This window comes from Sardina pilchardus, chromosome 4 (assembly GCF_963854185.1).
Source record: "Sardina pilchardus chromosome 4, fSarPil1.1, whole genome shotgun sequence".
Classification (NCBI taxonomy): domain Eukaryota; kingdom Metazoa; phylum Chordata; class Actinopteri; order Clupeiformes; family Clupeidae; genus Sardina; species Sardina pilchardus.
The window spans coordinates 36,403,940-36,476,028 of NC_084997.1; the positions used below are offsets into that span (position 1 = coordinate 36,403,940).

Genomic DNA, 72,089 nt, shown 5'->3' on the forward strand with positions numbered 1-72,089 from the left:
TCTGAGGGTTGCAGAGTTGACGGAATTTTCGTTTCAGACATTCAGGATCTTCTCTCGATTCTGCTCTGGTCACTTCATGTCTGTTCTCTCCCACCCCCGCATACACAGCGGGTGCGTAAACGAAAGCACGTTCCCTGTCAATGGCTTCCGAGCCGGCTAAATTTAGAAGTATGAAAGCTTGGGTTCGAGCATCCTTATCAGAGTGAGCAGCCGCGATGAATATATCATATTCTTGCTCGAATACACGCCACTTTTCAGCAACATTTCCATCAAATACTAGCGGTTCTGGTCTACGGAATCCTTCAGCCATGGTCGTTGGTAAACTACCTTTCCCTGTGGTAGCTGTGCAGCGCTAGCTGGCTGTTAGCTATGTCCTCAAAGCACTTGAGAAAACTTCGTCTTACCACGTCGTAGACAGTTCTTTCATTCACGACCAATCCTCAACTTCTGACACCATGTTGAAAGATGTGTGACACATGATACAGGACTCCGTATTATATAACTTTTACTTAAGAACGTAATGCATTACAGGCAACTTGGGTCAGGCTTGTCATTCAGTATATAGCATTCTGACTGCGCGCATGCGCAGTGTTCCTTTTATAGTGTTCGAACCAATTACATTACTTCTGAACATTTGGAGACTAACATAACATATACAAATGTTCTACATGTACTATTACCAGGGTTAATATTGACAAAAATCGTTTTTCCCGACAAAAGTAACATTTCGTCTGATTTTGTATTGGAGATATTGCTCTCTCGCGCATACTACCGTTTGAAAACATGCCATGGCATGTTGGTCCAAAATCCTATTGGAATGCTGACGTTGTCCTGCACTTCTAGTCCGACACTACGTCACCGGGTCGTTACAAATTAGGACTGAAACGCCCCAACACCTGCTGCCCTGATTAGCCTACCTGTGATAAGCCATGTCTGCAGCACTCATTTCCAGATTGACACGAAATCACCATGGTTGATTGGTTGCAGCAGTGCTGCACTCTCTCTCCAAATTTCAGAACGTCTCGCCCATTTTGAAAGCCGTTTTCAGAAATGTGAAGTGGGTGGAGTTATGGGGTGAAGTGACTCTTTAATAAGGTGTTGCTAGGGTAGACATGGTGGTTTCATAGTTTATGAAAGTTGATAGTGCGAAGATAGACAGTTTAAAATTGAATATGGATAGCTTAAAAGCTGAATGTTGACAGACCGATAGTTTAATTGATGTTAATAGGAAAATCATTTTAAATGGATGGAAATAGGTGTAGGTTAATGGATGTTTAATGTTTCACTAATGTTTGCTAGCAGCTATGTTAATAATGCCAATATGCTAATCAGATTGCTTAGCTAACTTAGCTCATGTTTGCTAGCAGTTTTGTTAACAATGTTAACTATGCTAACAATGCTAACTACGCAAACAATGCTAACCAAGTTGATTAGCTAACTTAGTTGATGATTTCTAACAGTTATGCTAAAAATGCTAACTATGCTAACCATGCTAACTAGTTAACTTGCTAGTGAGGACTTTTATTTTGAAACATTTGTTGCTAGGGTATCCATGGTGGTTACTGCGGTATTATCATGTTGGTTGGTATGGAAACTGTCATAAACGCTTAATTTGAATGGTTGCTATGTTGGTTACTAGGTACATGGAGGTTTCATATAGTTGACTGGAGACAAAGTTGATGATAACTGATAGTTGGAATGGTTGAACAGTTAAATAGTTGAGTAGTTTCAATTGTTAAATTATTTAATAGTGTATTATTGCAGTGAGGACTTTTATTTTGAAACAGTTGTGGACAGAGAAAACAGTTTAACAGGATATGTAGTCTTCACAGAGTGATTGTATGCTTAAAGCCTGAGAGAGAGAAAGCTGCTGCAGCTGGCCTGGCCACCTGGCATAAGATTCTAATTGCCCTATTATGTAAGGGATAATGTATAGAACGCTGGTCATTATCGAAAAATAATTCCCGACAGGATGAACTGAACCCCGACGCGCAGCGGAGGACAGTCCTCCTCGGTGGGTGCAGGCTGAAAGATAGCTCGGGCTGAGGGAAGAGGGCAGCTCCCTCCCCTCCCCTCCCTCTCATATGTCAGTTAGGCTGAAAAGGAGAAAAACCCCTTTAACTGTGCACTGACAAGCCGTTTCCTCCGCTCCGCGAGTCTTGAAGCGCCGGTCTGTGTGCGAGAGCGCGTTCGGTGGGCCGGCCGCTGCCGCGGTGCTGTTGTGGGCTGGATAGAGCAGGGGAGCGGCAGGAGGGTGGAGCGGTGCGGAGCGGTGCGGAGCGGTGCGGAGAGGAGAGGAGAGGAGAGGAGAAGCCGTGGGAATTATAAATGTGAATGACACTTTCAACTACCAGGATAAATGCTTCAAACTAAAGGTAGTGAAAATGCCCTTAAAACAGCCTAGGCTCAGGGAGGGTTAAGACCAAACTCTGTGTTGTGTGTGTGTGTGTATGTGTGTGTGTGTGTGTGTGTGTGTGTGTGTGTGTGTGTGTGTGTGTGTGTGTGTGTGTGTGTGTGTGTGTGTGTGTGTGTGTGTGTGTGTGTCTGTGTCCTCTGATAAGGCTATTCCTGAGGCTGTATAATGTTTAACACAATGAGTCCTCCTCTCTCTTCAGTAGAGGTGGTTTCACACAACCCATGGTATGAGGACCAGGAGCAGCCAGAGGGCCTGCAGCAGGTGACTGTGGGAGAGTGTGCTCTTCTACCCTGTCTGCTCCCACACCCACCTTCTTCTCTGGATGCCATCCGAGTCTACTGGCAAACAGCACTCACAGACCTGGTGGTTCACGTCTTCAACAAAGGCCAGGAGGAGTTTACACATCAGTCCCCCACCTACCACAGCAGGACCAGGCTCTTCACCAGCCAACTGCCGATTGGTAACTTTAGCCTGGAGTTAGGCATCGTCTCTAAGCAACCTCACCACCTTTCAGTGTTTTACATTTTATGTTGAAATGCACTGTAAAAAGTTACAGCTTTCCTTACTTAAAATGTTCTAGTAAGTAGAATTAAATTCTTTGTTGAGATTGCTTGTGTAAAATTAGAGTTATTTAATTTTGAGGTAGAGAAGTGAACAATCAAGTAAACTATACTTGAATTGCTGAAGTTTATGCTAGCCTACACTGTAGAATTAGTTTGTTACCGTTACTTATCTGTCAGTTATCCATACCATTTAAAGGTATGCAAAGTGATTGCACTAGTTTGATTAGATTGTTCTTTGGCAGATTAGTAGGGTAGCTAACTATACATCAGAATACAATCTGGAAATAATTTCATTCCTAAACTTCAGCAGAAAAAAATATGACTTGAATTCTCACCAATTCCATGCCATTTTATTTCTTACCCGAACTTGGCACGATAGTTTCTAGGCTACCATAAGAGTGACAAGCCTTGGAAGCCTGTGTTTCTGTCTGATTTGAACACTTCTCTGGTTTCTCTCACAGGATACTTTCTCAATGAAACTGAATGTTAGAATGTTAGATATATTTTATTTCGAAGGCTTTTGAGATATGGGGTTATTACCTTACAGTAAACTGATTCTTGATGATTCTTCAAGTGAACCTTGGGATTCTTGCACTGATACAGATAATTAAATATTTAAGTTGAGTCATCTGAATTTCACTAGTTTGCTAGATGGAATTGCAAAAAAAAAAAGAGATACAGTGCCCTCCAAAAGTATTGGAACACATGCTTAAAGTTAAATATAAAATAATCTTTTGGAAATTGATCTTAATGCCTTAAATAAATAAAGATAAAGAAATATTCAACCTTTAATGACATTAATTTTCTTTGTGAATGAATAATGTATTGTAAATAAATAAATGTTTTCCTTAAAATATAGGTGGTCATAAGTATTGGAACGCCCATGTTAAATTCCCATAGAGGATTTTTATTTTTATTTTTAAAGGCCAGTTATTTCATGGATCCAGGACACTATGCACCCTGATAAAATCCCCTTGGCCTTTGGAATTAAATTCCAATACGACCCCCTATATTTTAAGGAAAACATTTATTTATTTACAATACATTATTCATTCACAAAGAAAATTGATGTCATTAAAGGTTGAATATTTCCTCATTGTTTAATTTAAGGCATTAAGATCAATTTCGAAAAGATGATTTTATATTTAACTTAGCATGTGTTCCAATACTTTTGGAGGGCACTGTAACTGTATTTCTTTCTGATTATACTGTGCCAACATGTGTTAATGTGTTGCTCTGGTATTATGTGTTTTTTTATTTACAGAGCCAGAGCATGGTGAGGGACCTCAGCATCACCCTCTGATGGCAGAAGAGGAGAGGGAGGGAGAGATGAGTAACAGAGGAGAGGAGGAAGGGCAGGTAGAGGAGAATGAAGGAGAAGACAAAAGAGAGGAGATCAACAGGGAACCATATAAAAAGCAAGGAAAAAATATCAGGTTAAAATTTAATAAAAGTAACTTCCTGGTATATATATTATTATTTCTATTCTGGTTAGTAGTGTGTTATGGACATGACATAAGAGTGATGCTTTTAGGAAATGTTTAGTAAGTAGAACTCAGTGTTTGTCTTTTGTTGAGATGTATTACAGACCCCGAAGTTCTTTGTTGTTATTATATTTTATTTTTAGTATATTTTAGAAAATGTTCTTCCGCCTTGAGTGCAATATTTCTGGCCGGCTAGTCAGCTTCATTGGGATAACACGGCAAAGGAGGATGCTAACATTTAAAGCAAGAGCTGGGGAATTTGAGTTCTTCTTCTCAGCAAATATATATTTTTCAGAAATGGCATCTTTATATTATTATTATTATTATTATTATTATTATAAATATTATTATTATGGGAATACTATGTTTCAAAGCAATATGTCAGAACAGAAAACACTGTTTGGCAAGTAGATTGGTAAAATAGTTAGATAAGTAAGATTAGTATAAGTAGTAGCACCACCACCCCCACACCCATACCCATCTAAAAACAAACCCTGTGGTAAACATCTGATTGATTTAGGATTATGTAAACAGTATGCAAGAAATATACAATTGCATAAACGTACACATTGTTGCCCAGAAGAAAAATAAAATACACAGAATATGTTTTAAACAGCGAGACAAAAGTTATGGACAAATTGCTACATGGTTAGCATTCAGCATATTTGCGTTCACGTTATGATTTTACACAATGTTATGTTTGTATGTGTGTGAAAGAACGACACTAGATTAGTTATATTAACCTGCTGTACCTTTATTGTTAGCTTTGATGTTAGGCACGTGAGTAACTAAAGTAAAGCAATAATGGGTTCAACTTGTTACCGACTGTTGTGGCAGAGACGGTTTATAAAGCTTTATATACCGTCTCTGCCACAACAGTCGGTAACAAGTTGAACCCATTATTGCTTTACTTTAGAATGGTGCTGGTCGCAAGGTACATGTTTCCCCGTTGTTTTCTGTGAAGTCAGTCTAGTGTTTTGTGTATTGTGTAACGTGCTTGTTATGACCCTGGTATTTGCTGAGAAGCCAGGTCTTGCGCTGCTTGTGGATTTGTGTTGGAAATTCTTATTTTTCTTCGATATAATTTTTGATGCATGGACTCCTCTGCTTGTTTTTCAAGCCTGAAAGATTAAAAAATTTGTCCATTGAAACTGCTGCCTCTGCTTCCTTGGCCACACCCACGAACTTCAAATGGTAACCAGCCCGGTTCCATGACAATCTATCAGGATTTATATGTCATTAAAGTGTAAGTTTGGCGGAAATTGAAAATAAAGCTATTTTCTGAATGAAAATACATCAACTAAGCCGTGGAGGAAGTAATTTTCGCTCATCACGCAGTACAGAGCTAGCACGGGCAGGAACGACAGCCCAAAATCGCAAACAGTGGGTGTGGATGGGGATTGGAGCCACACGCTTTCAAAATCGCATTTTTAAACCACTAACATTGCTCAAAACAGCGCCAAACCTCATCAGTAGCTTGCTCTAGGTGTCTACACATAAAACGAAGCACCAAACAGTCTGTAAACTTTGGAATAGTCAGTATACACGTAGAATCAATTCGAGACCGCAATTCCATCTGAAGCACAGAAATGTCTCGCGAGATCTCACATGGAAGCACGGGACTTATTCCTACAGGTAGTCAAAATCGCATTTTTAAACCACTAACATTGCTCAAAACAGCGCCAAACCTCGTCAGAAGCTTGCTCTAGGTGTCTACACATAAAACGAAGCACCAACAACTTGGCTCATGAACCCGACGTATATAAAAGAAGACTGTTATGAATATAACCCCTTCCAGCTCCTCACGAAGGAAAGTCCACGACCTCTCGTGTGAGATCTCGCGAGACATGTCTGTGCTTCAGATGGGGTGTTGCGGTCTCGAATTGATTCTACGTGTATACTGACTATTCCAAAGTTTACAGACTGATTGGTGCTTCGTTTTATGTGTAGACACCTAGAGCAAGCTACTGATGAGGTTTGGCGCTGTTTTGAGCACTGTTAGTGGTTTAAAAATGCGATTTTGAAAGCGTGTGGCTCCAATCCCCATCCACACCCACTGTTTGCGATTTTGGGCTGTCGGTCCTGCCCGTGCTAGCTCTGTACTGCGTGATGAGCGAAAATTACTTCCTCCACGGCTTAGTTGATGTATTTTCATTCAGAAAATAGCTTTATTTTCAATTTCCGCCAAACTTACACTTTAAGTAGATCATCTTAATCCTGTGCATGGAAGGTAATGCTTTGCAGGCTGCATTCTCTGATATCACGGTATTGTAGGCGTGTAGTCTGCAAAGGGTTAAGTACCGTTAGTGTTGGAGACAGTAACAAGTAACAAATGTACACAAGTCTAGCTGTGAAGGTGTTGGGAATATAAACTTATTTTTTACTTTAATTAGTCCAGTTGCAACAGCTTTGCTATGGGGTAGAGGGGGTAGTACAACCTAAGAGGGCACAGCACTGACGGAAACCCTTCCTCAACAATACTAATATTAATGTGGGGCCCAGATTCTCCAACAGCGCCTCTGCAGACACATAATGCGAGTAAGCATTGAGTGCCCAACTGTGTGACACTGGCAAGTGAGCAGATGAACACTAATTGAGAAAATCAACGAGGGCCGAGGAAGGAAGGGAGGATGTATAAAATACTAAATGAGAGGCACCCATGGGCTCAGATAGAAATGTGGGATTGGGACTTCACAAGATCACATGTACCTTGGTGATAATTAATAACGCAACACTTTGAACTGTGGGTAATTCACTTCTGTTAAGTCTGCAAAATTATGAATTTGGAGAGAACGCGCACCAGAGTCTGTGAGTCCAGACTTAAAGGATTGGGCCTTTATTTACTCTTCCTCTTCTGCTTTGTGCACAAACATGCACATTTCCACCTCCAACTGGTGTAGTAATGTCATTGCTTCCTTTGTCACTATCTGTGCTACTGTACCTGTCACCTTTTGTTTACCTTTTAGCCTGCCCTCTTGTGGTTCCTTTGTGTACTACCTAGCCATGTGGTTTTGTCTGGAGCTTCCCCAGATAGTTTAAAGGGTAATTGCACCCTAAAATATGTTTTTTGAGCTGTTAATTGATTGAAAATACTCATAAGTGTTGACCTATAGTATTCTCTCTGTGAGTACTGTTGGAGCCCTGAGCTGTAAGTTTGACCTCTTTGTTTCCTTGTTGGATTCTGCCTGCTTTTGTGAAGATTTTTATTATGGACCTTCGAGCTGCCCAACTGGCTGAAGATTTTTGTTATTGACTTTGAACTGTAACAGTGACGATTTTTGCTTGTGTGGAACATTGAGTTTTTCTGGACTACTTTACTGTGACCTCTGAGTGTTTTTTGTCTTTTTGAGAACTGCTGTTTTCTGGATCCCCTGAACTTTGCCTTTTCTGTTGATTATCTGGACTACTACTTATTTACACCTGAGCTTTTCTCCTTTTGTTGGATTTTGTGAGATCTGTGAAAAATAAAAACTCTGAAGGAAACTGCAATTGGGTCTTCCTGTCTGTACTGTAACAACTTGCTTCTTGTAAGTGACCTTATCTTGGAATTATGAAGTAAACTGATTTCTTCACCCTCCAATAAACTGTTACTATATATATATATATATATATATATATATATACACTTGATTACTGACAATAATCTAACAATCTGACAAAATGTACAATTAATGATACTGTAGATCACTGTCTATGAACACATGGTTATAGTGAGGGCTAGACATGCCCTCTGACTGGGGACCGTTAAATGAGCTCATCAGCAGCAATGCAGCAGTGTGTAGCCGCCTCGTGGAGAGACAGCGAAATACTGCAAATGTAATCTGCATGTGAGTGTTGTTCACATGTGTTGTACATATATAAATATTTTTTTGTGTTTTATGTTGCCATGTAGTAGGCTACTGAAAGGTCACTGATATATGCAGTCCCACAGATTCTAGCCATTACATACTGTTTGTCCCATCAAAGGTTGGATTCCCCTCCAAAGTAATTACAGAATCCTACGAAGTGTTTTAGGTTTCAGTAATGCTTACTTTTGTTGAAGCCTATGCAATGTACTTGGTTAGTTGGATAGTTTTTTATTTTTTCATGACTATTTTATTTTCATTATATGTGTTATTCTGTTCTGAGCCATATATACAGGCCTTCAGTTTAGTGTATTGATGGAACATACATTATTTAGTGACATACAGTATGTCAATGAACATGTGTGCTCAGTTGTAAAGACCTATTCATTGGTTAACACTGAGTGAATCTAATGTTGCTTACAAACAAGAAAAAACAGCATTTGTGTTTTTGCAAATCTGCCATTCATTTAATTTATGTTATGGGTTGGAGATGGTAGGCCCACATATTGCAAGGCTCTGAATTGAGCAAGGCTTTAACACACATCCTCATATGATTCATCTTCGGGTGTTGTCCCTGTGTCCTCAACTCATTCTTTTAACTCCTCCTTAATGACCACAGAAAGTCCCCAAACCAGTAGCTCCCCATTTTTCCGGCATCATAAAACGCATGCATGCACACACACACACACACACATAATTTTGCACAGACCCTTGTTGGTAAGAACACTGTCCACAGGTCGTGTGTGATGCGTTTCTTCTTTTCTCGATGTCTCTGTTTGTCCCCTTAGCGCACCCGTTCCACTCCTCCCACTGATGGCCCTAAGCGGTGGCTTCCTTCTTTTTGCAGGCGTTCTCCCCACAGCTCTGCAACAGAGCCTCCGCGCCCATAGACTCAAGGCAGGTTTGGGAACAGATTAGGCGTATATTCGGATATCCTTCTTGTGCTATATCTTGAGGTGTTTAGAGGCTTGTGGAATAATGGGGGTTTTTTTGCCCGTGGAGTTACTGGATGAAAGTTCTGAAAGCGACGCATGCTAAAGTCATCAGCAGCTCTGTGTTTGTGTGTGTGTTTGTTTGTGTGTGTGTGTGTGTGTGTGCGTATGTGTTCAGTATGTGTGTGCATATTTGTGTCTGCATGTGATTTTGTTTTATGTTTTGTGTTACTTCAGCATGTTTTCCTGGCGGGTGTCAGTGCTACTGTTCTTCATAAGCACATGGCCAGGTGAGACTTTCGCTTCTCTAATGAGTCATTGTGAAAATACGCAACTATGTGTGTGTGTGTGTGTGTGTGTGCATGAGAGACACGTAGACTATATTGTTATTTTATGTTTGGCTTTTGTGTTTGTGTGTGTGTGTTATTTGTTATAGTTTGTGGGTGTGTTCTGTACAGTAAGTAACAAAAACATGGCGGACAATGAGCACGAGGAGCTGCAGTGTGTGTGTGTGTGTGTGTGTGTGTGTGTTTGTGTGAGTGTGTGTGTGTGTGTGTGTGTGTGTGTATGTACGTGTGTGTGTGTGTACGTGTGTGTGAGTGTGTGTGTGTGTGTGTTTGTCTGCATGCCTTTTTTAAATTATTGTTTCCGGGGGCAGGATTCATAATTTTCCATTGAATGTGTTCTTTGACAAAAGAGAAGCGAACATGAGAACCTGTGGCATATAGACTGTGTTGTTGTCCTGTGATACAGCGAAAAGAGAGGTATAGCATTCTGGTCAATATGCTTGAAGGTGTACATATTAATGATGCGCGGGTCGGGTATTTTTTCAACCCGCGGGTCCCGCTTTTATGAAATTATTTGGCCCGACCCAACCCGCCCCGCACCACTGTATCTAGTTTGACAACCCGCCCCACCCCGCACCCGCGACTATTACATACGGGGCATTGTAATTGCATGGAAACATCGCCTGTAGCCTAAACTGGCAACAACAAAGGCTATGATTATGAATATGAACGATAATCAGGTCATTATAACAAGATGATTGGCTACACATTTTAAAAATCTAGAAATACACAGCAAAAACCTACAAAGCAGCGTTTGTAATCTAGGCTAAACATTATAGCCCACGAAATACGTCCGAAATAAAACAAGGATTTGCATAGGAGATTGAGGCGGCTGAAAACGGAGAAGAATTTGAAGACAGTCAGTGTTGTTAATTTGCTGCTGGACAGATAAAGATTCATCAGTTTGGCTAACTTAGCCTACTTGTAAGCTACTTAGTGTAAATTGACATTTCAAATAGCCTATGACAGTCGAACAAACAAGTTATGCATGTTTGTGCAAAGTAACGTTATGTGGAGCCATGGAGGAGGTGGCTCATTGAATTGAAAAGGTAGGTTAAGGAATTGTTTGGGAAATAATAACGGCTAGTCATTGCTGACGTTAGCAATGCATTATCAGAGTTTGTTTCTCTGTCATTATGCTGAGGAAAACAACATTAGCACTTGCCATTGAAAGCTAGCAGCCTGTTGCTGTTCCTCTTGGATCCTGCAGCAAGCTGGCAACCGCGACTCAGAGGGGAGGGAGAGGCGATACGCCGCGCAACAGTATTTTGAAAGTAATTGCAGTGGGCTAGCCTACTCGTTTTGGCCATAATCCTACATACGGTTCCTTTAATATAGGCAAGAGGGAATTGCATGCAACATACATGGATTTTAAAATGTAATTTTGTTTTTAATGACCCGCCCCAACCCGCCCCGCAAATAAAGTGATAATTTCTTTACCCGCCCCAACCCGACCCGCGGGTTACCCGCGGGGTCCGCGGGTTACGGGCCGACCCGCGCATCACTAATACATATATATCTTCATAGGGCAAAGCAGCAACAGCAACAAGAACAAAAAACAACAGTAAAATCTATTGCTGTCTATTTGTAGCCAAACAAAACAAAACATTCTCAGTTTTTAGTTTGATTTAGTGCTTGCAGTGAGTGTAGGACACACATCTCTGGCCTGTCTCAGGAGAATGTGAGTGTGTGTGTGTGCGTGCGTGCGTGTCTGTGTGTGTATGTCAAGGAAGGCAGAGCTGAAAGGACAATGTCACCTCATCACACACTCAGAACACGACTGCCATAAGATGTACATGTTTGAGCTCAGGATGCAAATCTCTGCCCTGTCTATAGGCGGCGCTGGAGTTGTTACCCAGCAGGCCCTGCACCAGTATCCAGCCCCAGAGGTGCAGCCCCAGACCACACAAGACACAGCGACTCCTGAGGCCCCTACACATGTGCAGTTGCATGTGACTCTGGGCCAGACCGCTCTCCTGCCCTGTGGCCTCCCACACCCTCCTCCTTCTCTGGGTGTCCTCCTGCTCTTCTGGCAAACCATCACAGACCTGGTGGTTCACTCCTTCCACAAAGGCCAGGAGGAGTTTGAACATCAGTTCTCTGCTTACTGCAACAGAACCAGGCTCTTCACCAGTCAACTGCTGTTTGGTAACTTCAGCCTGGAGTTACAGAACGTCTCTGAGCGCGACAACCTCACCACCTTTAAGTGTGTTGTGTGTTATGACACCCTGACATGTACTACAAGATGGATTGAGCTGTGGACAGACGAGATACGAGATGGTAAGGGAGACCTCTCTTGCATCTCACACATCACCTCTTTTTGCAATGACAATGACTTGATATTGTGTCACTAACAGTTTACTTTTTTTTTTTAATGTCCATTAATGTTATTACAAGGGCCATGTGTTTTTTTTTCCTTTGAGATTTTACATTTGTCAGTTTTAATACAAATGAATACCTTATTATTATTATTATTATTATTATTATTGTATCTATTTATTTATCATTATCACATTTTTCATTCATTATTGTTTATTTACTTTTATGCAAAGTAACAAATGTTGGGGAGGATGAGCCAGGAGCGCCCCCTATGGGCAGAAGCGTGTGGTCCATTGTTGGTTTGCTGGGCCTGCTGACCCTGCTGATCTTGACCATTATTATTATTATCCGTAAGTGTTTCTGGGTTGTTTTTCCTTCTGCTGCAGATTTACTGGCTTACCAAATGTACACAAACTTATCTAACATGCACAACATGAGCTGGATTTATTTTGAGTATTAGTGGAACAGTTGGCACATGTGAATTGCACAAGGATAATGATCACATTTATTCTTTATCTTTAGGCTGCTGTCCAGGCATTGGAAACAAGTGCAGCTCATCGGCCCCACACAACAGCACTGGTATGGTGTTTATTCTTCATTCATCAGATACATATTCTCATATTTACACCTTATCCCATAGCATCATATTCAGAACAGTTCAAATTTTCAAAGAGTCACCTGGATATGTAATGTATCATGGCAGTGTATAATAATGCTGCAGTTGGTTTGTATTGTGTGATTTTGTCTGAGTGACTCCTGTACGTTATGGGATGTATTGTGTGATTTGACTGAGTGACCCCTGTACGTAATGGGATGAATATTGTGATTATTAGTATTTAACAGCCACTTGCTTCCCATGAAGTCTTGAACCGACATGAACCAACACTGGTCCTGTTAACACTTCGGTTAAAACACTTGCAAAATATCTCTATTTTTTGTTTTTGCTTCTGTTATGTTTTGTCTTTGTTGTTGATGTTGTTATTGTATGTTCTTGCCTTACAGACCCAGAGCGTGGTGAGGGACCTCAGCACGGCCCTCTGATGGCAGAGGAGGCCACGGGGGAGCTGGAGATGAGAGAGGAGCGAGGAGGAGAGACAGAACCAAAGCAGGATGGAGGAGAAGGAGGACCACGGCAGTGGAGGACCGCTCTCTGTCCCCGCACAATGGACACAGTGGAGGACAGCAACAACAACAGCAACAGAAGACACATCTCTGAATCACCCATGTGAGAAACAACGTTAGCATTAGCTATGATATGCATTAGCATTAACATATAATGACAGAACATATTTAAATACATATTATATACCAGAGCAAGCTAGGCTTCTCTATAGAAATGTTGCTATATGTTCCGTTTCCCAAATCACTGCAGAACGTTTCTTTGAATTGAATAGTATTTCCAATGAAGGTCCTGTTCGTCTTGATATTACCGTAGCTACAAAAAGGGGAAGAAATAATAGTGGGTTTATTGTCTTGTTTTGGTAGGTAGCGATAAGTTAAGCTGAGAAACGTTGAGATATATATTTCTACATACAGTATACTGACCAGCACATTATGCCTTACCCCTCACATAATAATACTAATATTAATACTAATAATACTGATAATAGAACAACACTAATAATAATAATAGTAATAATAATAATAATTAGTATTATTATTATTATAAGAGAGTGCAGAAGGGCATATAACCAGGGCCGTTGCTAGCCATTTGGGTGCCCTAAGCACAAATGCTTTGTTTTATTTCCTCTGCTCCTAATAATAATAATAATATAATGATGATAATAATAATAATAATAATAATAATAATAATAGAATGATGATAATAATAATAATAATAATAATAATAATAATAATAATAATAATGATAATAATAAACATCATCATCATCATAATAATGAAGCTCACTCAGAGAGTGCAGAAATCTTCTAAGGCCATATAACCAGGGCCGTTGCTAGCCATTTGGGTGCCCTAAGCATAAATGCTTTGTTTTCTTTCCTCTGCTCCCGACTCTTGATGCCCTTTTTGAGGCCATGGCATGTTCTACAGGGGTCTGATTACGGCATGATCGCACAGACCACTGGGAGATGGAGGGGGGCACCAGAGAGAGGGCCGCAAATCAGTCTCAACTTTTTCTTGAGCAAATTGTCCTATGTTGCTTTTGTATTGCTTATAACCTACATATTAACATGCTTTGTCCTATGCTGCTTTTGTATTGCTTATAGCCTACATATTAACATGCTTTGCATATATTTATATCGTTACTAGTATCTAGCCTATTGTAATATATATTTTTTCCCAAACCTGATTTTTGGTGCCCCCCAGGCACTTGGTGCCGTATACGCGCTGTGCGTAGTCAGCGTGCGATGCTACGGCACTGAATATATATACCATAAAGTCCACAATCCGCAGCTCCAGCTACAGTCTGGCCTCTACTGAATCACTAGAGCTAAGCAGCTAGAGTCTAGCCTCTGCTGAATCACTAGACCTACGCAGCTACAGTCTGGCCTCTACTGAATCACTAGAGCTAAGCAGCTAGAGTCTAGCCTCTGCTGAATCACTAGACCTACGCAGCTACAGTCTGGCCTCTACTGAATCACTAGAGCTAAGCAGCTAGAGTCTAGCCTCTGCTGAATCACTAGACCTACGCAGCTACAGTCTGGCCTCTACTGAATCACTAGAGCTAAGCAGCTAGAGTCTAGCCTCTGCTGAATCACTAGACCTAAGCAGCTAGACCCACAGTCTGGCCTCTGCTGAATTGGTGGACCTAAGCAGCTGAATTGTAGCCTAGAAATCTAGACGCCCCTAGCGGCAGCTAATTTGGCTGCCGGGGCAGTCTAGCAACGATCCATTAGAGCTAGGGAGCTGAGAAATGGAAGAATGACCGGGCCAATCACAGCGTGTATAGAGTCGGCGGGGGGGCTTAACATAATGGTGACAAGACACTTGTTTTAAAAGCCTTTGGGGATGAATGCCATCAGCCGCTGTTATCAAGAACTTTTTGAGGAACATGGCCAGGGTCTGTTCCACTGTCTGCCAGTACAGACTGCAGGAAAATGGATGGAAACGCTGAAGTGCTTTGAGTGTTGAGAAAAGCTCTATAGAAATGTTTCCTGTTGTTGTTGTTTTTATTAACCTGTGCTGAATAACTGGACCTAAGCAGGCGAGGGCTTCGATACTTGGATGGTGAAACTAGATTGCGGATTCAAGTGGTGTTAGTGATTTACTCATCCACTCCCTCGCTGTCTCAGGCTGATCTGTGGTGGCAGTGTCCTCCCAAGCTGCTTTCAGCCCATCTGTGAAGCACAGACAGTTGCATCATTCAGGTCATTCATTCTGTGTCACTGACACAATATTACTGAAGCTCCAAAGCCTCTCTTTTGGTGAACAGGTGAACTTATTGTGACCTTCTCTAAACTTTTGAAAATGCATGCCCAACAGTTCAACGTTTTAGTATTTTATGTACTGAAACATTACATTTTGCCCGAAAGCCAGATATCCCTAACTTTCAGTGAGTAGTAGTAGCACAAACATGAATACTTGTCTGTAGGCTGTTCATGATTCATGGTCAAACAGGTTTGTCAGGTCTTTTCTTGCAGCTCAAAAGTTTGTTGCACAATTCTGAATGGAGATAAACAAGTGAACTGCACATCAATCATAACCTCATTATTAGCAGAAATAATGATGATGATGATGATGATGATGCACAGATAATATAAAAACACTCTGGAAGATTTTTGTGAAATTGTGAAATTGATTTGATTACTATTGTGAATGCATTCTCCCCTTTAACATGTAACTGACATGCCTAGACATGCCCAGACAAGCCCAGGCATGCTCTCACCCCCCACCTGTTACGAGTTATGAGTGCAGTGCAGCACGGGAGTGCCCCCTCGCGGAGAGGATGGGCACTGTGTCAGATCTGAGTTGAATGGGTGTTGTAAGCATCTACTCAATTAAATGTTATTGTGTTTTTGTTTCAAAACTAATGTCCCATGAATCATTTAATTTTTTCTTTCAATTTTGGAAACGTTTTGAAGATTCAAGTAAGGTTGTAAGCAGCATGCTAAAACACATCCTCCCCCCCTGAATAAAGGCTTTTAAAACAAGTGTCTTATTTTGTTTCTTCTTTGTACAACATATGACATATTTGACAGCACATGCTTAATATTTTCAATCTGGACATTAATAGAATCTATATTGCAATTGAAGTCAAATGAGCACCCTGTTCTATACACTTACTTGATTGTTGAGCAGTTTTCCATCTGACTTGGAAGTGGAGTCCCAGTAGGCTGGATAAACCCTGCCCGATCTGACGACTGGATTTCACCCTGCAGTACTGTCTGGAAACATACACATTTATCTCTCCTGCTTCCTTTCCCACGTCTGCTGGAACCAATCACAAACTGGCTTATCCAGCAGACGCAGCCAGTCTGATTGGCTGAAGGACTATCCTAATGCGTACAGAGTCATTTAAAATATGCCCATTAATCACACCTCTTGTGCTGTAGAAATACAGAGCAGACTCCCCAGACTAATGTTCAATCTCAAAAGAGGCTGAACTTAGTGTGGTGATAGCCAGGCTAGAGTACCAGACCACTACACAAACTATACTGACAAAGATTGTTAGCAAGCATATATCAGCCACAACTGAGCCAATGTTGGTAAGACTTTTGGTGAGCTTGTGTAGTGAGAAATTCCACAATGTTTGTTTCAATCATGTGTTTCACTCATTTGCCACCCAAAGTCTTTGATCAAGCCAACCTCAAAAGACCTTTCATCAATCATGAGCACGCGCAGGCCCTTTGTCACTGTGAGTACTCATGATTGACAAGGTCGTCTCTTAACACAATCACTGATCAGAGCTAGTTTCATCTGACGCAATACTGGTGCCTCACGTAACAGGACATGGCCGGAGATGGGCCTCACGTGAGACAACGATAGGAGGATCTCAAGAAATGTATTTAAGCAGAACAGTTCGTATCTTGCATTGAGTTGGTATGGTGGCGATGCTAGTGTATACATTGTATCAACTCCCGGATCCGTTGCAATAAACTCGAGTTTCGTCTTTGCCATCACTCGGTTTGGATTGCCTCCATTTTGTTGTATAGTTGGTCATTTTTTGGACTACAGTTTTGGCGCTGCGAGCAGGGTCTGATGCTAAAGCATTTTTCAAATCCACAAAAGCATTTTCACATTCGTCAGTCAAAGTCAGTTTGTCAGTCAAATCTGCGCGAATGCATGCGCAAATTTGACTGACAAACTGACTTTGACTGACGAATGTGAAAATGCTTTTGTGGATTTGAAAAATGCTTTAGCATCAGCCCCTGCTCTGGGACTGCCAAATTATGATTTGCCATTCCATTTATTTGTGTGTGAGAAATCAGGCTACATGTCTGGAGTGTTGACGCAAAGTCACGGCGGTCAATACAGACCCGTGGCTTATGTGTCAAAGCAATTGGATCCAGTGGCAAGAGGTTTTATTCCATGCATGAAAGCTGTGGCAGCAACAGCCAGCGCTGTGCTGGCATGCGGTGACATAGTTTTATTTCACCCCATGACAGTACATGTTCCTCATGAAGTGCAAGCCTTGCTGCTACAGGCCAAAACCTCACATCTAACACCCGCCCGTCTACTGTCCTATCAACATGTTCTTCTAACTCTATCGCATGTTACTCTTGTACGGTGCACCACACTCAATCCTGCAACTATGTTGCCAACGGCTGAGGATGGTGACGAGCATGACTGTTGTGACATAGTGTCAATGTGTACTAAACCAAGAACTGACATTTCCGAAACACCTCTAACTAACCCAGATCTAATATTCTATGTTGATGGTTCGTCAATGCGTGCTGGGAATGGAGAGGTGCAGAGTGGTTACGCTGTGGTGAACTCATATGACACGATTGAATCTCACTCTCTACCCGGTCATCTATCAGCGCAAGCAGCCGAACTAATCGCACTATACAGAGCATGTATTTTGGCTAAAGGTAAATCTGTTAACATTTTCACAGATAGCAGGTACACTTGGGGAGTTGTCCATGATCACGGAGCGATATGGAAAGAAAGGGGATTCCTCACCGCTGCGGGAAAGCCCATACAGCACAAACATTTGATCACTAAAATGCTCGAAGCAATCATGCTTCCATCAGCCGTAGCTGTCATGAAATGCGCTGCCCACACCGCCGGCAAAGATGACATCAGCCTGGGCAACGCTAGAGCTGACGCGGCTGCTAAGATGGCCGCGGAGAGGGGAGAAACCATACCAACACAGTTCCTAGAACTGTCCCACACACCCCACACACTGCACAGTTTTCCAAATTTACAAATACCCGAAGTAGTCACGTCCGAAGATGCTTTAAAACAATCCCAATTGGCAACAGATAACAAAGAAAAAAGAAGGTGGAAAAATTGCAAACCAAACGCAAATGACTTATGGGTGCATAATCCGACGGGAAGGCCTGTGCTTCCAAAGTCATGTTTCCACATTATTGCAAAATTATCTCATGGTACAGACCACGCAAACGCGAATTCTATGATCCAAACAGTAAACAAGCTTTATTTTGCACCAGGCTTCACCTCAGTGGCAACCGCTTATTGTTCAAGATGCATCACGTGTTTGAAATATAATGTTGCACCCACAATGAAAGTCGATCAGGGTCACCACCCACCCCCACAAGGTCCTTTTGAGCATGTGATGATGGATTTTATCCAATTGGACAAATGTAGAGGCTATGAATATTGTTTGGTTTTGGTTGACATGTTTTCTAAATGGCCCGAATGTTATCCGGTGAAACACGCTAACGCCCTGTCAGTAGCGAAAGCCCTGATGAGAGACTTGGTCTGTCGTTGGGGAGCGCCAAAGCGCTTAAGCTCTGACAATGGAGCGCATTTTGTGAACAAAGTTATCAAATTGCTTTCTGACAAATTACAAATTGACCTTAGAACACATTGCGCTTACCACCCGGAAAGTGCCGGTGCTGTGGAAAGACTTAATGCAATGATCAAATCTAAATTGGCAAAAATCACTGCTTCAACTGGAATGGACTGGGTGAGTGCGCTCCCTCTGGCTTTGTTGCACCTCCGCGCACGGCCGGCACGATCTATTGGGCTGAGTCCTTTTGAGATCCTCACCGCTCGTCCCATGGCCATTCCCAGCCTTCCCTATCCCCCTAATTTGGAAAATGTGGATGGTGCGATTGCGAGTTACATGCGAGGACTGATATCTGCCTTGTCTTCTGTGTCCCAACAGGTACGGTCGGCATTGCCCCAGAGTTTCCAGACAACACACCCAGTTGAGCCAGGCGCTTGGGTGCTCGTGAAGGACTTGCGACGGAAACATTGGAATCAAGAAAGATGGCGTGGACCATATGAAGTCATTTTGTCTACACCGACGGCCGTGAGGATAGCGGAGAGAGAGACTTGGGTTCACCTGTCACACTGCAGACTCGTCAAGGATCCCGAACATTACATAAACTGAGCACATCAATCACAGAGGCAGACCACTTCAACATACAGTACAAGCGAGAATTGTCACTTTATCCACTCATTGCTCCGGTTTAGCTAGACCAACACTACAAGTCACTTTCGGATTTTTGTTTTATTTTAGCAGTGGCCTGGGGCGGATCAAGTCCGTAACAGAAGTGCTGCCGAAGACTAGGGACTAGGTTTTATTTTTGTTTTTCTACAACTGGGCAATAATGTTGACACTCGCCATAATAATATTGTGCCTCACAAATACTTCATCTGCCTCACCCGAAGAAATCTGTGGGACAAATAGAATGTGCCAGCTAGCATTCCGCGCTGGAACAGCGCTCACGGGAAACAACGAGACATGCTGGGTGTGCCAGGAGAAATCTTTCCAACTGCGTGTATTCCCATACAGGACCGCCAAGGACTCTGTGTGTGCAGTATCAGGACTGTGCACCACTGGCAAGTGTATTGCGGACATACATACAAAAAATCTACAGAACTTCCAGAATGTTTCTTCTTTGAATGTTATCCTGACTATGATGGACTCTGTTTGGTTGAACGAAACAGGCGAACTATCGGACAGGCAACTAGGTAATCTCGCCCCCGACAGAATAACTACAGGGAAAAACAGTCCTTGGCCTACTCTCATCACCAAAGACCAACCCGTCCCCCAGACCATTAAACCCTTTACTATTTGCAATAACAATGATTTCCATTTGAGACAATCACAAGAAGACTTAGAAACCCAACAAGTGCCTAAAACAGTGGGTCACGTATGCTTATCAATCATAGCTCACCCAAATGATCACACTACAAGGAAACAATTGGGACATAGTGAGTGCCAGTATTATCTGAACGCCACATATGGTTGGAATGAATTCAACAATATAAGACACACAGAACAGGAATCCGGACCAGAAACGCGGGTTTCTACGCAGAGTTTCACTACAGGAATATACCTGGGAGGGGAATATTTCCCCAGTGTTAGATTCAGCTCAGTCCCAAATCAAAATTCTAATTTCACTCTACCTATGGGACTATATTGGGTCTGCGGTAAAACAGCATATTCATACTGGCCAAATCGTGCAGTTGGAACGTGCTACATAGCAGCCATCACACCTGCAATGTACAATCTGCACAAAGAACATTTTTCCAACAGCGTGTCACGGAGACAGAAGAGGGACATCACATATACACCTGGAGGAATGACCAAATACAACGGATATGTTTTAGCCAACCCATGGACGGGACAAGGAGCCACAGTCGGACTTACTTTTTCTTTATGGGGAGGAGTTGTGGCAGCCTTGCAAAAAATCAATGGACTGGCTTATGAAGTGCAAGGTGTGGCCAACGAAACTGCCAACGCAATGGCATTGATGAACTCCGAAATAAAACATATCAGAACAGAACTAGTTGCTCAACGATTAGCATTGGATTTGGTTTTTGCACAAGAGGGAGGACTATGCAAAGTGGTAAAAACCTCATGTTGTTTTTTGATACCTGATGAATATGATGATGTGAACAAATACATCGAGAATCTCCGGAACGCCATTCCAAACCCGCCTCCGCCCACAGCTTTTGACAATTTCCTTGATGATTTCGCAGAAAGATTTGGGGAAACCACCTCAAAATTCCTAATGGCGTTGCTGAGAATCGGACTACCCTTTTTAGTGCCAGTGATGGTTCTCATTGTGATAATTTTCACTGTAAAATGTATGTTAACTTGGATTTGTAAACTTGCTCGACGCCAAGCAAAGGCAGCCAATTTCATGACTGTGTCAACTGACCAACACACCAAGGACAATTACATTGACATTTTCCCTTTCGAAGAATATGACTTTGAGATGACAGAACAGACTTAAAAGAGTGTCTTAACTTCACCTCAAAATAATGTTCAGCGTAGATATTTTACATTTAGTCAATGTATATGCCTAAAAAGTTTAAAGCGATCCTTTGATATGTCTATTTATAATATTTTCCAATTCAGTACCATTTTTTTACTTCATTGTTACATTTAATGCACCTTATGTTTTTAAGTATGTGAAAGTATAAACTTTCAAAGGGGGGTAATGTAGTGAGAAATTCCACAATGTTTGTTTCAATCATGTGTTTCACTCATTTGCCACCCAAAGTCTTTGATCAAGCCAACCTCAAAAGACCTTTCATCAATCATGAGCACGCGCAGGCCCTTTGTCACTGTGAGTACTCATGATTGACAAGGTCGTCTCTTAACACAATCACTGATCAGAGCTAGTTTCATCTGACGCAATACTGGTGCCTCACGTAACAGGACATGGCCGGAGATGGGCCTCACGTGAGACAACGATAGGAGGATCTCAAGAAATGTATTTAAGCAGAACAGTTCGTATCTTGCATTGAGTTGGTATGGTGGCGATGCTAGTGTATACATTGTATCAACTCCCGGATCCGTTGCAATAAACTCGAGTTTCGTCTTTGCCATCACTCGGTTTGGATTGCCTCCATTTTGTTGTATAGTTGGTCATTTTTTGGACTACACTTGTATTATAAGTAAATATGATTTACAACAGTTTTGATTAACAACATTTCATTTATAAACAGTTTCATTTAAAATGGCTAGAAGAGCTTAAATCTTGGGGTGGTCTCTCCGGGGTTCCATAGTGAAGGCCAAGAATTGTATTGTGGGGAAAAGGTGTGAAATCCAAAGGCATGTTATTGGGGGAAAAAAGAGGAAATTTGTTGGAATCAGCAGGACGACCCAGATTACACATTGCACATAGATCTACAGTAGGCCACAGTAGAGTTCTCAACGGGCCTGAAAATTACAACCCGACCCGACCCGACCGGGCAGGCCCATGGCTTTCAAAGCCCGCGCCCGATGTAACCCGACACATCAATATGAATTATCTACCCGACGCCGTGGGTCGAGTTTTCCCATGTTATCCATGGAGACTGACGGGCTGTTGTGCAGTGGCCTAACCCACGTAAAAACAGTGAAACGATATTTTCCACAATAGAAACATGATAAAAGATGACAGAAGCTGTATTGCGCTGCTAAACTTGCTATAGAAGATTGTTGAAGACCACCACTCGGTGAGCTGCATATTTTTAAAAAACAAACTTTTAGGGGTGTTTTAAGGACAGAATAGTCCATGCTCAAAGCGAGCAATGTTAAAGCCATACAGAGCTCCATTCTAAAGCTGCCAAATTCCACAAACAGGCTCAATGGTCAAGATTTTGGTGTCAAACACTCGTTTTCATGCTAGGCAATACAGAAAACGGCTTAAAGTGTAAAATAACTATTTCTTTAAGCATTTTATCTCAAAATAGATAGATAAGATAAAACACTGAATAAAGGCTTTTAAAACGAATGCCTTCTTTGATTTCTTCTATGTTGAGAACATGAAATATCAGACAGCAAATACTATTTTTAAAGTGGAAATGAATAATAAAAAATAAATTCAACTCATGTATGCACCCTGTCTTCTTATACACTTGATTGTTGAACAGTTTTTCCTCTCACTTCAGACTAATATCTGTGTCAATCGGACTACTCCATACTATTTTGTCAGACATGTTGCTAGCGAGCCTTTCACTGGATCAACTGAATAAATGTTGGCAAGGCTTTTTGTGAGCTTGTGTTGTAGGTAAATAGGATTTACAACAACAATGATTTGATTTAAAACAGCTAGAGAAGTGCAAAGCTCAGAATGGTCTCTCTAGGGTTCCATACAGAAGGTCCAGTGCATTGTGGGGAAAAGGCGGGAAATGCTGAAGATCGCCTCAGAGCCCCTTTAGGGAGAGCCGGTCCACTTCCTATTAACTCCATTGTACCGGATTGTTCCTGCAATCTGTTGAAATTCCGCTAGGGGCGTTGCCGAGCAAGTGATACATGAATTGTGGTCTATGGGGCTAAGCGGCTAGAACTCGTTTTTGTCACAGTTGACAACTTCATTTCTTAATGTACATTGTCGTAGTAGCTACCTGAGTATAGGTTTTCCACTGGAAATGAAATAAAAAGTCACTCATGTCCTTTCTGCTTTTCATAGGATGGGCCGTTTTCCCTGTAACATGCTAGCATGTAGCTCATGGATGCTCGCGACAATCGCGACCGATTACGACCGTCGTGAAGCTGAACCTTCTTTTAGGTCTATGGCCGTAAAGTGGTTCGCTTGTGTCACGTGACATGAAAACTTTGAAAGGGTTTTTAGGAATAACAACACATATTAAAAATTGCATTGCTCTGCTGATTGTCAAGTCAAGTTATCCTGCATCGCATGCATTAATGCAATTTCAGGAGAAAAAATTATATAAAGACAAATGTGGTACTGGGGGGTTCAGCTCCATTGCCACCCATTCATTCATCACTTGCTTGCGATCGCCCTCTAGTTGCAGTACCATGCGGAAGTATTTCGCTAGTGGTCCTTCTCCCCTTATTAGACATTCTCTGATCGCCTCCAAAAAGAAACCAAAGCTGCCATCTTTTAGCCTGACTCTCGCCAGGCCCTTGTAGTTCCGCCATGCTCCACCAGAGGCGTTTCGCTGAGCTCCACACAAGGGTCTGGACACGAGGGCAATCCAAACTCATTCCAGTGATCAAAAAATGATCAACCAATCAGGAGCGCCGAAGCGAGTGTTTGATTCAAATAACAATGGCGGCACGCAGCGAGGAGTCTTGTGCTGACATTGATTCTGCTATTTCAACCGTTTTGTCGAATCTATCGAGTATTCATTCTTTAAAAGATTAACAGAGAATAGTTTTGAAGACATTTATTGGTGGCAAGGATGTTTTTACTCTTCTTCCGACCGGGTTTGGCAAGAGCTTGAAGAAGCCTAGCACGTCATTCAAGATAACAGGCAAGTGGTTTATCAAATCACATGCGAGGATGTTTTACAAGGACCCACCTTCATAAATACATCTCCTATCGAGAAGTCCCAGATCCTTGTGTGAAGCAGACAGCGAACTACAGGATCTGGCGAAAGTCAGGTTAGCCATCTTTGCCCATATAAGGAGATTGGGAGGGTAGATTGAAGCTAGCTACCTATGGCAAGTTGCATTGTAAGTTAGCTCTGGGCTAGCTCTATACACGGACGCTACGGCTACTAGCAGAAACAGCTTTATCTGATCTGCAGGATGACCAACGTGTAGGTACATACACTGAGGATAGGCATCAACTACTCCTAAGAGATTACACATTACACCGAGAACTGCGCCAGCGGCAAGAATCAACAGATACTCACTGACTGTTGAGATTGATCTCCTGGGGCTGTATGCTATCTCAGAGTGCACGTGCTACAGCTAACTATTCCTCCGAGCGACGATAAGGATGTACGCTAGACACCTGTCTGTCTGCGTTATGATTTGGATTCTGCTTGAGGCGGAAATATCTGGTATGTGATTACTTTCCATACTGTGTTGACGAGTCAGAATGAACCGGAACGAACATGTCTGTGGTTTCCGAGTCCATGCTTGAGTACGCTCCTAAATAGTGTCTATGTGCCTGTGTTTGTGTTGGTGCAGCATTTCTGTGTCTGCACATGCGTGTGTGTGTGCATGCATGCGCATAATATGCGGTAATATATAATACTAGTTTATTATAGATGCACTAGTGTCATACATGTTATTTACATGTTACGCTCAATGAAAACAAAATGGCTGATCACACTCTGAATGCACTCCTTTCATGCAGTGGTACATACTGTAATGTCGAACACATATTTGGCAGTGGGCCAGGTTTGTTGGCATGGGGCCTGTGATCAAAGCAACATTGTGAGTTTTACAATCATTGAGCAACCAACGTTAGACCATGTACAAGGACTTGCAGGAGTAGGTGTATGGAGGAATAGTCAATAGTCAACAAGTGAAGATGAGCAGTGGTCATGTTATGCACCTCTATGTGGTACTCCAAGTTGGTACATTTGTTTTTCAAGCAGTTTTCCACCTGACATCAGGCTATGCACAATGCCATCTGGACCAGCCCACACACTATAGTGGTATATGGAGTGATCCTAGCCGGGGATAACCATACCAGGTTCCAGCAAATGTGTGATCTGCCCTGCAGATCTGTATGGCCAAACTCTGTATGCTTGGATAGTCCTTCAACCAATCAGACCAACGATGCGGGTGTGCCAGATGGATAAGCTAGTTTGAGATTTGTAACGAAAGCAGGAGAGATAGATGTGCAGGTTTCCAGCCTGAGCTGCAGGGCAAAAGCCAATTGCTGGCAGAACATGTTGAATTTACCCAGTATAAACGAATTGAAGTCAGTTTGCCACTGAAGAGGCCTGCTAAGCAACATGTCAGAGAATATCTAATAAGAGGAGAACACTCACTCTCAGGAAACTTCTGGTTTCTGAACTGGTTGCAGTTCCTCCTCTGGTCCACATGAGGGCCCTTGTGCAGAATGAATAGAGGTCTATTTATCTGAACCCCCCAAAATCCACTTTTCTCAGGATATGATTTGAAAGGGGTGACAAAAAAATACACACTGCTGAGTATTCCTTTTTTTAAAAGTCACTTATTTGTTCTAAAAAGTCTTCAAATGTGTCAATGACATCATTCATTAGCAGAATGCTATCGTGTTATGGGCAACAATGACCCAACCTGTAAGAAATCGAAATGACATAATTACTATTCACCTATGGACCTAAAATCCATGTGGAACTTGCAAAAACTACAATCAAATCTGAGATTTCTTAACGACAATCGTGTGAAAATTAGACATCTGGCTCAACAGACCCCCATTGCGTCTGCACTTGCTCACGATCGCCCCTAGTGAACGGGCTCTCTGTAAACGGGCTCTGAACTAGTTTATGTTATCTGTGACTGATACTCTTACAGTGCCTTGTGGGAAATACAGGAAGTCGGCCCAACATCAGAGTAGAACCAGGATGTGTACAACACGGCTAATAAACCTCAACGCTCAATACTAAGAGTGAACCTCAACGCTCAATACTAAGACAAATCAGCATTCTACCGAGCAGTGGCTGGAAACCGATACTTTTGCAGAATCACTCCGAACTTCATACTTTCAGTCTCACTCTTGAATGATACATGGGAACCACTTCCTGATTTATCGCGCATGTTTGTTTGTCGAGGCTGTTTTTCTCTCAAGATAAGGATGGCTGAACGACACATCTTTGTCTGGATTGTGCTTCTGCTTGTGGGGAAAATATCTGGTATGTTTACAATTCACACAACACAGATGATGCCAAGTCAGAATGGGAAAGTGGCTTTACTGTGTGCATGCTTGTGTACACAGCTTACGGGTGACATGGTGCCTGTGGTCGTGCAATATCATGTCTGTTTGAACAAATCTGAGGTAATGCATTCACTTTTACATCTAAAACGGAATACTTAATGTTCATATCGCGTCATTGGTATGTATATCATGTAATAGGACATGTTTCTAGTAACTCTAATTATAATGTTTATACCATGTGAGTCCAAAATGGTGGCGCCCACATTGCACATAGTAGTCTACTATCCTACTCTGAGTGGGTGGGTGTGTGTTTGTGAAAGAGAAAGAGTATAGTTAAATCTATGAACTTAGTGTTCAGTCTTTCAGAGATGTTTTTCTCATGAGGCCTGCAAAGCAACATATCAGAGAATGTCTAATGTATAATTAGGGGAGAACGTTCACTCTCAGGAAACTTCTGATTTCCGAACTGGTTGCAGTTCCTCCTCTGGTTCCAATTCTCGCAATTGGAATGTTGCATTTGAAAGGGATGACAAAGAAAATAAACACTGCTGAGTATTATTTTTTAAAAGTCACTTATTTGTTCAAGCCTTTCAAATGTGTCAATGACATCATTCAATAGCAGAATGCTAGTGTGTTATGGGAAACAATTGCCCAACCTGTAAGAAATCGAAAGTACTCGTTCATTCTACTTTCGACCTATACTTGCAACAACTTCAATCAAATCTGATATTCCTTAATGATAATCAGGGGAAAGAGACATATTTAGACGTCTAGCTCCACAGACCCTTGTTGTTTTTGCACTTGCTCACGATCGCCCCTAGCAGAACTGCAAGCAGGTACAATGGAGTTAATAGGGAGTGAACCGGCTCTCCTGTAAACGGGCTCTGAACATGTTTACTGTATTTGTTCCTTATTTCCTTGTGGCTGATGCTATCGCACTGCTTTGTGGAAAAATACAGGAAGTCGGAAGAGCCCAACATCAGAACAGAACCAGGAGGATTATCCTAAAACAGCAGTATGTCACACAGCCAAAACTGAACTCCAACACTTAACACTAAGAGATATAAACATTCTACTCAGAGCTGGGTTAGACCAAGACTTTTGCAGAATCGTTCTGAGCTTCACTCTCGAATAATAAACAGAAACCACTTCCTGATTTATCGGGCGGTAACATTTGCAGTGGCAGGTTTTCTCTGGAGATTAGGATGGCTGGACGACACCTCTTTGTCTGGATGTGCATTCTGCTTGAGAGAAAAATATCAGGTCAGAATAAGAATGTGGAGATTGTGTACACAGCTTACAGGTGTGATGGTGTCAAGTCTGTGGCAATACATTACCTTTTATATGTGCTGTAAAGCTGTAAACTTTCTGTTCATATTCAGTCATTGGTATGGTGTCATGTAATAAGACATGTTTGGAATTGTAAGCCGCGTTTATACCATGTAGGTCCAAAATGGCAACACCCACATTGCACATGTTGCTTACATCACACACTGTAGTACACCATCTCTTCTGTTAGGTGTTTGTGTGTGTGTGTGTGTGTGAGAGAGAGAGAGAGAGAGAGAGAGAGACACACTAGGATATAGTTGAATTAATGAACTTAGATAACTATGTATCTTCAAAACAACTCTATGCTTTATGTTGTACACTGACACTGTAGGGCTGTGGCTTATCAGAGCAGGCTTCCGGCAGAACTTAATTTGGGGTCCCCCCACCAACTTGGCGCCACCAATAATATTGAATTTTGTCAATGGCTGAACATTCACATCACTGGCGATCCTGGTGTTTTGTCCCTGTTTCAGGGGCTGTGTTCTTCATGACACGGTGTGTGTGTGTGTGTGTGTGTGTGTGCCATGTTGACAGTAACATGATAAGTGCTCCTCTCTCTTCAGGAGCGCTGGTTTCACACACCCCAAGCTATGAGGTCCAGGAGCAGCCTGAAGGGATTCCCAACACAGAGGGCCTGCAGCAGGTGACTGTGGGAGAGTGTGCTCTTCTACCCTGTCTGCTCCCACACCCACTTCCCTTTCCGGGTGACATCCGAGTCTACTGGCAAACAGCCAACACATACCAGGTGGTTCACGTCTTCAACAAAGGCCAGGAGGAGTTTGAACATCAGGCCTCCACCTACCGCAACAGAACCAGGCTCTTCACCAGTCAACTGCAGTTTGGTAACTTCAGTCTGGAGTTACACAACGTCTCTGAGCATGACAACCTCACCACCTTTCAGTGTCTTGCAATGTATGATGGAAGCGGGAGGGTCAAGTACCTGAGCAATGCTACCTTACAGGTGTTGAAGGAAGACGGTAAGAACCAGAGCAATGCTACCTTACTGGTGTTGAAGTTAGCATTAACTCTACAGCGTAAAGACATTTGTATATAAACAGGCTATAGTACTACATATTACAAAACAATAGTCTCTGCTTTGGGTGACTTTGGATGTGTGTTTTGTTTAGTGAATCGATCGCATGATGATGATGTGGCTGGAAACGCTACAGTGACTGCGGTGGCTGTTGCTTTTCTGGTGCTGATCCCCCTTGCTTTGGGTGTGGTCTGGGGCATGAGAAAATGTGAGTTGCTGGTCTTTCTGCTCACAAACACATGTTTTTTTTAAGCCCTTCCAAGCGATACTGTGTCAGTTCAGTTATAAAAAAGTCATTGTTGCATTCGTTTTCTAATAAGGTTGATGTAACTTACAAAGATATTCACTAAACAAATACAAACAAATAAAAGAGATTGTCCATTTCAGGTCTAAAAAAAGGGCGTGGCAATATCCACCCTGTTTATTTTCGCAAAATGCCAAGTGGATCTACTGAGAGAGACCAGCAGCAGCAGGACGAGATTGGATCGACTGAGAGAGACCAGCAGCAGCAGCAGGAGCCTCTGGTCAGCAACGGACAAGAAGGAGAGGAGCGGAGAGGAGAGGACAGTTAGAGCAACACCTGAGAGTCATGCAAGGAGAGGATGGGGATGTGGGAAGAGGATTTGCTGCTCCACTACATTGTTAAATTAAGTTCAGTCCTCTCTCTTGGACCCCTGTTACACAAACCACACAGTCAACCTGATGCATAAGATATTCAATGGTGTCTGATTGTTAAAATGCAAGTCAGCATTGTGTATAAATATATGCTTGGGCAGCCGTGGCCTACTGGTTAGGGCTTCGAGCTTATAACAGGAGTGCTGGTTCAATCCCCGACCAGTCCACGGCTGAAGTGCGCAAGGCACTCCCTGAGCAAAGTTAGTGTGCGCTTCACCTCACTGTGTGCTGTGTGTGTTGGATGGGATGAATGCAGAGACCAAATTCCTTGTATACGCAAGTATACATGGCCAATATCCCTGATTTGATTTGATTTGTCGCTTGAGGGAAACCAATAGCACATATATGTTACGTTTATATAATGTGCGTGGCCAGCTATTGGGAGACAAAAATGGTAATGGTACTGTGTTGTGGATGATTATAATAATCTTAAATTGGAGGTGAGACGGAGTCCACACATTAGAAGATGAAAGGGAGATTCCTCATCTCTTGGTCATCATGTTAGCTCTGCAGATATGATCCTGACATTAGTAAGGAGATGATTGGTCATCATGTTAGCTCTGCAGATATGATCCTGACATTAGTAAGGAGATGATTGGTCATCATGTTAGCTCTGCAGATATGATCCTGACATTAGTAAGGAGATGATTGGTCATCATGTTAGCTCTGCAGATATGATCCTGACATTAGTAAGGAGATGATTGGTCATCATTGTTAGCACTGCTTACAGTATATGATCCTGACATTAGTAAGGACATGATCGCTGAATGTGACTGAATATGTCATGGACTTGAAATCGTGTACGACTGTGGTACAGTAAAGTCTAATGGTGGAAATAAACATATCTTCCATTTGACATCCTGCCTCAGCCTCTTCACTCTGTTCCTCTTTACACAGCTCTACCTCCACTCTGCTCATCAGCTCTGCCTCCACTGCTGTGTTCATCAGCTCTACCTCCACTGCTGTTCATCAGCTCTGCCTCCACTCTGTTCATCAGCTCTGCCTCCACTGCTGTGTTCATCAGCTCTACCTCCACTCTGTTCATCAGCTCTGCTGTTTGCTCATCAGCTCTGCCTCCACTGCTCTCTGTTCATCAGCTCTACCTCCACTACTGTCTGTTCATCAGCTCTGCCTCCACTGCTGTTTTCTCATCAGCTCTGCCTCCACTGCTGTCTGTTCATCAGCTCTGCCTCCACTGCTGTCTGTTCATCAGCTCTGCCTCCACTCTGTTCATCAGCTCTGCCTCCACTCTGCTCATCAGCTCTGCCTCCACTCTGCTCATCAGCTCTGCCTCCACTCTGCTCATCAGCTCTGCCTCCACTCTGTTCATCAGCTCTGCCTCCACTGCTCTCGGCTCATCAGTGCTCCTACAGTGTATGTGTCAGCAACATCTCCCTCCTTTCTCTGGGCTCTAAGTTAACAACATAGGAGAGGCACTGAGATGGTCTATGATTACCTGATCATTTGCATTACCCTGTTCCTTACATGGCAGTGTTCTTGTAACACGACATATGCATGCAATCCTATCGAGCATCCATTTGAATGAATGTGTGAATTAAGTGGACAACTGCAGGAACTGCGGAGACTAATGTATGCTCAAGTGTCTGTTTTCCTGTGGTCATAAAAGAAACACGAGAGAATTTCCCCTGTGTGTATTCACACCAACTTGGCCTACCAGAACTTCCCCTTTCTCCTGTGTGTATTCACACTAACTTGGCCCACCAGGACTTTTCCACTCTTGATGGCCATTTTGATACCACAGATGAATGAAGACACAGTCAGACCAATGGTAGGACAAATCAGGAACAGAGTTTTATTTACAATGATGCACATCAAGGGAGAGACCACGTGACTTCACCCTAAAGATCCACCAGCTGCTCTAACCAGACAAGGAAAGGATATATGATCATTTGGACTTGACATTATGTACAACTGTGGTATGGCTAAAGGTATTGCCAAGGTCGACTGGACACGCCACCTACTCTTAGGATGAACATACTCATCCTGTACTCAGTCGCTCTCACACACTACTCTCAGCATGGACTGTGTGTGGCTCAGATTGTTGACTTCCTGCCTCAGCTTCTCCACCTCTCTGTTCATCTTTACAGTAATCTGTTTCAGCCGCTCGTTCTCTACCAGACTTCCCACTCTTCTCTGCTTCAGTCTCATTCTCTCCATCTCTCTGTCCCTCTCCTCCAGCATGTGTCTCAGTCTCTCCATCTCTCTGTCCTTCTCCTCCAGCATGTGTCTCAGTCTCTCCATCTCTCTCTCCATCTCTTGCACACACAGCTCTTTCTCTCTTGCTGTCTGTTCATCGCTGCTCCTATGAGTCAGTTTCTCCAACATGGTCTTGTTCTCTCTAAGCTCCCACATAAGTGTCTCAATCACATTATTTCTCTCCTCTGTCTGCCTGTTGAACTCTGCCTCCATCTTCGCCTTGCTGATGCTGATGTTTCTCAGTAGTTCAGGGAGGATGATCTTCATGAGGTCTCTCTCTGCTTCAGCCCTGACCTCTCTTTCATAGCTCTCTCTCATCTCCTCTATCTCCTCTCTGTGTCTCTCCTCCATCTCTCTCTTCTCTCTTTCTCTCTTTTCTCTCACTCTGTTCAGCTTTCTCTCCATCTCCTCTCTCAGTGCAATCTCCCTATTTAATTCTCTCTCCATCTCTCTTCTCTTCTCCTCATTGTTCTCTTCGTTCATCTTTCTTTCTAGATATCTTGTTTTCTCATTCAGTGTCCTAATTTCTCCTTCATGCTGCTGAATCTCTCCCTCCATCTTCTGTAAGGACTCCTGCACATTTTTATCATGTTCCTCTCTTCTCTCTCTCTCCTCCCTCAGTTTCCTCTCTTCCACCTCTCGTTCTTTCTGCATCCTTTTCTCTATCTCTCTGAGTTGTCTCTCAGCCTCCTGGTAGGTCTCACTGCTGTAGAATCTCTCTCTGTTTCCTGACACCATCTCTTCTATCTTCTCTAGCAGCTGTGTGATCTGTGTGTCATCAGGTGTGTCCTTTACATTGAGAAGGTGACACCTGTTCCAACATTTCTCTACCAGCTGCTGGAGCTCCTGACTCCCTGTCTGGATGAACTCCTCCACACTCCTCTCTCTCAGCCCCTCAGCATGGGTGAAGAGGATCAGTGTATGTCCCCAACAGCCCTCCCCAAAAATATCCTCCATTTTCTCCAGCATCCTCCTCTCCTCTCCTTCAGATGACTCCACTGGAATCACCAGGAGGAAGGTGTGAGGTCCTGGGGCAGACAGATGGACACAAAGCCCCACGTCCTGCCTCATGTCCTTCTCAGAGAGTCCACTGCAGAACCAGTCTGGAGTGTCCACCACGGTCACCCGTCTCCCAGCCACCTCCCCCTGTCTGCTCTCACTGTGCTGGGTCTCTGTGGATGTGTGTGTGAGTGTGTGTGTGCCCAGGATGGTGTTTCCTGCTTCCCTCTTCCCAGCTGCTCTCCCCCCCAGCAGCACCAACCTCAGCTCAGAAACATCAGGGGACACTAGGAGGGCTGGAACAGGACTCTCTCCTCCAACTGCAAACAAAGACCATTTCATATGCCATTACTTGAAGAGATATCTGTTCACAAATTGCCTTGTCTTCTGTCTCGACTCCATTCATGATCTCAAACACTGTCAACAGTTGATATTACAATTATCCATGACATTGTAAGCTGGGCACAAATGTACATATTACAAATGCTGACTCACAGTTTGGGGGAGTGCCCAGGCTGCATCTGGTGGTGATGTGGGGAACTGCATCATGGAGCCCAGCACAGAGAGACACTGGCTCTGAAGCCCAGCCAGATACTGCAGGACATATAGAGCTCAGGGAAAGAGACTGTGTGGAGAGAATTCATAACTAACATGATAATACTTAGGATTTTGGAGAAATACAACAAACTTAAAGTGAAAAAAAACAACTTGTCAACATCACCGCACAACCACATACAGTACTGTAGAGGAAGTCTACAGTCATGGCAAATGTATGGAGGTGCGTCATAATAGCACTGTTGGAACTAATACAAACACCAATCCACTGCTAAAATCCAACTGAATTTGAAGTTGTCACTGGCCCCTTCTTGTGGAGGCGTGGTTATCAAGATTCTTACTGTCTTCAGAGTAAAGTGGCTTCTTCTGTTGTATTTTACACATATTTTACACTCCAAAGTTGACATTAGTGATTTTACTGTTGGTTTATGCCCTCCACAAATGAAAAAAAAAATACTGTACGTTATTTAGACGTGAGTTCACAGGAAAGAGACATATTTTAAGAAAATATTAAAGTTTGGTTAAACAACAGTGAATTTAACATAATGTCTCTTTGTTTGACAGCAAAGTGCAGCATTTTAAAATAACAGATTAATGATGTTCAAATCGGAGTGTAAATGAACGGGCAGCGCACACACACTGGAGGCCCCCATACATGGCACCCATGTGTTCAGGAGCAGATTGGGGTTGAAGGGCGTTTTTATTTTATGGACACTTTGACAATCCTCTGTCTCCCGACTCACCAGACACCGAAATGTGTAAACTGAATAAAAATAGACATTCAGCGTAAGTGTGCTAAATACTGACTCACAGTTTGGACGACCATCCATACTCTTTCTGTCTGTGATGTGGGTAAATAGTGACGAAGTACATCGTGGAGGTGGATCCATGCTCCGTCTGGCCGTGATACGAGGGAGATCTGGTTTGAGGAGCCCAGCACACAGAGACACTGGAGCCGAGGCCCGGCCAGCCCCTGCTGGGGGTAACACAGTGTGAAGCGTGATGAGGACTCATTGCACTCATAACATACTGCCCCTGCTGGGGGCAACTACACTCATAACATACTGCCCCTGCTGGGGGCAACTACACTCATAACATACTGCCCCTGCTGGAGGCAACTACACTCATAACATACTGCCCCTGCTGGGGGTAACACAGTGTGAAGCGTGATGAGGACTCATTGCACTCATTTACATACTGCCCCTGCTGGGGGCAACTACACTCATAACATACTGCCCCTGCTGGGGGCAGTGTTGGTAGTAACGGCGTTTAAGTATAACGCCGTTACTAACGGCGCTACTTTGTCAGTAACGAAGTAATCTAATTAATTACTTTTCTCATCGTTGCAACGCCGTTATCGTTACTGAGAATTTAAAGCGTCGCGTTACTACAATTTGGCTGAATGAAGCGAGTTCACTGGATAGGATCATATATGGAATACCCTCCCCTGAGCTAGCCTATATATAAATGTATATTTAGCCTAATCACCCTTGACAGACTGGCATACCAAGATACTGTACATCATAGTGGAATATGGAAATAATTTCATTAAAGGCACACTTCCAACTTCAGGAGGGGAAAAAAGACTTGAATAGGCTACTCACCAAATCCAAGCCATTTAATTTGCACGTAGCGAACTTCCCACAATAGCAGGCATAATAGTGACAAGTAAATGTGCACTTTCTCTGTCTGTCGGATTGCTATAGTTTCTTGACAGGGCTACTTCACTGAAACTGAACGTTATCTTCAAAGGAGGACCCTATACATTTTAAAGATAGCCCATTTTATTTTTGAGGGCTTTTGATATCGGGGGTTACCTTACAGTAAAATTCATTATTAGCCCATTACACGTCTCTGCTGCAAAGCCTACATTTCGTCAGGGCCGTTCAACTGGAGAAGGGGTTGTTCATTTACTCCTGTAGATTGCAAATATAGACTTGCTGCGACTTCCGAACAGTTTTGTGAGTGCTACTTTGTTAATATTTGGGAAACTGCGAGTAAGGGGCGGCCGCGACCGCGCAGCCCTGGCTGCTGAAGTGCCACGAGAGCGCAACAAATCGTCAGAAACAATATACAGTATTTAAGCTCACAATAATCAGACCGGCCCAAAACGTTAACGGCCCACCGGGAATCCTCCCGCATCTCCCGATAGCCACCACGGGCCTGGGCTGGGTGGGCGGATGCCATGCGCACGTTCTGACTTCCACCCACTAATTGTACCGAGTAATTGGTTTTATTCTTCAATCAGTTAGGCTATAATAAATATGTTTGACGTTAAAGATGTTATAGAACATAAAAATTAACGTCAGTTACTTTGCTGAGTAACTAATTACTTTTACAGTGTGGTAACTGAGTTACTAACTCAATTACTTTTTGGCAGAAGTAATTTGTAACGGTAACTAATTACTTTTTTAAAGTAAGATGACCAACACTGGCTGGGGGTAACTACACTCATAACATACTGCCCCTGCTGGGGGTAACTACACTCATAACATACTGCCCCTGCTGGGGGCAACTACACTCATAACATACTGCCCCTGCTGGAGGTAGCATAACATACTGCCCCTGCTGGGGGCAACTACACTAATAACATACTGCCCCTGCTGGAGGTAGCATAACATTCTGCCCCTGCTGGGGGCAACTACATGTACACTCATAACATACTGCCCCTGCTGGAGGTAACATAACATACTGCCCCTGCTGGGGGCAACTACACTCATAACATACTGCCCCTGCTGGGGGCAACTACACTCATAACATACTGCCCCTGCTGGAGGCAACTACACTCATAACATACTGCCCCTGCTGGAGGTAACATAACATACTGCCCCTGCTGGGGGCAACTACACTCATAACATACTGCCCCTGCTGGGGGCAACTACACTCATAACATACTGCCCCTGCTGGGGGCAACTACACTCATCATAACATACTGCCCCTGCTGGGCAACTGCACTCATAACATACTGCCCCTGCTGGGGGCAACTACACTCATAACATACTGCCCCTGCTGGAGGTAACATAACATACTGCCCCTGTGGGAGTAACACAGTGTGAAGCATGATGAGGACTCATTACACTCATAACATACTGTACGGCATAAGAATGGATTTTAAACAGGGCATTGACGATATATAATGGCATCAATGTTTATACTAAAGTCATTATTTTTTTGCTATTTCATTATTTAAAGTTTAACACTAAATATTGCAATAGACAGATAAATGTAGCCTTTAATTGCCTCTTATAATGAGACAGGTGATGCTGACAACAGGAATGCCTGGAGATGGTCACTAATACACATGTAAGTACACCAGATGAACTCCTCACCTGCAGGGGGCAGTAGACGGTGTCTTCTGACTGTAGCCATCACCATTCATTAGATATGAGAGAAAAGTAGACAGAGGGTTAATCATAGAAAGACACCTGTCAACAACAGAGACACCTGTCAACAAAAGCTATATATAAAATATTCGGTCACATAAATCCTGTCACATGACCTACTGTACATGAAGTTTGTAAGTTAAAAATGGAAAAAAGAGAAGGCAACATTTGGTTTCATACTCACAAGTTACTCTCTCCTCCAGTCCATTGTCTCTCTTCTCCAGTTCTTTGTTCCTCTCCTCCAGCTGTTTGTCTCTCTCCTCCAGCTGTTTGTTTCTCTCCTCCAGCTCCTTCTCATGTTCATGCAGTTGGGTTCTGAGGTCCTGTAGTTGGCTGTTCCTGTCCTGCAGTTCCTTCTCCAGGTACTGCAACTGTCGTGCAAGGTTCTCCAGCTCACTGGTCGTGTTCTTAGCTGGTTTGTCGCTGACGCAGGTCTTCCAGCACTTCTCCTCAGCGGCCTCTCTTGGCTGGGCCTTCCCCTCTGGCTTCTCATTCTTCTCCATCATATTCTTCATCTTCAATTGTTGTTCAGCTCTCTGTGTAACTAAAGAAGACAAACGTATCAGTACATTCCCTCTCAGCACCTTGATTTGGATGTTTGATCTGTCGTCAAATGTTTCTGTCAAGGCTGATGGTCATGCTTACTCTTAATGTCGTACCTGCCTGCCTATGAGAATTTTAACACATACAGTAGGGTTAAAGGGATATTCCGCCATTTTTGGAAATACGCTCATTTTCCACCTCCCCTCGAGCAAAACAATCGATATTTACCTTGTTCCCGTTCATCCAGCCATTCTGTGAGTCTGGCGATGCAACTTTTAGCTTCAGCCTAGCATAGATCATTGAATCGGATTAGACCATTAGCTTCTCGCCTGCTAGCTTCATGTTTAAAAGTGACTAAGATTTCTGGTAATTTTCCCATTTAAAACGTGTCTCCTCTCAAGTTAGAAAGTGCAATAAGACCAACTGAAAATGAAACCTGGCGTTTTTCTAGGCTGATTTGACATGGAACTACACTCTCATCTGGCGTAATAATCAAGGCAACTTGCAAACGTACCATAGGCGCAGTGATATTGTACGCAGCATCTGAAAATAGTCCCCATAGACAACAAGCAGTAGTAGTGCCAGTAGTTTGCAAGTTGCCTTGATTATTACGCCAGATGAGAGTGTAGTTCCATGTCAAATCAGCCTAGAAAAACGCCAGGTTTCATTTTCAGTTGGTCTTATTGCACTTTCTAACTTGAGAGGAGACACGTTTTAAATGGGAAAATTACCAGAAATCTTAGTCACTTTTAAACATGAAGCTAGCAGGTTAGAAGCTAATGGTCTAATCCGATTCAATGATCTATGCTAGGCTGAAGCTAAAAGTTGTATCGCCAGACTCACAGAATGGCTGGAAGAACGGGAACAAGGTAAATATCGATTGTTTTGCTCGAGGGGAGGTGGAAAATGAGCGTATTTCCAAAAATGGCGGAATATCCCTTTAACATAGGGTTCAAATACTTTTGACCCCTGTATTTTAAAGAAAACATTAATTTAGACAGTAGCTTAGTTCTGCACTTACCAAGAGCTCTCACAGAGTCCTCCATCTTCAACCGGACCAAGTCAGGTATAGTGCTATGAACTGTAACAGAGAAACAAATTCACACACACACACACACACACACACACTTGACCCACAAATATATTTTGGGCACTTAAAGGAACCGTGTGTAAGAAATGTATTTCAATAAATCATGAGAATGGCTCTGATACACTGCTCAACAATAGTTTGAAAGTAATTGCAGTACTAGTTTGGGCCAAAATCCTACATGGTTCCTTTAAAGAGGACATAGAATGGATGAATTGAGAATTGCACTGTGTTCTCTGATGTTAAAATAGTATATATTCAACTTTGATTTAAAAACAATAAACTCAATTGCAATTTTACAAGACTAATTAAAACCATATATTTAGGCTGGGTATTGAAATGGTCCGTTTGACGAAATGGCGCCCTCTTTGGCAACCCCAATTGAACTTCAATGGCTTTTGTGATGTCTGACATCACAAGCAAGCAGTTTTGCTGAATCGCCCATTTTTTAGTGTCTATTTCTAAGTTCAAGATTTTCATATGAAGGAGGGCACAACCATGCCTCATGTTCATGATAGCTCTTTGTTTATGCACAACCTCTCATAATTCATGAAAACCAAGAAAAAAATCATTTCCATTCTATGTCACCTATATATTTCAATATACTGTGATTTTCTGTATGTGGCATTTTTTTTTTCATTCCAGAAATGCAGTTAGTTCTCTGTCGTTCTTGTCAGTCATCAAATGAATGAGTGATCAGTGATCATGAAATGAGTCATCAGGTTTTAGCATGAGCCTTCACTTCCCTCTTCTGCAACAATGAGACTTTGAGTCCACAAGCCCTAGTTTCCTAGCTGTGGTTTATCACAGTAGTTTCTATGTTAGACTTTGCATGTTTTCATACATGCCAATAGACTATTCTATATTATTACACACTATTATCCTTTATGGTGGCAACTCTCTCCTGATCACAAGATATGTCCACATATTATTTAATCATTTCCAGAAAATGGCATTAAAGGGATATTCCGCCATTTTTGGAAATACGCTCATTTTCCACCTCCCCTCGAGCAAAACAATCGATATTTACCTTGCTCCCGTTCATCCAGCCATTCTGTGAGTCTGGCGATACAACTTTTAGCTTCAGCCTAGCATAGATCATTGAATCCGATTAGACCATTAGCTTCTCGCCTGCTAGCTTCATGTTTAAAAGTGACTAAGAATTCTGGTAATTTTCCCATTTAAAACGGGTCTCCTCTCAAGTTAGAAAGTGCAATAAGACCAACTGAAAATGAAACCTGGCGTTTTTCTAGGCTGATTTGACATGGAACTACACTCTCATCTGGCGTAATAATCAAGGCAACTTGCAAACTACTGGCACTACTACTGCTTCTTGTCTATGGGGACTATTTTCAGATGCTGCGTACGATATCACTGCGCCTATGGTACGTTTGCAAGTTGTCTTGATTATTACGCCAGATGAGAGTGTAGTTCCATGTCAAATCAGCCTAGAAAAACGCCAGGTTTCATTTTCAGTTGGTCTTATTGCACTTTCTAACTTGAGAGGAGACACGTTTTAAATGGGAAAATTACCAACAATCTTAGTCACTTTTAAACATGAAGCTAGCAGGCGAGAAGCTAATGGTCTAATCCGATTCAATGATCTATGCTAGGCTGAAGCTAAAAGTTGTATCGCCAGACTCACAGAATGGCTGGATGAACGGGAGCAAGGTAAATATCAATTGTTTTGCTCGAGGGGAGGTGGAAAATGAGCGTATTTCCAAAAATGGCGGAATATCCCTTTAAACATGATTGCCTCTATTGCTGTTCTCGGTTAATAAGGTTAAAGGGATTATCCGGAGTAAAATGCACTTTAGACCAATTTACGGATGATTGGGAGTACATACGTTGAGTTGACATCAAATCATGTCATTCGGATGTGTTTTGAGAAAGTTCGAAAGTTTGCAAATCGAACTTTCTCAAAACACATCCAAAATGATTTGATGTCAACTCAACGTATGTACTCCCAATCATCCGTAAATTGATCTGAAGTGCATTTTACTCCGGATAATCCCTTTAAGTAGGTGGCTAAAAGGTCAAATGAGCAGTGGTGTTATGTCTTAGGTACTTACCACTGTAGATGACTCCTCTTCCTCCTTAACAGGAAGAGAAAGGTGACGTAAAGTCATTCATCGTATAAGACCGAGAACATGACAATGTCCCTTACTGACTCATTATATGTACACATAATGGTTGTAATGCAAGACAGTTCTGATGCAGTTGTGGTCGGGCAGATAGATCATCTCTAATTGCTTATCTAATTGCTGCTCTAATTATGCAGAAATTGATATTTATTTTAGTGGTTTGAGAAGCAGTGGGATTGAAATAGAGCATTGGGCGAGTCTTGGTGAAACGTGAAATGACCTGTGCATCCCTGACACCAACCCCAGCCACACACACACACACACACACACACACACACACACACACACACACACACACACACACACACACACACACACACACACACACACACACACACACACACACACACACTCACACAGGGCTTCTGGAAAATAAGTAGTTTGGAGATGTTCTCATTCACATGGATGACAGCGCTAAACTCATAGCTCAGAGATAAATGAAGACCACTCACCATCATAGCGCAGGCCTATCCGCGTCTCTCTCTCTCTCTCTCTCTCTCTCACACACACACACACACACACACACACTCACCATCATAGCGCAGGCCTATCCCTGTCTCTCTCACACACACACACTCTCCACTCACCATCATAGCGCAGGCCTATCCACGTCTCTCTCTCACACACACACACACACACACACACACACTCACCATCATAGCGCAGGCCTATCCGTGTCCCCACCATGAGTCCTCCACTGATGACCTGGCATCCGTATCGTCCAGTATCCGACTCTGTGCTCTCCCTCAGTCTGAGAGACACGTCTCCTCTCTGCAGTTTCTGAGTGTTCAGACTCACTCTGCCCTCATAGTCCTCCCTCACTGTTACGTGCCCGTTCTCATACAGGTAGATACAGTCAGTCCCCCTGAACCACCTGATCGCCATGGTAACAGCATTGCTTTCAGTAGTGAGGTGGCAGGGCAGTGTGATGTCATCACCAGTTGAGAACTCCTTATTAGTGACTGTGGCCAATTCCATCTCTGACCGAAGCAAAATGTAGCATTACTGTTTTTCACAGATACAAAGTTTTAGACATGTGGATGTTCATATGAATACAAAACATGTGAAAACACACAACATACACACATACATACCGTACACACACACATACACACTCATACAGTACACACACATAAGCACGCACACACTCACACACACACACACACACACACACACACACATACTCTCTCTCTCTCTCTCCATATGATCTCATAAGGGACTTACCTTTATTCTTGGATCCAGTTGCCTTTTAATGCTTTCTGAAAGTACAATATCTCCTCACGTCCAGTATGCACCATGAGAGCCTATCCTGCTCAAATGCTTCTGCACATGTCTCGTTTTTACAACCGTTTTCACCAGAATCGTTCCAGATTAAAGTATGTGCCTGCACAGATGCCTACTGTACGTGTTTCTGCTTCAGACTACAGTCAGAGATCCATCTGGCGGCGTGTCTACTGTATGTCTGCAAAGATCCGCCAATCAAAGAGAGACATGGGTGGACTGGAATACTGCATTGGCAGGACCAAAAGCAAACAGGTGCCCTTTATTGGTTGCCAGGTCTCTTGCCTTCACTCTGTGGTTTGAGTGATGCTGAGAGACGTGGGAAAGTTCAAAAGGGAAGTGAGATTATGCTCTGGTCAGCACCGTCCACCTCACCAACTGTACGAGTCAGATAGGCGAGGTGATGCCCAAAGAGGATGTGAAATCCCTGGGACACACCATGCTGCTCATAGTGCCATGGACACTCAGTAGCCACAGGGGCCTGAGCAAAAGAAAGAAACGTTGTAGATAACGGCATATGCAGACAGGTGAACAAAAGGTGCCGTCTAAGAGGAGAGACCATCATGACTGACCCAAAACAGACCACTACCGCCATGATGACCGACCCAAAACAGACCACTACCGCCATCATGTCTGATCCAAAACAGACCACTACCGCCATCATGTCTGATCCAAAACAGACCACTACCCCCATCATGACTGACCCAAAACAGACCACTACCGCCATGATGACCGACCCAAAACAGACCACTACCGCCATCATGTTTGACCCAGAACAGACCAATACCGCCATCATGTCTGATCCAAAAGACCACTACTGTTGAATTTTTGATCATTTTTTTTTTCTACTTCCTGAATTGTTGCTCAACGATTCCTGGGACACCATAACACCAGGACACGTGAAACTTGGTGGGCATGTAGCCCCAGCAGACTTTTACAGAGAAAATGTTTTTTGGTCTGTTTTTCCTAATTAACTACCTGAACCGTGGCACCAAGGATGACAAAATGTTTATGGTATGTTGGGCTCAAGAGCCTGCATCAACTTAGCTTACAATCAGTCATTTGTGATTTGCACCCCCATGGTAAAAAATGAAAATGCAATATTACTGCAATCATCAGATGGGATGTTATGAACTGTACCAAATGTCATGTGTATGATTATTCTGACTTCCTCTGGGAGTATGCCAAGTTTTGTGGAATTTCATCCATGGGGGGCTATAAAATAAATTAATTTATGTGTACATTTAATGACTGTACACCCACCAGCCTGTAGATGGCGGTATTAAGCCAAGGGTTGCTCTGGATGCTACTGTATCACGCACACACACACTAACGCAGACAAGCACAGACACACAGGAATACACACACACACACACACACACACACACACACACACACACACACACACACACACACACACACATTAACGCAGACAAGCAGACACACACACACACACATACAGTGGGTAAGGGAAGAAAATGGACGTTTTCCCGTGGCTATCCCGCAGAAATCCCATAGGCTGTCAAGCCGAGTTTTTCAAGGCTACGGCAATATACCTGTTACGCTAGTGGGGGCAGTGAACAGTGTTTGCGCTGCTGCGCTATTTGGGGGCTCGTCCGGGAATTGACCTATGAGTAGAGAGCAGCTTGTTAAGGAACAGAAAAGTGACCCGTCTCTGTCTTCTCTCTTTTTAGAAACAATCTCTGAAGAAGACATTAGCTACGTTTACATGCAACCATCGGAATGACCAATCGGATCGGTGGAAGTTTACATGGCAAGGAGTATTTTGGATGCGCGCGTTTACATGTCAGCTTCACGCGCATATAGCCTGCTTGCAGTTTTGCTCCCCGAGATGGACGTGAGAGCTATGACGTTTGAGGCGTGAGATATTCCCTACCTCCAATCCTCTGCCTCTTCTTTCTTCTGTTCAAAAGCAACATCATCTGCCTAGAGTTTCGTTTCTTTTCCTTATAATTAGAATGACTAAAACGACGAAAATATAAACTAAAATTGCGTCCTCCTAACACACTCACTGGCCGCTTTCACACTGCACAGCAAGTCGGTCAACAAATGCTAACTTCATGCACGGTCTTCATGCACGGTCATACAGAAGTATTCCAAAGCCAAAAATATAGCTGATTATCCTGTAATCTGACGGGGTAGCAAACCACCAAAACGTCTGACTGTTCACTAGTTGTTTTGCACCTCAGATGTTGTTTAACAAGTCCCAGCAACACAAATTCAAACTTGTACGGAAATGCATTCAATCAGGTCCTTGCCGTCTACCTAGCTTCCACGCTGTTCTTTCAGACATCGCAAAATATCTGTCTCCACTGTAGTCTCCGAAACATAGCCTACCTGTTAATATTTGGCTTTCAGTAAACGAGACTTCATCACTGCATTTCAGTCGGTTACATGCTGCCACTCAGACATGCCACCACTACGACATGCTTCCATTTAGACATGCCTCTATTTCGACATGCTGCTATTTCGACATGCTGCCAATCCGACACATTTTAGTACCCCCATTCCGACAGTTTACAAATCCTATTTTTTTCCAAGTCAATTTAACGGCCCGACGGACGCAAAGTGCATCAAAAAACACACCCATTCTTCTCTGTTACATTGCTCCGCGATTATTAGTCACATCGAGATGAGACATATATTGCATGAAAGGGCAGAACCGGGGCTTTCCAACGAGACTAGACACGTGTCTGTACGATCAAGTATGAAAATTAAATATAATCATGAATTTAAATCAAAGTATATCATATTTACAGTCTATATTGCTCTGCGCTCACCCATGCAGCCACTGCTCTCGCTTGAATTACTCCGGGACCAGGCATCGTACCGACATGACACGCATATCAAATAAAAGAGGAGAAACAGAGCTTTCCATCGATACCAAACAAATCGATCCTTTTGTGTTATACAAACAGACGAAGTGACAAACAAATAAGAATATCATATAGTTTCGGCTACCGCTACCTTTGTTTGATTTACTCGTGAAACCGTGGTCAAAAAGATATGGCTTGCATGTCAGATAAAAGAGCTAGAGCTATCCACAGATACCAAATACAACCTTCTAGGCCATAAAACAGACTAAGTGACAGCAAAAAATAACTTAATTTAGCTCCACTTAGTCCGCGAATAATGACAACTTGCCATGTACAGAACTGCTCTTACTTCCCCGAGTCACGCACGCAACAGACACATAACCATATCAAGAAGTCTTCACAATGACATTTTAAATGTGAATCTTTATTATTTTACACAATTGGATATAGTTATGACATTAATAGCCTACCCTAGGCTATTAATGACCTCATGTCGGAATGGCACGTTGTTTGAAAAAAAAAGTTAAATACCTCCACTGCGACCATGAAAAAAAATTATGTCGGAGTAGTGGGACTTTTTCCCTTAAAGAGACATGCCTCCACTACGACAATTGGACGTCAATGTCGGAGTGCTGGTATGTCGGAATGAACGGCGGATACCATTTCAGTCGTTGCTTTTACCAAAGCCTACGCAGCTGCCAGTTAGCGTAGCCTATCCAACTGCCTGCAGCCTAGGGCTACCGCCGTTCATTCCGACATACCAGCACTCCGACATTGACGTCCAATTGTCGTAGTGGAGGCATGTCTCTTTATGGGAAAAAGTCCCACCACTCCGACATTTTTTTTTTTCATGGTCGCAGTGGCGGTATTTAACTTTTTTTCAAACAACTTGCCATTCCGACATGAGGTCATTAATAGGCTATTAATGTCATAACTATATCCAATTGTGTAAAATAATAAAGATTCACATTTAAAATGTCATTGTGAAGATTTCTTGATATGGTTGTGTGTCTGTTGCGTGCGCGACGCGGGGAAGTGAAAGCAGTTCTATAGACATGGCAAGTTTTCGTCTCATTATTCGCGGACTAAGTGGAGCTAAATTAAGTTATTATTTTGCTGTCACTTCGTCTGTTTTATGGCCTAGAAGGTTGTATTTGGTATCTGTGGATAGCTCTAGCTCTCTTAGCTTCTGCTCTTTCATGCAATATAGGTCTCATCTCGCTGTGACTAATAATCGGAGCAATGTAACAGAGAAGAATGGGTTTGTTTTTTGACGCACTTTGCATCCGTCGGGCTCATAGGGTCCGTTAAATTGACTTGGAAAAAAATAGGATTTTTTCCAAGCAGGCCAAAACTGTGTGCTGATTGAAGGGATTGTTTTCTCCTCCAGTAAACAGGCTATAAGTAGCCTGTGCAGACATTGTTTCTATTCTCACATCGTAGCCTATCAAACATACCATGTTTATCAAGAAACAAATGCCCCGAAAACTTATCGTAGGCTATATCAGATAAGGAGTGGAGTGCCTATATATCTGCTGCCTCTTCAGAACCATGGACAGCTGTCTGAATATGTAATGGAGGGCATTCACAATGTGCAACAGCGTAATGCAACATAGGAGTACAATGAAAAAGTATGCGGGATACCATTATGAGTGCTTGTTAATTATTTCCCAAAAAATTGAAATACAGTTTGAAAAAGAGAACAAGTATTTTCTTTAGGCCTACTTTATTTAACCATTACACACAACCATTACACACAACAGCTCAACATGAACCAAACATCACAGCAAACATGAACCAAAACAAAACAAAAAACAGTTATTCGAACTGAATGATGCTGTACTGGACAGCCTCCCAATATTGCTCGAGTGTGCGAGCTCCCCTGCGGTACTGTCGCCGCAGCCGCCGCAGCCTCTCGTCCAGTATCCTCCATTTCCTGCGCTGTTGTGGCGCAGGATCGCCACGCTCAGCTATCCCGCACCGGCTCTCCACCTGCCGCTGCTCATCCTTGAGCCGGCGGATGAAGACCCAGAGTGAGGGATGGCGCCGCTCAATCCCGGCGTTCCATCTGTGATGGAATGCTGAAATAATAGATGTGTAATAACTAATAACTGCATGCGGCAGACATGGCAGTGGCACGATAAACATTTCTGAGGTTTTCAACGGGCTTGGGCCGGACTTTGGCCTCCTGACTAGGGATGGGAATCGAAAACCGGTTCTCGTTCAGAACCGGTTCCCCATGTTTAGATTCCTTGGAATCGCTTGGCAGTTTTGCAAACGATTCCCTTATCGATTCCAATGGGCACGATGGACGTTGCCACGCAGGTTGCGTAGCTTACGCAAGATACGCAACGTCCGTGGCGTCGTCGAGTTCAGCGCAGCCGACTGCCATGGATGCAGCACAAATGGGTTTACACCCGAAAGGATGACAACAGGGCAAGTACAAAGCAAAGTGGATATTTCTTCAACAGGAGGAAATACTACCAATGTGCAGAAACATTTCCGTAGGCTACAGTGAGTTCTATGACTTTGTAAGTAGGCTACACCGAACCAAAAGAAGAAATCAATCAGTGGTTGCGCAATGACATGTAGCCTATCGATGCATGACAAACACACAAAACTTCATAAGGCTAATGCAGAAAAGTATACACCAGCGTTCAATGCCCATTGCCCAATCAGTCTCAAATGCTAGTTAGTTTAAATAAGTTAGGTTATTAAGTTAGGCTACATTTGACGTTAGAGCACAAATGCAGTCCAAAACTGAAAGCACTCGGAGGGCGCAAACCTCCGCCAGCGCCTCTGCAAAAGGGTTTAGCAGTAGCTAAACTTCATAATGATTATGATAAATGATATAGCCTAATAATAATAATAGCCTAATAAGTAATAGGCTAAAGGCTTACATTTAAAGAATCAAAGAAAGAAAGCTGAATAGCCGCCTTGGCAGAAACAGGCAAATTGAGCGGACTGGTGCGATAGCCATAAGTCCTCCTCTCTTGGTCTCTTTGTGTAGGCTAGGCCTATGTGCAAGGGCAATCAAAAAGCAGCAGAACAAGAAAAAAGGTATTGTTTCTATCATGAATCTTTATCTATTTGATGGAATGAGTAGGCTTTAGGCTAAGCCCGTGAACGCAAAGCAGATAAAACTTGCGGTCTTTATGCAACGTGTGTTGGCAGCCAAAATAATATTGCAAACGTTGCTTACAATCCTTAAATTATGACCCGAAATTATATTTAACTGAAATAAATAAGAGCTCTTCTTAATACTTTATATTGTTGATTAGTTGGTTTGATATTGTTGTCAATTAAAAGTCGTTGTACACCATGGGTTTCCAACACACTCGCTTGCCGCCCCGTTCTGAGGCTGAAGCAGGAGACGACATTTAAACACGATTGGAGGCATTCCAGCCAACGTATTTAATTAAAAGTAGGCTAAATCATGCATAGGCTACCTAAATACTCAATATAGGCTACTTGGCTAATGCCTACTGAATAAGGTTTCCATAACCCTACAGCACCCACATTCAATGAATGAATGAAAGCGGCGCTCTGTCTCGTAATAAACAGCAGGTGGAAATACCGACACTGTTTCAACTACATGAAACGCAATCGTGATGCATCAAATACCCCCGAGCTTTCAGTGGTCATCAGTCACAACATTTAGCAATATAAGCAAACTGTCCAAAATTAATTAAATCCCAAATCAAATTGAAAATCTTTCGATTTTGATAGCCTACCGGTAGGCCTATGTCTCACAATGAAACACGCAGACGCAGACAAACACGCAGTCTCCAGTGCACGTCTGCCCCAAATAAAGTCCTCTGCTTTGTGCAGCCTAAGCAAATAAAATAATCTAGTCATAATTTGAGGATATATGGTATAGTTTAGCATAGACCTTTGAAATTATAGGGGTTTGGTTTAGCATAGTACCTACTTTTAAACAAACACTTTTTTTCTGTTTCACCGTTCATGTTAGTGCCATTTGCCTAGTTGTAGCACCTGCTATTTAACAGTTAACATTAAATGAACGCAACCATCTCATGCATTTAATTTAGAAGATGACTGTGACAAGGGGCGGACTAGCTCAGAGGCTGGCAGTACATGTCTTAAGCCTACCTTACACTGACAAGATTTGGGAAAGATTCTTGAAAGATTGTAGTCTTTTAACTAATGCCCCTCATTCAGACTTTACTCAAAAGACTACAGTCTTTCAATAATCTTTCCCAAATCTTGTCAGTGTAAGGTAGGCTTTAGTCTACCTCTAGCCTCTCTTTTCACTTCTGAACTGAACTAAAGTTGATGCTACTTGATCGATTTGTTATTTTCTCCAAATGAGAGAATCGATAAGAGAATCGATAAAGAACCGAATCGTTTCGCAGAATCGAAAATGGAATCGGAATCGGAAAAATCTTATCAATTCCCATCCCTACTCCTGACCAATAGGCCTAACTGAATGAGCATGCATATGACGCATTCTTGACGATATGTATAGCCTACAATATAATATTGAATGAGGAAGAGAAAAACGAAGTTATTTTAGAATGTCAGGCTTGGGCTCGGTTTGGGCGTGGAAGGACTGGTCAGTAGGCTAATTGGGTTCGCGAGACCAGGATGGTCTGGTCTCACAAGGTTACCTCAAACCTCCTGTCTCCTCACAAATTGTATTTGAATCTGTTATATTTTGTCTGCAAGTTACTGATAGCCTAATTGCACATTAAGGACAGTAAAGTATGTTACACATAGGCAGTAGCCTATTAAATAAATGCAAACCTTCTACGAGGTTGTTGGTCCGATTATCTGACCTACGGCCAAACACGTTCCAGACTGCTGGGGGGAAGAGGGCGTTGTCTCCCACATACGTGCGCTCCATGTACTGGATAAAATCGTCCAGTGCTGGATGAACATGCAAAAGCCTCCTAGTATGGCGCGAGCCGGCCATCATGCGGAAATTCTGCCGCATCAAGGCAAGTGGAAGGAAGCCCACCGCCATGGCCTTCCTGATCCACTTTTTGAGTTGCCTGTCGCGCCGGTATGGAGCTGCAAAAGTCGATTAAACAAATAAAAATGACTCCCTTAAAATAATTATGTATGTATTTACTTATCTATTTATTTATCACACCAAATGACCCTTAGTCCCTTTCATAAATTATCACACCTGACAGGCCAAGCTCCTGAACCTTGCGCCACAAACTCTGGCAAAAGTGGAAATAACAGCCCGAGGTGCGCACTGTTGGCACCTCTGCCCGCATCGCCTCCATCATGGCCATCTCAAAGTCTGAGACCACTCTTTCTGGCATCCATCTGGACAGACAGACAGACAGACTTACTTACTCGATATGCCTCCACACACACACACACACACACACACACACACACACACATAGGCTACACACCGTTGTCCCGTGAGACGCTCAATTCTTCTTTTTAAGTGCCTCAACATAGCGCGGTACATGGCCTCCGTCTTCCCAGACATGAGCACCATCACGAAGGGGATGCACCGCTCCATGTAAAGGCCATGGATGGTAACAAATTGATAAAACGGCCTAGGGCACGTTTTAAAGGTCCCGTCCATATAGATCTAAAACATAATAAAAATCAAAATAGTTCTGTAAATGATACGGCTATTCCATTGGACTGAAAAAAGGGTGTCGTGTGGGATGGGTTATAACCTGGCGACACTGGGACAACTTAGTTAAGTTGCCCTCCGTGGTGAACACCAGAAAGCCATGGACGGCATGGTGTTTGGAGAGGAAGTCCTCGCCATTCCAGGTCTCGGCCCATTCCCCCTCCACGGCCACGTCCTGCAGGTTGATGGGGATGGGGGGCATGAGGCTGGCCCTCTTCCTCTCCAGTCTGGACCTGACCGCCTCGAATGGAGGCATAGCCGCCAGATCTGCGGCCTGGGCCAGGACCTGGTTTAATAAAGGTGTGTGTGTGTTGTTCATATGAAGCGACTTGGAGCTGTATGAAAAGCACTGAATACATGTTATTATAGCATACCTGGTCATAAACTCTCTTGGATGGGCGGGATGGGTCTGCGGCCACTAGCTCAACCATCTGCTGTATAAGAGCAGTGGTTGCCACCAAATCGGCCTCCGCTGCATGTCCATGCTGGCCAGGCTGGGTGATGACATTGATGTCGGGATCGTCCCCGTTGACATCAAATGCATTTGTTTTCAAGTAAACGTTGCACCCGGCTTGGGCGCAACGCCAGTACATTACATCATTGCGGCATTTGTTCCGCAAGTAGCGATATTCATCGAATATAAGACATTTCCCACCCCGACTGTTGGCTATTTGAATGTATGCCATCCTGTAGGCCTATGCTGTGACTTAGCTAGGCTAATCAGTTAGACTAGCTGTAGTTAATTGAGGGCCATGCATCCGTCACGTGAATATTTTAAGAGTTTGATTCCAACACGCTATATCCGTTTTTAAAAACATTAAAAAGTCATGTTATTTAATTGTGTATTCCAGGAAATATCTATCAAATTGTATTTATGTTGTTTTGATTGAGTAAAGATAAATCAAATAACAATATCCAAAAACTAGGCTACTGAAATTAATTTAAATGAACAATTTGTAAAAAAAACCCACATATTTAGCCTATGAAAATTCATTCAAATGCATATTGTGTTTTGAAACCAAGCTCTTAATTTTCTGTCTAATGAAGATATAGAATACAATAGAATAGAACAGAATAAAATATAATGTAATATAATTGTAATTGTCATTACAAGGATACAAGAACACAATAATGTATTGGTCACATACGGCATGAGATATAGGCTAGCCTACTACTGTATACAATTCAGTGAAATTGCATAGAAAATAATAAAGTCTGTGGTGTCTGTTCCAAGCATCTTGAGGAAGCTGATGGAGATAATGGGACAGTCTATCCAGGGTTCTCTATAGATCAGTGGGAACGAGCCGGAGGACCGAGGAGAGACGTTGAGAAGAGCCTGCGTTAAGGATCCAGATAAATCAGCTATGGCTCTATTGGAAGCAGCCTCTGAAGAGCACTCGCATAGCATTTTATGGACCTTGAGCGACTCTTTTGCAGATCGGATGCAGGGAGATCGGGACAACAACGAAATAGGTGCTATTCAGTGCATCCATTAGGCCTACAACAGCATATAGGCCTATTACACAACAAATAAACGGAATAATTATAGCCTAGGTAAAAAAAGACAAGTAATAACACACAAACAACCATAGGCTTCGTGGCGTAGGCCCATGGTATCATTACAAATAATAATAATATTTCACCATTCTTAAATTAGGCTAGCCTACTTCCAGGGCAAAAATAGCCTACGTGTATTTCTTAATAGGTAGCGTCTTGAAACTTTCTTCTGTAAAATTGAAGTCCGATCAAACTCCATTCAAAGGCAGTCCACAATTCAAATGACATTGTTTTCTAACGAAAAATACCAAGCTTTGGCTTCTAGAGCTCATAGCGCTTCTTTTTTTAATTTTCATTTATTTAATTATTTGTATAGGCCTGCCCACAATGTATAGGCCGGCTCGTTTTGGTCACAGTGCATTTGCCTATTGAAGCTCGGTCTCTATGGGCTGCATAGTTTTTTTAGTGCAAACTATACGACCATTCAGGCGCGCGGGAACATATTGCTGAATAGTAGAGTAGCCTAGGCCTAACCTAGGCCTCATTAATGTCCAACTAGCCTATTTCTCCCCCAACAGGACGTTCCGCAATAAAGGTTAGGATGTTTTGTCTGTCTGTTTCTTCTTCGATTACATTTTCAGAGAAGGTCTGAAATGATCCAATTAAGAAACGATTACATTTTTGAGTGATCCGTATGGATACAGGGGTTATGTGTTCGCTTAGCGGAGGTTTGAGCTCCCTGAGTGCTTTGTATGCGTTTCATTGTAGGGCATGCATTTCATTTGGAGCGGCAGCCTGCCTAGCCCATGAAAAGCAGAAGATTTTCGATTTGGTTTGATCTAATTTACTCTTCGACTGTTTAATTATATTGCTAAGTGTTGAGACTGATGGGCACTGATATCTGGGGTGTATTTGATGGTTCATTAGGCCTATTACTAAGTGTCACGTTGAGTGTCGGGATTTCCACCCGCTATAGGAGACGAGCCGCATTCATTAATCATTGATGGGATGGAAATACCCTATTGCAGCCAAGAAGGCTAGACTAAATTTAGTTATTTCACAATTATACATGATTTACTTTTTATTGAATTTGTAGGCTGGAATGAATCGCGGCACAATGTTTAAGCCTAGCCTACTGCCGGGAGAAAAACTTATCTTTTCTGCTACAGCCTAATAAGTCAAACCTGCTTGCCACGTCTCTACTCACTCAGCGAGTCACGTCACGTTCACTTCTTGCAGGCTATATGATTTTTTTTTTCTATATGGATAGATGTAGGCCTATTCAAAGCTATCCATAACTTTTTTATGTGACTAAGCTGCAAAATAGGCCATATTATGACAAACGTTCAATATGCTATAGCAGGGGGTGCGCTGCAGCACCCTCAGCCCCTCTATGCTCAGCACCCTTCCCGCGCCATTGCCTACGTGCTTCTCAGGATGTTGGAATTTGATAGGCTAAATTGTCGGAATGGTGGTACTAAAATGTGTCGGATTGGCAGCATGTCGGAATAACACCATGTCTGAATAGCGGCATGTCGGACGAAAGGGATGTCGGACTGCCGACATGTAACCGCAGCCTAGTAGGTTACTTCCAAAACTTCAAAGATGCGTCAGATTTTGTGGTTGTTTTGAAAGTGTCACAAAACTAAATAGCCTATTCTTCCGATGCCATGTTATCCGTCACTGTTCAACCCATAGACCTAAAAGAAACATATGGTTCAACCTCACGCCCAGTGCTTATGTTTACACCTAACCAAAGATCTTTCATTAGCTTTAACCCTCTCTGCCTACACCGTGGTGGCTTTTTTGATAAGAGAAATATTGCGCCTCCTTTTCTGAACATGCGCAGAAGGGAAGAGTAGCAAAGAACGATCCGATCCAGTGTATACATGACAACTATTTTACTACCGGACGTGTCCGTTCCACCTCTTTCAATCTGACCCAAATTTCAATCAGATCGGCGATTTTCATTCCGATTGTCTTGTTTACATGAAGGAATTTCAACCCGATTGGGCCTGAATCGGATTAGAAAGGGTGCATGTAAACGTAGCTAATGAGCATTCGCCGCACGGCTATCGTATACGAGATGGTGTCCTAATGCGCAAGTGGAGGCCTCTTACAGCCTCTGCGCAAGATGAATGGAGGGTCCTTTTCCAAATCGTTATCCCAGTCTCATATCGTGATGAAGTTTTGAGTTTAGCTCATGACCATCACTTTGCAGGTCATCTCGGTGTAAATATAACCACTGACAGATTTTTTCCGGCATTTCTTTTGGCCAGGTACTAAAAGAGATGTCGTGAAATATTGCCAAACATGTCATGTGTGTCAGGTTACTGGCAAACTTAATCAGGTGATTCCAATGGCGCCTTTAAGGCCGATTCCTGTCACATCCGACCTCTTTGAAAACGTTATATTAGACTGTGTTGGCCAACTGAAAGTCTGGTAATCAATGGTTACTCACCATAATGTGTAGTCTGACTCGTTTTCCAGAGGCAATCCCGCTCTGTAAAATCACAGCTCCTGTCATCATCAAGGCCCTGATGGTTTTTTTCTCTGTTTTTGGCCTTCCGAAAACTGTTCAGACAGACCGCAGTACCAATTTCATGTCCCGTGTTGCGCAAGCTATGCACTAGAGATGCACCGATCAATCGGCTAGTGATAGGATTCGGCCGATTTTCACGTGATCGGCCATGACCGGCGACCGGCCGGTCAGTCTGAGACTTGTAACAACATCACACAGCTGAGTTTGCAAAGTTTGATGAAGCTAGCAGAGGCCAACAGTCAGGGTTGGATAAAGCGCTAATACTGAGTTTTTCTATGCAGCGAATGCTGTGCTTTGCGTGGAATTTACTAAGCTGTCACTTCAGGTTACAGCGCTCATCAAAGCCCGTCCTTGCTGCTAATTGCGTGCCCACAGCTGAACCACAAGCGCTTTCAATAAGCAGCGACATAGCGGCGAGATACGGCAGGAATAAACATAGTTTTGCTTTGGTTTTCCAACTTATCATGTATTCTTTCAAGTCTGATTTACTCATTACCTCATTACCTTTTGTCTGATCACGCCTGTATATTTCTTCTAAATTCGCCAAAAGTTAGCATTCTAACGTGTCATAAACTACCGCGACCGTGATACAAAACATATCATGCGTGGGGTCGTTGGAAAGCTGTGTTTCTCCTGCATGACGTTATGCCATCTACAGCTGTCGCCTATTTTGCCCCTTTCCTGTTTGGTGTTGGAGCGAGGTCACTATTGGTTTTTAACATTCACGTCACTATTTGCATGAGCCACGACTAAAAAAACTTTCGATACTATCAAACATGTTTGATATCGCCGTAACGGCAAAACTAGAAAAAGACTGACTCCGACGGACTTAAAACCGCTAAGATTGGCCTTACACTAAACAATTTTGGAAATTTAGTCGCCGACTGTGAAAACAGACCAAAATCGTACAATGTAAAGCTGGGCATACACTGTGCGATTTTTGGCCCATTTTGCCACGATTATTGAGTCGTGCGACTATTTTGGGGATCGGGCCGAATTTTGGCTCAGTCGTGCATCTCGCATCGTGTAGTATACGTGGGGTAACGAGAAGTTACTACCACCTCATGACCACCTCCCGATCGATCCGGAGAATATCAAACCTGTTTGAAATCCTGGGCGCCCCTCGTCAGTATATCGCACTGTTGAAGCAGTGTTACGAGCCGATTTACCTCAACCTGTCACACTGCACATGTGTGAACACAGATACAGACAACAAAACAGTGTTGCCATAGTCTGCTTATTTTAAGTAACTTGGGCTTGATTTTGTGTGAAGTTGCTGGTTGCATGCAGCGATACACGTAACCTACACAGAGGGCATTTTGAACCAATGCAGCTGCATCGACTCTACACTGTAACTGTAGGCTCCTCTAACATGACCACCCCAGAAATGTAACAGGGGTTTGGGCGGGGAAGGGATGCTGACTTTTTGGGGTTGTGTCTTTATGGCTTATTTTCAGAGACCTGCTGCTTATTTCTCCTCACGTGACCTAGCAACACTGAAAGCAAGTAGACCACACGGGGCCGCATGGCAGCGCAGCTGATAAAGTTCCAGATAGAGTCCGACGAGTTGGATATGGACGTACAGTGTGAGCAGTCAGATCCCATCCGACCATCGGATCGTGTAGTATGAGAACAGGAATCGTGAGCTGCCCCTGCGAATTCACTCGTACAGTATGAGCAGCAGCAGAATCTCGCGATTGAAAAAATTGCGGTGTACGCCCAGCTTAAGCCAGCCTTTATCCACCTCCCAAAAGATGTATTCATTGTACATTTAACATTCACAATCTAAACACATCAACACTCTAGGAATCTTTTAATCCACTGGTATTTTTTTTTTACAAACAGTGGATAATATACTCCACCATCATCAATGTTCTGAATGCCTGAAAAAAAAATGATAGCACATTACCGTGATCACAGAATTCATGGTTTACCCACTTCTTATTTTACCACTACACACTCTCTATTTCATAACATCTAAAAAAGCATGTTCCCATCAATATTGACCATAAAATGTCCATTTACACTTGTTTAGGAGAGGGACATATGACATATTCATGATATTCCCAGCTCCACAACAGAAAGATAGCATTTTAATGTAGGCAATATATGGACAGGTGTTTTGCATCATCTATACATCTCAAAGGGACACAATTTATCTTGCAACTTCAGAATTGCGGCCGAGCTGCAAGGAGTTGCATAGCACGCGTCTGTTTGCTCTATGACTGATGGCAGTGCCCAAGACTAGATTGCAATACTAGGATAATGACAATTTGGATAATGCAGGCTAAAATATAAAAGCAAAGAATTACTTCTTACAGAAATACTTCTTCCACGGTTTGGTTGATATATGTTCAGAAAAACACATTTTTTTTTATTTTTCGCTGGACTTACACTTTAACAAGACACAGGTGTACAAGGAACAAGGTAAAACAAGAGACAGGTGAACACAGCCACAACCATAATTAACAAGGATCAGGTGAAGGGCAGAGACACAAGGCGAGTTTGTGATGGCACAGCATCAAGCAGCTCTGCGCAGAATTGCACAGCACAAAATGCACGTGGTCAAAGATCCTTAAGGCGTAGCAAGATACGTCGTCGTAGTTCATGTCTATGGGCGCAAAATGGGGATCACTTCCTCTGCATAAAGAGGCGCGTCATTGCGTGTCAGACGTATTCATGGGTTTCATCAAGTCCACAGGTGTACAAAATCAAGCACTCGATTATCAATGCTTGATGATGTTCCAAAATAATCTTGCTGCTCTTTCAAGCCCTCTACATTTATTAGTTCTAATATAAGTAACACACACAAAGCATACATTTCAAGGAATTGAATAAAAACATCAATGGAATAATGGAAATATGTCGCTGCTCTCATTAAGTTACCCCAGCGCCATCTGATCGTCGTTAGCACAAATCAGGATTTGGTTCAGCTGGCTGGCTAATGTGTTGTCAAGGTAGAGCGTACGTAGCAACCAGCCAATAAGCAGAATAAACAAGAGGGGCACACCTGATATAAAGTCGATTTTCTCCAGACGGGAATGCTCAAAAATGCTAAAAAGGTACCTGAAGTGGTAAGAAGGGGTTGAGGGTCATGAAACCGTGCCCAAAATTCACATTCCTAACTCTAGAGAATGGAGATTTTAGCATATAGTTGAAATTCTGATCTATGTCCATAGACTTCAATGGAACAGTTGCTGCCTCTGCTCTGCATAAAGGGGGATTTTGACCCCCCCTCTTGCGATTCGGGTTCCAGGAAGTGGCTTCTCATGAAGTATCTTGCTCCGCCCTTAATTATCTTTGACGTGGTTAAAAATCTGTCCACAATGATCTAGATGGGCGTGTTAACTACTCAGCAGTCGATATCACATGGCCTTAATTTATCACGGGAGCAAGATGGCTGCTGCGCAGCAGCGCAGTGTCTCTCCAGGTACTGCGGAGCCTAGACCAGCCTAGACCCTGCCTTCATGACGTCGGGACTTTGCCCTAATTGGCTTTTACATCCTTGACGGATGTGCTGGCGTTCAGATACCTCTTCATATCCACAAGGGCCTGTTTCATCACGTGGTCACGTCTAGACTACGGGAAGTAGAAAGTGTCCAACTTCAAGCGTTTGTATCCCCCCTGCTGTCACCAGCAGATCTCGCTGCTGCAAGAGGTCAGTTGGGGTTGAACTTGAACGCGCCTACAGACACAGGGAACCAGGGGGTCAAGGCCGTGTAGATTAGCTTCGGCATGTTAGCATGCGCCATTTTAAAGTATGGCGCCTCAGGGAGCATTTAGAACCCGCTCCATGCACGGAAATCCGTGTTGGGCACGAGCTCTCATGCGCGCTCATGTAGGTGGACGGGTACCTACAGCCAATGATTATTCCGTGCGACACTCCACTAGACTCTGGTGCATTCCCGAGCAACTTCTTCTTCTTGTTACGCGGCAAGCAAGGTATGTGCATTATCGCCACCCTCTCAACTGGAGGATGACTCTCTTTTTACAGAATGTCCAATAAAAGTCAATGTAGGTCCATGCGTCATTTCCAGCTTTGGAACTTTGTACATGGTCAGAGCCGACTGGCGCTGGATCAGAGTTCCAGTGTTCATTGTTCAATATGGCATTGACTATGAATTGGCCGGATTTACAAGCCTAGCCTTCGCCATTCATTTTAATGGAGGGCGGGACTTAGTCAGTTATATATAATACCTCCATGCAGGGAACACATGGCACGGAAACACATGGCACACCAAACAAAGTAACACAGTAGGCACAGGACACAGGAAGCAACAAAGACAACAGGAAGTTGCATGAGGAGCAGACATGATGGAAAACACACTTGACAGGGAGGACAAGACAGGACAGGATCGTTACAACTATCTTATTACCAAAGTAAACCTACTACATTTGCCACACATTGCCTTGCCTTAGTTGCCTACTACATTACTGCAAGTACTGTAGAAGAAATAAAAGCAAGCAGTGGTCAATGGACACGGATGCATATCTCTTTACAGAAAGCGCTGCTTGGAAAACTATAATTAGTTACTCGAACTAACAGCACATAAACATAGGTTAACATCAGATGGCATAGGCTAGGCCTTTGCAGTGTTCAATATATTTTAGGTACAGCTCAGCCATTGATTGCATTAAAGCCTACGCTAATGATATTGATGAGGGGGCATTTACAAGGCGGAGACCTAAAACCACTCGGCTGCGCACAAGTTCACGTTCATTTGCAATTTATAATGGCCACATCTGTAAGAGTGGCATACGCACTTTTTTTTTGTGTGTGTGTGTGTCCGTACGTTGTACTCTCTGAATCACATGTACGATTATTTCAGAAATGATTTAAGATCAAATGAAGGATGTTTTCTACGCAGCGTTCTTAGAATGAGGCCCAAGGTGTTACCTCTGTAAGAACTCCAAAGTTGCTTCCTGGGCTGCTGGGTAACATATGCAGAGAGGGTCAGGATCTTTGACATATGTTCATACAGTAGTACGAACCAAACATCAGCATAAGAGCATCACTGAAGATTCTGATGTGGTCATTCACAATGGTCTGGTCCACAGACAGCATGAAATTCTCCATTGCCAAAGTCGAGTTTCCTGTTGTGTACAAAGACAAGAGTAAAGGGGAACATTTCTGTGACAAATGGAAACAAAAGACCGTAACTCCAACAACAACTAAATGAAATGATCATGTTACAACTGAGTCCAGTACAACAATACCAATCAAAGTACTAATAATAGTAAAAGTTTTCTGTTTTTTGGTTTTAATATAATGTGGTGGAGAAAGACAAATATTCATACCACACACAACGATACATGGTGTACTTGGAAGTCTAGCACAGTCCACTTCAGAGGGCAGGGTTGTTTGATTCACTTTGCAGAACATCTAAGTACTTGAGGAGCAGTTGAAGAATCACTGCAACAGTAGCTGCGTTTCCATTGACCATTAAATTGCGCAAATTAAGAGTTGCTAAAAGAAATGTGCTTAATGGAAACACACATTTCAAAAAAACTCATTTTTTGATAAAACCTTTTTGCGCTCGGGTGAGGTGGTTTTTAGAGCATATCGAAATTTGAATATTTCGCAAAACTGCAATGGAAACACTTTTCCGCATCACACGAGTCACGTGATCCAACAAGCGGATGTTACGAGGAACAAAAACGACTAAGAAGACTGTCGACAGGAAGTGGTACCGGGAGAATGATGTGTTTTTGATTAAAAGTGGCTTGTGCTAAAAGCACAAGTTTTCAACTGTTGCCACGAAACGATTCAACTAGCATTACACTGCAGACGTTGACTAGCATTTTAAACAGCTAGTTTCTGCCGTTTTTATGGGACAACTGGTCATATCATTCTCCGGTTTATGCATCTCATTCACTTTTGATTTTAAATGTACCACCCATTGTTGATGACGCAACCTTGGTTCGGTTCAGAACTGGTGTAAATGCGGGCTGGTTCACTAGATAGCGCCACGGTTCCAAGAATTCAGAACGGCACCAGTTCAACACTAGGTTCGTTTTCGGTGGAAAACGGCCTTCATTTGCCTCCTCCGCTGGTGGCTGATGATATCAGCGGTAGTGCCGTGGTAGCAATTTGAATGTATTGAGTGTAGCCTAAATCTGGCTTATGTTGATATCCGCCATGTCTCCTGATGACTTACGGCACGCGAGAATACACAAGATTTTAGTTTAGTTTAGCCTAATGTAATGGAAACGCCGCAATTGCAAAAATTGTGATTTTCGACATTAAGACAATATCGACAAAGTTTTTGCGCATATTAGTAATGGAAACGCAGCTATTCACATCTGCAACATTTTTGCTTAAAGGGTCACTGCACCCTAAGGTTTTTTGAGCTGTTGATTGATTGAAAATACTCATAAGTGGTGAACTGTACTATTACCAGGGTTAATATTGACAAAAATCGTGTTTCTTGACAAAAGTAACATTTCGCCTGATTTTGTATTGGAGATGTTGCTCTCTCGCGCATACTACAGTTTGAAAACATGCCATGGCATGTTGGTCCAAAATACTATTGGAATGCTGACGTTGTCCTGCACTTCTAGTCCGACACTACGTCACCGGGTCGTTACAAATTAGGACTGAAACACCCCAACACCTGCTGCCCTGATTAGCCTACCTGTGATAAGCCATGTGTGCAGCACTCATTCCCAGATTGATATGAAATCACCATGGTTGATTGGTTGCAGCAGTGCTGCACACTCTCTCCAAATTTCAGAACGTCTCGCCCATTTTGAAAGCCGTTTTCAGAAATGTGAAGTGGGTGGAGTTATGGGGTGAAGTGACTCTTTAATGTTTCCATTTCCCTGAAGATGGTCTCCATCTTCCCAGCCTTGTCACTAGATTTGAGAAATGAAATAACTCTGGCACATTTATTTGCCATGTTTTTGCCTTCCATGTCTACACCTGTAAGCTCTTTAAAATGAGTCTTCATGCCAGTTGTCTCAAACAGGTATGGCCATTCCTTTGTCAAGTCAGAAGTCCCACTGATAATGTCTTTTCTCTGAGTGAAGAAAGTGTTGCTCATCATATTATCAATGGCTTTGCAGTGACAGCTTCTTCCTCTCCGCATTTTCTTTAGGCCTAACTCTTCTTGTGCATGTTTCTGAGATTCAGGGGTTTCATTACGTGATAGTCGTTTTGGTTGCCAGTTTATACACCCATAACTGTCTAGTCTTCTCGGAGTTGGGGTATTCTCTCCTTCGCTGCTGCTAATAATTTGTATCTATAAGTTCTAACAGTCTCATAACAGATCATGTCAATTACCAAAAAACTATACAGTCGATAGCGAAAATCGTCAGTTTAAACCTGGATGGATCAGTTTTGTTTTATTTTACCACAGCATCAAAATGCTAAGCCAACATGCCTGATACACATGCAGACTGCCTCTGCCTGCAAGGCTGACAATATCAAGAGACACATCACTACTATGTACCCTGCTAGTTTTAATTCAGACTTTCCTGAAAACTCGGATCACCGCAGACAAAAAATAGCCAGCATGCATTCTTCGTTCAGGCGCTCGGTTTCTACCATTGAGACATGCAGCACAGCACAACAAAGGACAAGAGCAGCCTCTCAGGTTTTCTGTCACAACAAGCTAAATACTGTGGAGCAGGTGCAGTTGTCGGCCAACAGCACAAGAAGAAGAACAGAAGTTTTAGCCGAGGATTGTTCATCTAGACTAAAGGATGTGATTAAAAACAGAAGCCATGCCACTAGCAATAGACTCATCATGTGACCAAACTGAAATTGAACATCTATCTTTGTTTGTCAGATTTTTTTATGGGAATACATATCGGGAAGAGTTACTTTGTTTGCTACCTCTGCCTGGGCGCATGACTGGGGAGATCTTTTACAGCGGTGTAATACAACCCCTGGCATAAATTATGGAATCACCAGTCTTGGAGGATGTTAATCCAGTTGTTTATTTTTTTTAGAAAAAAGCCAGATTACAGACATGACACAAAACTAAGTTCATTTCAAATGGCAACTTTCTGGCTTTAGTAAACATTAAAGGAAATCAAGAAAAAAATAATTAATCAGTAACAGTTGCTTGTTTTAGACCAACCAGAGGGGAAACAAATATGGAATCACTCAATTCCAAGGAAAAAAATATGGAATCATGAAAAACAAATTGACAAAAAAACACTTCATCGCACCACTAGTACTTTGTTGCACCACCTCTGGCTTTTATAACAGCTTACAGTCTCTGAGGCATGGACTTAATGAGTGACAAACAGTACTCTTCATCAATCTGGCTCTGGTGTGTTGGAACAGGTGTGTGACCTGCACCTGTACCTGAGTCAAAACGTTCATGAATTCCATGTGTTTTTGATAAGAAGGAGGTGGCAGGTGTATGTTTTTTGAGTAACATTATGTCTCATCTGCACCTTAACCTTCAATTACTCGGCAAGAACATGTATGAGGCTGTTGAAGTGTTCCAGGCAAAACTGAGCCTTTGAGAGAAGAACGATATGCAGGAGGATCAAGCAATGATGCATTTTGTTGCCAATTTGACAGAAAAGTTCAAGGAACGATTTGAAAACAACTACAAGCTGTCACAAGACATCTTTCTCTTTCTGAGACAGCCATTCTCTGTATCACCTGAAGGCCAGTGGCCAAGGCCAAAATACTGCTGCCGTCTATAGATGAACCATCGCTTCAGATGGAGGCCTTGGAAATGAAAACATCTAACTTGCTTAAAGCACATCACAACAAAACCAGTTTGAGCCGTGTCAAGCTCCTGCCCTCTGGTAGGAGGTACAAGAGCCTCTCCTGCCGCACAGCCAGACTCGCCAACAGCTTCATCCACCAGGCTGTGAGACTACTGAACTCTCTCACTGCCTCAGCCTCCGCCCCAGTCCCAGCCATCAGAAACCGCAGACTAGTCCAGAGACCTGCATCTTTAATTCTCAGCTCAATGCAATTCAAACCAGCTAATTAGCTAACAGCTAATAACTGACATAAAGCATGCCGAACTCTTAGTATGGTGAAGGGTATAGTGTTGATGTGGGGTTATTTTAATTCCAAAGGCCAAGGGGACTTTATCAGGGTGCATAGTGTCCTGGATCCATGAAATAACTGGCCTTTAAAAATAGAAATAAAAATCCTCTATGGGAATTTAACATGGGCGTTCCAATACTTATGACCCCTGTATTTTAAGGAAAACATTTATTTATTTACAATACAATATTCATTCACAAAGAAAATTGATGTCCTTAAAAGTTGAATATTTCCTCATTTTTTTCTTTTAAGGCATTAAAATCAATTTCCAAAAGATGATTTTATATTTAACTTTAAGCATGTGTTCCAATACTTTTGGAGGGCACTGTACATACACACAGGTATGCTACGCACACACATTCATGCACGTACACACACACACACATGCATAAACACACACACACAGTAGACAGGCAGGCATAAGCACACACACAAACACACACATGCATTCACACACACACCCCCCCCCCCCCCCCCCACAGACAAACATCACAAGTGAATATACACATACAGATACATAAAACACACACAAACGCAGGCAAGCAAACGCACAAACACACACACACACACACATACACATACATCCCTTTACCCCCACCACAAACACATGGATTAAAGTTTTCCGTCGCTACGACGCATTTCCGTCGACCGGAGGCGCTAGAGGTCAATCATGAGATTGATTCAGATCCGGGGAGAAAATATTTGTGTGTGTGTGTGTGTGGGGGTGGGGGTGGGGGGGGCGCGATCTCCCTTGCAAGCTGCAGTGATGGTTACACCTTGTTGAACCCTGTTTTGTGATAGGCCTGTGTTTTAGCCTATGTTAAAACTTTGTTGTGCGCAAAATAAATAAATAAATAAATGCGTTCGTGTAACTGCGTTGATGAACATTAGGCTACTAGGCTACTACCACTATTAGGCTGCTACTACTAATAATCATCATCATCATCATAATGATACAATAATAAACGAAAGAAAGGCCAATTGAAACAGATGAAAGAACAGTCTTGATTTATAGCCTACTTGGAGCCGCATGCTTAGCCTATTTTGTAGGTTAAATAAGCTTTGCAGAAGTTCAGGAAAGCTGTCGTTTTTTCAGTTTAATTAGTCTGTGATTTGGGCTAATTATTCTTCATAAAAGTAAAATGAAAATAAACAGTTGTTTCGCCAGCTGTAATAGTAAGCTATAGAATAGCATCAGAACAGACATCCACGCACTAGCTGCGCAAAGTTCTGCGTTGTTTGCAATGACTTCTTGTCCGCACTTGCTGTGTAGTTCCCCGATCTCATCAAATTAGGCTACTTAGAGGTCGGCAGTGTTGGGGAGCTTAAAGATGAATAGTCAAAAAGAACATGGCTATAGCCTACTTTCGGTCATTATTAATATTAATAGAGTCGGGTGCGCCCGAAACGCAGAGACAGACGACGGAAAAGTGTGTCTGCGCCACGCCACTATCCTACTGTTTAGTTTAACTGCTAATTTCTCTAAAAATAATTAGTATAAGCCAACAAGGTTAATTTATACAATTCAAAAGGATCCAGTAGCTTAGGCTATGTCTATACAGCTTGCCGAATTTGTCTTCTTCAAAGAGAAAGTCGTAGGTCCGTTTCCAATAAACAAAACGTATATAATAGGAGTCCTATGACTGACGCGTGTTCTTATAAAACGTCTTGTCTTCCAGTTAATATTCTTGAATGTTTATTGTAACAAACAGCACAGTTTTCATACAATTGACACGACCAACACGGTCAGAAAAACCGTGGAACTCCCAACATTCATGCCGTGCATCACGTTCTTACCCCAAAACTAAAACGTCTTAAAGTGACATGCTCCTAATTAAACAACATGTCACCTAATCACACTAAGTAAAGTTACACCAAATTATATCCTGACATCAGAAAACATCAGAATTCTTTAGCATATTACATTTCAAATCAATTATTCCAAATCTTCAACAACAGAGGCCTATCGGTTAACCTATGGCTGTGAGTTTTAATTGTTTTCATGCATGTCTGATAACAGGAGAGGAATGTTTTGGAGACATACATGTATTTTAGGCATAATGCTGGCCCTAATCTCTGACTGAAAGTGCGCAGAATTTATGCATTTACATAACAGTATTTAATACATGTTCTCGGGGGTTACAGTGTCACTGCCCAACCCCCTATTTGTTTGGGGGGGGGGGGGGGCAACGGGCTATGGCCGGCCCTCGGAGCACTCTTAATAAGCAACAGTCTGTAGTATTGAATAGCTAGGCCTACTTTAACGTGTGTTACTTGTAAACGGAGGGTACAATTAGTCTGTATGGCCCTATTTTACGTAGGTCTACGCTATAAGGGCCTTTGATTTGCATCACTTGCGTGTGTCAATTTTTTTTTTTTTGGACAAAACATTTTCAGTCAGATGAATTTTTTTCACTTTAATCCATGCAAACACAAGCGAAAAGTCACAGAGAAGCACACAAAAGCAAGCGCACACATGCACACACTTATTTACATACATAAAAGTTGCAGCAGGGAATGGAGTATAGGAGATGGAAACAAATTGACAAGCATGATTCATTTTTGCAGAGAGAATGTGCAGGACTCCGCGGCGGTCATACTTTGTACCACTTTGCGGTACATCTAGTTCCCATATTATTCCAGTGATATCTAAAACATTACAGTTGTCTTACAATCTGCTTCATCATTCATTCTTGTATATTTCCTTCAGCAGTGAGTGTGTGTCATTGAAACTACTGTGCCTTTTTCAACACATCTATGTCCTTGGTCATCTTCCCTGTGACCTGTTTCAAACGTTCCTTCTGGGTTAAGCTTTCTTCTCGTCTCTGTTTCAGTCTCATCCTCTCAATCTCTCTTTCTTTCTCTCCTAGCATATTTGTCATTCTATCCATCTCTCTGTCCCTCTCCATCAGGAGCTGTTTCATTCTCCCCATCTCCTCTCTGTGATGTTCTACCCCCATCTCTCCCTTTTCATTCATTTTCACCTGTCTCAGGTCCTTCATTTCATTCTTTGCCTTTACCAGTTCCTGGTGGATTCTTTCACATTCTCTGTTCTTCTCCTCCATCTGTCTGTTGAATTCTGCATTCATCTCCTCCATCCTTTTTTTTTCACCGCACTGTTTATCGAACATTGTCCTCATTTCTTTAAGGTCCCACTTAAGTGTCTCAATCACATTCTTCTTCTCCTCCATCTCTCTGTTGAGCTCTGCCTCCATCTTCTCCTTGCTGATGCTGATGTTTTTCTGTAGTTCAGGCAGGATTATCTTCATGAGGATTCTCTCTGCTTCAGCCCCGGCCTCTCTCTCATAGCTCTCTCTCATCTCCTCCATCTCCTCTCTGTGTCTCTGCTCCATCTCTCTCTTCTCTATTTTCCTCTTTTCTCTCACTCGGCTCAGTTTCCTCTCCATCTCCTCTCTCAGTGTAATCTGTCTCTTCAATTCCCTCTCCATCTTTCTCTTTTTGTCCTCATCCCTCTCTTCTTTCATTTTTCTCTCCAGTTCTGTCATTTTCTCATTCAATTCTTTAATTTCTCCCTCATGTTGATGAATCTCTCCTGCCATCTTTGTCAGAGACTGCTGCAATTCTTTATCATGCTCCTCCCATCTCTCTCGCTTTTCCCTTAATTTCCTCTCCTTCACCTCCCATTCTTTTTGCATCCTTCTCTCTATCTGTCTGAGTTGTCTCTCTGCCTCCTGGTAGGTCTCACTGCTGTAGAATCTCTCTCTGTTTCCTGACACCATCTTTTCTATCTTCTCTAGCAGCTGTGTGATCTGTGTGTCATCAGGTGTGTCCTTAGCGTTGAGAAGGTGACACCTGTTCCCACATTTCTCTACCAGCTGCTGGAGCTCCTGGCTCCCTGTCTGGAGCAACTCCTCCACACTCCTCTCTCTCAGCCCCTCAGCATGGGTGAAGAGGATCAGTGTGTGTCCCCAACAGCCCTCCCCAAAAATATCCTCAATTTTCTCCAGCATCCTCTTCTCCTCTCCTTCAGACAACTCAACTGGAATCACCAGGAGGAAGACGTGAGGTCCTGGGGCAGACAGACGGACACAAAGCCCCACGTCCTGTCTCATGTCCTTCTCAGAGAGTCCACCAGAGAACCAGTCTGGAGTGTCCACCACGGTCACCCGTCTCCCAGCCACCTCCCCCTGTCTGCTCTCACTGTGCTGGGTCTCTGTGGATGTGTGTGTGTGTGTGTGTGTGCCTAGGATGGTGTTTCCTGCTGCCCTCTTCCCAGCTGCACTCCCCCCCAGCAGCACCAGCCTCAGCTCAGACACATCAGGGGACACTGGGCCAGGACTCTCTCCTCCCACTGCAAACACAGATAACACCTAATAAGTCATATTACACTGCTCAATTTAAGGGATTATATTTTAAATCATTGCAACATATAAGGCGAGACACGGCAGGTGAAAATGTTGTTTTTCCATGCATCGGCCAATTTTGATATTTTGTGCTAGTTTGCTACCTTAGCATGTATCTTTCATCCTACTACAACAACAAATTCCGATTTGCACATTTAGGTGTTTATTTCGTGACATTTTGACTACTCGCGCCTACATATTTTTCCTAATTTCACCAAAAGTTCCCATTCTTAAGTGTCATGTCCTACCGCGACCGTGATCCGAAGCATATTGTGTGTGACACCGTTGGAAAGCCCTGTTCCTTGTGCATGACGCTATGCATCCAAATATGGGCATTTCCTTTGTATCAGCAACCAATCGCGAAAGTTCATAGGCGGGTCTAGGCTTTAGAACGGTATCTCAATGGCTGTGTTTCTATACAAGGCTGTTTTCTCGAAACAAGTTTTCTCCGGTTTCCTCTCCCACTCTAAGCTCAAAAACTCCACTTCTATATCACCTACATACACCAAACTTTCCAGTTTTATTCCTAAATATATTGCAAAAACTTGTCCAGAGGTGTTTGTTGATTTATTATTCTAATCCTGATTTATATGACATTTTATTCTTAAAAATGAGGCAAAAATCAAGTTTTTATGGGTATTGACAGTATTTTCAGGTTTACTGGAAAACAAAATGAAACATCCATAAACCCCTCTGGACATGTCTATCGATTTACTATATATACAACATGAAAAAATAATTTTGGACCTGGCTTTGTCTAATGTTGAGTTTTTGAGGTTTGAAATATATGCAAATTAGCGCAGAATTAATGAGAACGCCTAATTAGCATATCCAAACATTAAATTACAGAAAACGTGCAATACACATTTCACACATTTACTGTATGTGAGTAATCAGCTGGTTAAGTTTCATGATGATATCTGTAAGTTATTTTTTTTACCCTATTCACCTGTAGTGTCTCCAGGCTTTTCAAACTCAACTTGATTTTCAATTTAACCACACCACGTAGCCTATGTATCTCTTAGTTGGCTCCTTTCTCTTTCCCTCTTGTGTTTATACTGATAGCCTAAATGACACATTGGTAACACTTTACGTAAAACGTGGTGCATTTCTAAGCTGGTACGAGGGATAACTATGTTGTGTGGCGGAATAACACTTGGGAGCACTTCGACTCGGCGCAGTAATATCATCACTCTTGCACTTTCAGTTTCACTTTGGAGTGAGGATATTACTGCGCCGAGTCTAAGTGCTCCCAAGTGTTCTTCCGCCACACAATATAGTTATCCCTCTTACCTGCTTAGAAATTCACTATGTTTTATTTTGTCTCACCATACTTGGTCGTGTGACTACTCGTGTAACTGTATTTTAATAGGGAAAACATGGAGGTGTTTGGTCGCTTCTGAATTCATCTCTGTTTGGATCCTAATGAATGAACTGGGCTAGCTAAGTGCTGTCAAAGTAGTGATGTGCGCCAGAGCCAGTGAGTGCACGCATTGAAACGTGAGATGCTTTTTGTTATCAACTCATCTTAGTTAAGGGAATAACATAGTTAAATATGAAAAAAAGGTGGTGTTCCTTTAATGAAATAAGCGTTATGTTGTAAACACAACTTGTTTATAATGTTCATGAACATTCATGACAGTGTCATGTCACTGTTATGTAGATACCTTCAAGTATAATCTAAATATTTCTCAGGGAATGTACAATGCAAAATGGTTTTCAATGACATATCTATGACAGTTGAACACTCTTCCATCGACCTTGTCTAGAACATTTGCAGTAGTGTGAAGAATGTAGAACTGGAGATGATCTCAACCAGACTTAGTACTGTGCTATTGGTGAGTCTATTACATCTACAGTATAAGACAGTTCAATTTAAAAAATCACATACTTTCTGGTGGCAGTAAAATACTGCTTCTTCTCCGACCTTGAGGAGATTCCACGTCTAGCCCAACAAAAAGAGAATCTGGATCAGAAGCATATCCAGAAAAAAAACATTCACCCTTGTCTTTAACTGCCAATCTCATTTCTCTATCCCTCACCCTTAGTTTTGCATGTTCATGAGAGATCCCAGCAAGCATATAATGTTCTACTAACTTTAAGTAGGTCTAGTCTATGGTTCTCATGTGTTTATTTTTTCAGTAACCTTCTAATAATGTTTAGAGAATGTTACCTCCAGGTTATCAAGCAAAGGGGCATTCCCCTAATGTTTTTCCAACTAAAAAAAAACCCTTATTTTATGGTTGCATTGTTCTTTTTTTTTTTGGTATCATATACCATATAGTAACGTTAGAACAATATGCTGTGGTTATGTGCTTGCGGTTGATTATTGTTGAGAGTTGTGTCAACATGTCAGGTGGGTGTTGCACGCGTCAATAATGATTGTTTTCAGTGGGTGCAAATATATTCCACACAAATATGTGTAAACATTAGAACATTTGTTTCCAACATGCGCAATGATAGGCCTACTAATAAAAATAAACACATAATGGTTTAGCCTATTTGTTTCCACTAATGACGTCCAAAAAAGTTGTTCTCGATTAGGTGATCAGCATCTTTGTCGTTTTCATTTGTGAAATATGGTCCTTCAAACATGCACAGAATGACAACAGTCAGTTAAGGCTAGTTAAGTTATCATCTTGGCTAATCTCCACAAGCCGGTTTGCTTACAAAAACAGTTAATTGTCTGTCACAGTGCAAAGTTGTGAAAGTATTAGACCTAATCCGGTATAAAACCAAAGACAAAACAAATAACCGAAAAAGAAAAAGAAAACCCCGTAGTATTTCCATCAGAAACACTTTCCTGGCAAACCGTAGGACAACAGTGGCAACTTTCAAGCAACATTCCCACAACCAAGAAAAAAAATGTTCTAGTAACGTTCTACTAACCAAACAATGTTAGCTGGGATGGAGAGCTATCTGAATTATCAGTTTGATCGAGGGGTAAAGTTAAGGCGAATGAGTAGATACCCCCTAAAACCAAATATTTTTGCGAGCTTACTTGGAACCAAGGGGTAAGAGAAACACCCGATATCGCTTACACCAGAAAAACAAACACAGCAAGGGATTCATTAATGTAAAATGTTGACATTAATTACAGTGCATGAAAATGCACTGTACTGTTCTTCCTATTCTTCTTATTACAGTGCATGAAAATGCACTGTACTGTTCTTCCTATTCTTCTTATTATTAGAGTGCATGAAAAATGCACTCTATTGTTATTCCAATTATTAGAGTGCATGAAAAATGCACTCTATTGTTATTCCAACTATTCTTATTAGAGTGCATGAAAAATGCACTCTATTGTTATTCCACTTATTCTTATTAGAGTGCATGAAAATGCACTCTACTGTTATCCGACATCTTCTTATTACAGTGCATGAAAATGCACTGTACTGTTCTTCCTCGGTCTTCTTCTTATTATTCTTCTTCTAACGCACGCAATTCAGCTTCAACCGCTTAACGTAGAAACTCCATTCAAATTTTGACGCGTAGGTCTTACTTACGCGATGTGGGCTTTGTATTTTTCAACTTTGTAACTTTTATACTTTTTAAACTATTAATTAAAAACTATTACAATTCCCCCCATAGACTTAACATTGCTCATTATGACATCACGGCAGCAATTAGAATCTTACGCCAGGTGGCCGGCCACCTGGGCACCAACTGTCAGTTTCTCTGGCTTTAAGCATACAGTCTCTCTGAAGACTACACATATCCTGTTAAACTGTTTCCTCTGTCCACAACTGTTTCAAAATAAAAGTGCTCAATGCAATAATACACTATTAAATCATTTAACCATTTAAACTACTCAACTATTGAACTGTTCAACCATTCCAACTGTCAGTTATCATCCACTATGCCTCCAGTCAACTACATGAAACCTCCATGTACCTAGCAACCAACACAGCAACCATTAAAATTAAGTGTTTATGACCGTTTCCATAGCAACCAACATGATTATACTTCAGTAACTTCTTGTTTCTTGATAGTGGCCACCATGGATACCCTAGCAACAAATGTTTCAAAATAAAAGTCCTCACTAGCAAGTTAGCTAGTTAGCATGGTTAGCATAGTTAGCATTGTTAGCATAGGTAGCATTTTTAGCATAACTGCAAAAAATCATCAACTAAGTTAGCTAATCAACCTGGTTAGCATTATTAGCAAATTTAGCATTGTTAGCTTAGTTAGCATTTTAGCATAATTGCTATAAATGATTAGCTAAGTTAGCTAATCAACCTGGTTAGCATAGTTAGCATTTTTAACATAACTGCAAGAAATCATCAACTAAGTTAGCTAATCAACCTGGTTAGCATTGTTAGCAAATTTAACATTGTTAGCATAGTTAGCATTTTAAGCATTAGGCCTACTGCTAGAAATCATCAGCTAAGTTAGCTAATC

At 42.5% G+C, this 72,089-nt stretch overlaps 3 protein-coding genes and 1 long non-coding RNA gene across 5 annotated transcripts in view; 3 read left to right on the top strand and 1 right to left on the bottom strand.

Moving 5' to 3' along the window:
• Window positions 1–5,256, top strand: part of LOC134077935 (uncharacterized) — a 10,211-nt gene extending 4,955 nt beyond the window's left edge. Inside the window, exons 2-3 of the mRNA XM_062533572.1 lie at window positions 2,619–2,876; window positions 4,244–5,256. Of these exons, the coding sequence (XP_062389556.1) occupies window positions 2,619–2,876; window positions 4,244–4,524 (539 nt within the window). The 3' untranslated portion in view covers window positions 4,525–5,256. The remainder of the gene's footprint in view (window positions 1–2,618; window positions 2,877–4,243) is intronic.
• A 4,162-nt stretch (window positions 5,257–9,418) lies between these two features.
• Window positions 9,419–13,144, top strand: LOC134077937 (uncharacterized). Its single transcript, XM_062533573.1, has 5 exons — window positions 9,419–9,530; window positions 11,424–11,867; window positions 12,140–12,256; window positions 12,429–12,485; window positions 12,909–13,144. Exons 1-5 carry the CDS (start codon window positions 9,479–9,481, stop codon window positions 13,133–13,135), a joined length of 897 nt encoding a protein of 298 aa, XP_062389557.1. The 5' UTR covers window positions 9,419–9,478; the 3' UTR covers window positions 13,136–13,144.
• A 13,130-nt stretch (window positions 13,145–26,274) lies between these two features.
• Window positions 26,275–30,424, top strand: LOC134077938 (uncharacterized). Of its 2 annotated transcripts, none has more exons than XM_062533575.1 (4): window positions 26,275–26,537; window positions 28,456–28,866; window positions 29,017–29,130; window positions 29,310–30,424. In XM_062533575.1, the coding sequence occupies exons 1-4, from the start codon at window positions 26,441–26,443 to the stop codon at window positions 29,492–29,494; spliced, it is 807 nt and encodes a 268-aa protein (XP_062389559.1). In that variant the 5' UTR covers window positions 26,275–26,440; the 3' UTR covers window positions 29,495–30,424. The 2 variants fall into 2 exon arrangements, with proteins under 2 accessions (XP_062389559.1, XP_062389558.1); XM_062533574.1 differs by having other exon boundaries at window positions 26,276–26,537; window positions 28,453–28,866.
• Window positions 30,425–34,245: 3,821 nt separating this feature from the next.
• LOC134079252 (uncharacterized) lies at window positions 34,246–36,993 on the bottom strand. Its single transcript, XR_009938899.1, has 3 exons — window positions 36,936–36,993; window positions 36,698–36,727; window positions 34,246–34,344 (listed from the first exon to the last, which is right to left on the bottom strand). It is a non-coding gene; the product is annotated as an uncharacterized LOC134079252 (long non-coding RNA).
• Window positions 36,994–72,089: the final 35,096 nt, after the last annotated feature.

Excerpts from the sequence above, each read along its gene's own strand:
- LOC134077937 (XM_062533573.1), top strand. The coding sequence starts at position 9,479 with ATGTTTTCCTGGCGGGTGTCAGTGCTACTGTTCTTCATAAGCACATGG. Across the intron at positions 9,531-11,423 it reads CTTCATAAGCACATGGCCAG|GCGGCGCTGGAGTTGTTACC; the intron begins GTGAGACTTTCG and ends CCCTGTCTATAG. Across the intron at positions 12,486-12,908 it reads GGCCCCACACAACAGCACTG|ACCCAGAGCGTGGTGAGGGA; the intron begins GTATGGTGTTTA and ends CTTGCCTTACAG.
- LOC134077938 (XM_062533574.1), top strand. The coding sequence starts at position 26,441 with ATGTTTGTTTGTCGAGGCTGTTTTTCTCTCAAGATAAGGATGGCTGAA. Across the intron at positions 26,538-28,452 it reads GCTTGTGGGGAAAATATCTG|GAGCGCTGGTTTCACACACC; the intron begins GTATGTTTACAA and ends CTCTCTCTTCAG. Across the intron at positions 28,867-29,016 it reads ACAGGTGTTGAAGGAAGACG|TGAATCGATCGCATGATGAT; the intron begins GTAAGAACCAGA and ends TGTTTTGTTTAG.